The 72,089-nt window shown below is 38.3% G+C and overlaps 2 protein-coding genes and 1 long non-coding RNA gene across 3 annotated transcripts in view; all 3 read right to left on the reverse strand.

Moving 5' to 3' along the window:
• LOC139127868 (uncharacterized) overlaps window positions 1-2,584 on the reverse strand; it is a 4,242-nt gene extending 1,658 nt beyond the window's left edge. The window contains exon 1 of the mRNA XM_070693729.1: window positions 2,313-2,584. Within this exon, the coding sequence (XP_070549830.1) occupies window positions 2,313-2,584 (272 nt within the window). The remainder of the gene's footprint in view (window positions 1-2,312) is intronic.
• A 12,119-nt stretch (window positions 2,585-14,703) lies between these two features.
• Window positions 14,704-16,382, reverse strand: LOC139125143 (uncharacterized). Its single transcript, XR_011550152.1, has 3 exons — window positions 16,161-16,382; window positions 15,240-15,330; window positions 14,704-14,841 (listed from the first exon to the last, which is right to left on the reverse strand). It is a non-coding gene; the product is annotated as an uncharacterized lncRNA (long non-coding RNA).
• Window positions 16,383-16,566: 184 nt separating this feature from the next.
• LOC139127879 (uncharacterized) lies at window positions 16,567-28,885 on the reverse strand. Its single transcript, XM_070693738.1, has 8 exons — window positions 28,792-28,885; window positions 28,391-28,673; window positions 26,622-26,683; window positions 25,591-25,661; window positions 25,246-25,327; window positions 24,571-24,892; window positions 18,156-18,264; window positions 16,567-16,819 (listed from the first exon to the last, which is right to left on the reverse strand). Exons 1-6 carry the CDS (start codon window positions 28,883-28,885, stop codon window positions 24,681-24,683), a joined length of 804 nt encoding a protein of 267 aa, XP_070549839.1. The 3' UTR covers window positions 16,567-16,819; window positions 18,156-18,264; window positions 24,571-24,680.
• Window positions 28,886-72,089: the final 43,204 nt, after the last annotated feature.

Here is a 72,089-nt window from a genome sequence, read left to right on the forward strand (position 1 = left end):
TACTTAACCTTCTTAGATGACATTGATAGTACTAGTAATGTAACTAATGGTAAACAAAAACCTTGTTAGATGACATTGATACTACTAGTAATGTAACTAAAGGTAAACAAACCATGTTAATGTTCGGGAGATCTTCTGACACAAAAGTCTGTTCTGGGCAATATACAAGCCATAGGTACAGTGTGAGCGGTTGTTTATTTCAATAACAGTCAATGTAGATGAATGGTAGCATATTATTCCGTGCATTTACGATTATAGATGGTTCGTTTACAAAACAAAGCATCCAAATGGACTCGAAAATGTACAGCTCCAAAAATGGTAATATTATCAACACATTTGACTCTATTATGTTAACATTTTTGTTCTTGCTAAGTTTTATAACCTGCCATGGATTTTCAGTATGCAAAGCGCAATTTAATCCCCACAAACTTATTTCATTTTGAAAATTAAATCATAAATAAAAAATGCTTAAACATACAGCTGGTGAGGATTTAACATTAAAAAGATCCAAAAATACTGAGTATCTTTACAACTATCCGACGGAAATCCGAGAAGCAAGCAGAACATTTTTCATGTGATCAAACGTCTACTGCTTTGACATATGTGGAAGTCCAAAAGTGATTGGTACTGCATTGAAAGTATTCAGTGTTCGAGGATAGATAAATATTGAATAGTTTAGGCAGAATCTTAAATAATTCCCGTAGATAGTGACTTGCAATTAGCGATGAGGATTGTGTCGTTAGGGAGTGGAATGGTGGAGAATCAACATTGATATACGTAGAAAATAACAAATCCCCTGAATGAGTATAAAACTTTGCAATGCGGTTTTAAAAGATAATGATAAGTTTGGTATCCACTGGTAAGAGTACTTTAAGTAGTTGTATGTTTGTAGTATGTGTCACTTGAAATACGAATGGATGGTCATATGGACACAACGTACGCATACAAGCCTGATGAGTGTATATATACACAATATTACTTGGTACTATTATTTGACTTATAGAGTTTAAGTGAATTTTTATAGCTGCAGTGTGGTATCGCATGTTATATCGCATATTACATATTTTGTAACTAATATTTTGTACGTCAACGTTTAGGATAAATATAAAACAACGCAGTGTTTTGATTCCTTGTGCGAAATGGGTAAGAACGTTTGCTTCAGAAAATACCATCACAATTTAAAACGGTGTCGCATTTAGTGGTCCGTAAATCGCTGCAAGTCGACCACAATTCTTGAGGCATATAGCATCTCTCTCTCTATCTGGCTCTCTGTCTCTCTGTCTCTCTCTCTCTCTCTCTCTCTCTCTCTCTCTCTCTCTCACCCATTTGTCGAAAAATCGTATATTCTGTTGCGCCTCGAGATCACATTCTGACTTTAAAACCTGTCAATGCCTTTTCTACCGCTTGCGGGGCTCCTTTGAAGCTGTTGACTCGGAAGGGCAAACTTATTTTTGCAATAATGGGAAATTTTACTTTCAAGCCGGGATTGTTTTTAATTTTGAGGCACCTACTTCCTGAAGGACAAAGTCATTCTCTTTTACCCTTTTATGATTTTGTTTTATATGAAAAACAGTTTAATGTTGTTTGACTTCTCGAAACACGCTGAAATAATGGTCAACTGCACACAACCTCAACTTTGCTTGAAGCCGGACAAAATTTAACATTAAGATTTATTTTACGGTCTGTACTAAAAAATGAAGTTTCGTGCAAAACTGCCACCATGCACCGCAGAACATACACTGTTACAAACGTTTGGACTTTATGCAAGGTTTTGTAATGAATCGTAATTGGCAGTGCCTTTCATGTAGATAAGAATATCAGCTTATTTATATTGCGGCTATGTTCATTTGTCATGGGAAGGCAAGTAGGAAATAGAAAATCGGTTTTGTTTAGAGATTACAAACAAAATCATCTATCTGCTTTAACCAATTGTGTAATATTTGACCCTTTTGCAGTCATGCACTACCACAAAGAGGTCAAAAAAGGGACTTTGCCCCTACAAAGAAATTACGGCCGTAAACATAAACTGACCAGACTTGTCCGCAGGGCGAATTATTTATTCAGTGTCAATTTCCGAAAAAAAATTGTGATTCTGCCGGAAAGTATCATTCTTGTTTACGGCTACATAGCATAAGAAATACTCGAAAAAACAGCTACATAGCTTGAAGGTCTAGAAACACCCAACTATTTCGAATTTTGACATAATGATTTCTATCTGCATTGAAAACATTCCTTTGTAGTTATGATTAAACTTTGGATTTGATTTCTCACATGAACCAAGTGTTGGTGTCCTCATTTTTTAATTATCTTACTTTGGCTTTTGTTCCTCTTCTTTCTTCCTTCCGTTTCGTTTGGACGCACATGGACTTGAAGGAGGGCTGGTATCCTCACTTTGTTTTTCTGGCTTGGCTTCAGTGCCCTTGTCGTCCTGCAGGTGACCTGTGGCAAATGCAGACGGCCAACTGGCGTTAACACGCGCAATGGCGGCGTCGGTGGCAGCCGCAATTCGCCTACAATCACGTTCACTGTACTCACGGCCATCGTCATCGCCTCCTCTTTGACTGTGACGCTGTGTACTTAACATGATGATCGTGAATTCTGAAAAAAATTCTTTGGAAAACGCAACACGCGAGTGCTTGTCCGTGCGTCAGTGTTCTGGGCTGTACATACGTCGGCGAATGTCACTAACTCGTTTGAAGTTAATATTTATACAAAATTTATGACTCACTAAAATGCTACTTTTAAAAGGACCATGTAAAGCTTCAGAGCGTCGAACCATCTCATTTGGCTTGCTCCCGTCATTGATGTGAAATTAAATTATCATGCAGTATTAAAAGTATACTTCAGAAACGCAATAATGATGATCTCGTAGACTCACACACATTTCGCGGTACCACCTGGCCATGTTGACGATTGATGATGATGACGGTGATTGTGGTAGCGGTGACTGCTTTTGTTGTTGCTCTTGATTTTGTTTTGATTTTATGTAATCGTCGTTTGACCAAAATTTTAATTTGTCTTTGAAAATTTTCTATATACCTCTCAGAAATATCACAGACGGAAGTCTCCATAACTTTTGCCTTGGAAGCGTGATATGTTCACAGCACACACAGGCAAGCTAACCTGTATGCAGTAGCAGTCGTGCCATATGTGTAGACTCTGCATAATGAATAATTATATTTCAATACATTTAAGAAAGACAGTGAACAACGTATTTCAAAAAAGAAGCTTGTTAAGCTGCAATATTTTCAAATTAGAATTAATTGGCAACATATGCATTGCCTTGAACCACATGGAAAATTTTCGAATATCAATTCATAAACAGAGCAATAATGTGACAATATAATAATTACTGCATTTAAACCTTGTCACTGGTGAATTTGCGCCGGCCCATTAATTTGTTTATTTAGAACTCCATAAAGATATCACAGCAAATATATATCGAAGCAAATTCGATATACAAGCGCAGACTTTTATAAAAGTAATTGAGAAATTTGCATACACAGTCCTTTTTTTCTACTGTTACGTTTGGCGTAGCCCTGCTTACGATGCTGTGTCACGGTGCTCCCGGCGTTATACGGCCTCCCATAACACGCCGTGGACACACAGCATCGTACGCAGGGCTACATTAGGCGATGATTCTTGGCACCCTTTAAAGTTATTAACACTTTGTACAAATTAATGTTTTGGTGCTCCAAGCATATATTCCCTTTGCTGTGATGTGAGTCTTGCATGGTCGCGTTATCAGCTTCAACCAGCAGCAGTCTTATCTGTGTTGGTCAGGAGTGGGATTGGTGATCTGTCGTAATTCTTGTACAAATACCGGAGAATGATGCTCCAAACGATAAACTCAGACGAGAAGTGAATTAGAAAATAAAGGCAACACACTGCAAAGCTCGTAAAAAGTGTTTTTTGGATTATTGCCAGTGATGAAAAGGGTAGCAATTGCAGTGCCAGTGCTAGCAATTGTAGCCAATGGGCTGTGCGTCGGCCGGCTTTTTCTGACGTGTTGGCTGTGCAGCGCCGTCCCGTGTCTACAGGCCGGCGCTGCACTAAGCCAACACGTAAGAAAAAGCCGGCGGTCAGCCCGTGGACAGCCTACCATTATTGCAGCTATATATGTCAGTGCGAAATACGAGCACTGTGAATCATTGACTCAAGTATAGGTTTGGTGGACAGCAATTTTCGTGTACACTACGCTGTGCCGACATAGGTTAATGACGACAAAGTCGAGAAACCCATCGATTTGATGGTTAATATGGATTTGGCTCTAAATAAGATGCATTTTCGCTCATAAATATCTAAATTATTCAGAATTATGCCCGTCGACACAAGTTGGCATAACTCGCCGAAATGAGGAGACCCTGGTAGCAGCGATAGAAAACAAACATCAGCCGTGAATGGTTACATGCAAATTATAGGCCCTGGTATCATCATAACTCTGTTGTTTAGTGAGAGAGGAATTCTTGGCTACAGTTCAATGCCTGCGTTATCAGTACCGTGGACTGAGTGCTACAGGTCATGTGAGGTCATGAGATTGCGTCTGTTTGCCTTGTCGTCAATATCACAGTGATAAATTATTATATACTTCTGCTTTGCATTTGTATAGGTCAAATCAGGTCAGACAGCTGTGTCTGATACCTAGCTAGACGGGTACTTCAACAACTGACCTGAGATTTCACGAAGGGCATGAATCGATAATTAATCGAACCAGTGCATTTCGTACGTAGTGTTTCTCATGATTGGCTGGGTAGACTGAGATACCATGGCTCTATTAACTGGAAGACTTAATACCAATTACGTCATTGGTGTTCCAGCCTGTTTGTAAAACACAGCTTCTTGCTCTACTTCGGAACAATATCGAGATGCCTAGTGTTGGACAAAACCTGTATGCCTGTATAGTGATATGGTATTGGTCAAAATGGAATTTCAGTCCAGATTTGAATACATTTTTTAACTGCAACACGGCATGTTGTTGAAATTGCGTTGTACTTCAACGGCAACGAATTAGCATTTTCCATCAGTTTATTTTATTTTTGACAAAGTTAAGCGAGAAGGGGAAGACAATTTATTTATGAACAAAATGAATTAAAAGATGATGTTTTCTGCAATTAAATGTCTGTTTAAGGATAAATACATCAGGGGTATCTAGAGGATTGATTTCTCTTAAAGTGTCTATCAGGAGCAAACAGCAAATCTATTCCTGCAGAAGCTCTTTGTAAGAAATTATTTTCAGCGGATCCACATTTCCCATCAACTATCAGTAAATTGGCCAGGCAGGCAATTTTCTCTCATCATTAGCTGCCGAGAAAGATAATTTTCTTGGTCAACAGGCAATATGAATAAGGTCCAGGGCGTAATGGGCGAACTTTGGAAGGTTTCAGCTGTTTTCAAGAGTTTTGCTAATTGGCGGCAAACAATTTTCAGAAAAGCGATCGCAGTTTCAACTTTTGTTGTGACGACATTTCTTTCCGAAGTGGATCGCGGGAGGAGTTACAAATAACGATGATCTTAGTCGTCCCAAATTTTAAAAAGTACATAAGAGAAGCGTGAAGAGGCATGTAGATCACAACAATGTACATGATGTCACAACAATTCCACTTCATCGAGACCTGAAAAAAATAGTGGCGATTTAACTTCTACATCGCATTCACCAAAGTTGTTTCTTTTTTATTTACATGTTTATGTGACAATATCTTTTTTTTCAGATCAAAGAAGTAACATACAAATTTTAACGTACCATGTATGAAATAAAATATGCAACTAAGGTAGTATGCATCTCAAAAGTGAAAGACTTAAACTGTTGCTAAAATTTCCCTCAAGGAATCTTTCAAGCCTACTCTTTCAAAACCAAGAATAAAAATATGGTGGAAAGCGTGTAAATTTTGGTACTCGGGAAGCGAATTCAAATGTACTGATAAAATTTAAATTAAAAATTGTCGCCATCCCTATGTTTACTGTATGGAGAAAAATAAATTTTGTATTTTCAATAGACTAAGGGCTTCAAAATGAGTCCTCAAATGTGATAGATCAGAAAAGTATTGGAAAAGTTTGAGAGTCTGAATATCTGTCCTGAGGCGCATCCGTAACACATCACGTATTAAAAACCTTGACGTTTTACGCTCCAGCTCTCTGTAAAAAGTTCATTTTTGACACTATTGTGGATGGAAAAGAATACTTGTAGGTATTATACTTATACACTGCCCATTTTACAATTACAATTATTATATTTACTGATTTACATACTTTTTTATTTTCAACTCCTCCTACAATAATTATTGTAATATTAAGTGTTAGTTTGAAATTCAATATTTTTCCAACACATTTTTAAAACATCTTTCCAGATACTCTTAGCAGGTATTCAATCCCAATAAAGATATTTATAGAATTTTGCGTTCCGTATCACGTATGGTTTCAAGGCGCCCCATCCCCTGCGGCTGTATCTGCGCGTTTACTGTTGAACAGTTTCTAGGGACCCATTGGACGTGTGCCAGAACATGTCTCACGCGTGCTATTTACGTAGGTGTGTAGTGCACAAACACACTATCCAGAACTTGCAGAAGCGTGTCCGAGATAGCATTCCACACTTGCGCTATAAATCGGAAGAAACATGGTTGACATTGCATGAAAACGGTCATAACTCTGACAATTTAATGTACCGGTTACGAATGTAATAGTGTAATTATAAGGTTATAACAATAATACTGCAAGGGATGCACTTAGACATTGGCGCTGCGCCAATATCCTCGTGTATCCTTTTATTTTCGTAATAACCTCATAATCCATCGTACACCATACAAAGCCCATTCACAGGATGAAATACCCTTATGCATTACCCATTTCCACGTGAGGTAATCAGAAGTAAACCGTCTCGTTGATGGGCACACGATCATGTTAGAGTCTGGGAGTCAACGTCAGATATTACTATGAGTCAACATCAGCTAGTAAATCTAGTTATATGGACCTACCAAGGTTTCCCAAATAGGAGGTAGATAGACTCTGCCACCAAATCTTTGGTTCACCTATTTTTTCCAGTTTTTTGGAAGTTCTATTCAGGCAGCAGTGGCAACGAAAACTGATGAGAAACTTTTAAAACCACTTTAAATCACATTCCCATGGAAAACAAGATTGAAGTATTGTTCCAGCTTGGTTTGAAAGTCCTGTATAGTTATTATTGTAGGACAAATTTCTGCCATTGCCTTTTCGACAACACAATATCAGGGCGCCCTCTATGGCAAAATTATTGATTGCTTTTGAGTACGACAAATTTAAATTTTTCATGACATGGATAAATTCGTTGTTTGAACTTTGGTGGTGCTTCAACTCTTCACCTACTGACGTGGCAGTCACCTACTGACGTGGCAGTCTGACCTGAAAGGTGCAAATTCTGAGTTCGAAAGTTATTGAGTTGTGCGAAATTTACACGATCAATCTCCTTCCAAACAATCGGCTGTAACAGAATATTTCATGTTTTCTCAATGGTGATCAAATTGCATCGACATTGAAAGGAAGATTACAGAGGCAAAGAAGCATTCTTGCTCATAAAATGCGGAGAGAGACAGAGAGACAGACAGAGACAGACAAGACAGAGACAGAGAGAGTACGTATATTCACTTAAGTGACAGTAGATACTTACGGACGAAACAGATGCGCAGAAAAGTCATACACTGCATATGTTAGACTTGATGAAACTACATCTTTCAGACTTGATAAAATGATGTTCGCAAAGTAAAATGTGAAAGTAAGTTTGTGAAACATAAGTTACCAAATATGTTTGAGTCTAATATTTGTGGACATCTTCATTTACAAAGTAAGACATTAGCTGCTCAGTCATGAGTTAGAAAAATAAAATGTTGTCGATGAAAGGTACAGTATCAATAGCATTGTACAGCGTACCTCATATCGGGTGTCTAATCAGTAATCTCCATCAGCAAATATCAGGTTTTCTTTAGGTTTCTTTTTCCATAGATTGTCATTTCATGAAGAGATTACATTTTAGAATTATTGATATTGTAAATATTGCAATTTAACAACTTTTGTCACTGTAAGTGATATGGGGGGATATAGCACAAAATAAAAATTGCTGTTCAACACCACGTTATCGCTTGTGTGCTAAAATCTTTACTGAGGTTTCTGCTTGTAAATTCATGGAAACAAGTTATTCATTCATTTCATTTATCTGAATTGCTTACTCTTCAGAGACTTGTCAGGAAATTATCTTACCACAAAAGGACAGGCATGTTAGTTATGCAAAAAACTAAAGAGAAAAAAAGATCCTACTTTGACTAGCATTTACCACGTCGGGTACCATTTTTACAAAATGAGGCCAAACAGTTTACGACGATCTCAGCGAAACATTGGTAACTGGATACATTAACAAAAAGTAAGCATACACATTTTTATCACGTTCAGAGTATTAACGATCCGAATTATGAATATAAAGAAGTGAGCAAACTTATTCTTTGATAAAAATCGACAGAAGTGAATATTATGTCGAGTGGTTGCTATAGGCTAACTGTCAAATTGATTGGTGATAAACCAAACGCCTAGCAACAGCCTGGATCAAAGACACAATAGAAATCATAGCCACATTTGATGACAAACTAGTACCAAACCAATTTATTACATGCCTCAATGTGAGTGCAAATCAGTGCTTGATTTGAATAGGAACATCCGGGGAGTTAGCAGGCAGGTAAACGATGTACTGATCGGTTTCCATGGTTACCCTGTCCAGTGAAGCGACGCGACATTTAAGTGAAAATCGTGCTAGTGAAGTGCCGTTTTCGACGTTAAAGTAGACGCTTAACGCTAGATGTAAAATATCCATGCGCGCACTGCTATTTTGATTTTCGTTGCAATCTGTTCGATGCTGGTCGATAATGGTAAAATTGTTTGAAAATGCCATGCATATAACTAAATATCATATGGCATTAACCGTGAAGAGGCATGTAATAAAAATATAATTGCCTGAATACATAGGTTATTTGCCCTCGCAGCAGAAGACAATTTGTGCTCCTGGCGCTGGGCAAATTGGAACCTGCTCTAGGGCACATAAACCCATGTATTCAGGCAATAATAACAAATTTCTAGATTAAATATATTCAGTAACTTTCCAAATTGCCTGTTTCCGTTACAGCTTTCCAGTTCAACGACGTAGCTACGTCGTTGAACTGGAAAGGTCCATCGTAAATTTATCAAAGGTCTCTGGAGGATCAAATGCAAGCGTTGAGCAAAGTGGCCGCTTGACCTATCATCCTGATCGTGTCAACCATTATTATCAAAAACTTGTGGTGCTATCGACGACATGCATTTCCTTTCATTAGTATCACAGTTCCCCATGAGGTGTCGCATGCCTTCATTTCAATAATCCGGTCCAATGATCGCGGATGGTATTGTAGAGATCAGTAGAACGGCTTAGTTAAGATCAATTTTACATCACCAAAATGATCGGCTGTGAATTTCCACAAGGTTCCATGAACGGAGTTAATGTTTACTAGGCCGACATGCCCAATAGACCACTTACACGTACTATCGAAATATTATCAAAACATATGTCAGCTATCAGCCGCCCCCGCGTACAGTGAAGATGATAGAGTTGTTAAAGCTATAAAAATGCGTGAGAAGAGAATTAAGTTAAATGCAATTAAAACGGTTTGCTCGGCTGACCACCTCCAGTTCATTTAGCCAAGGACAACTGTTAAAACTATTGGAAAATAATTGCAATCATACCAATCCATAATCCAATGACAGTAGGTCAGAATTCGTAAGACAATAGTTGTAAACATAGCCACAAAAACAGCATAGAACAGACATTAAATAGACAGTACACAAATAAAGTCATATTCATGAAAGAAAGATATATGGACCTCTGGCCAGAAGACCAAGAAGTGATGTCAGGTGTTTCGAAAATAGTAAGCGCATCCTGCCCCACATGTGGCACCCGCCATATATCAATCTATAAGTCAGATAGGTAATGGTCACTAACTAAGGCCCAATGTCACCGATGCCATCAGTGATCATTTGTCGAAGAGAGATATTGTATTTATCTACCAGCTTGCGATACCTGCCAAAAAGCGTTTGAATGTAGAGACAAGTCTTGCTCTGGTGTAACCTTGATTTAACAGTTTGTAAGAGAGATGGCCATGTCTCTCTACAAAATCACCATATGAACTGCATGCTCTAGCATATCGAATAAGCTGGGAAATGTATACCCCACAAGCTGGTGAGAGTGGAATATTACTTATGAGGTGTGGAAAATTGATGATACTAAAGTTGAAATAATCTCTCTTGTCATATAGCCTAGTAGAAAGGTGACCATTAGAGTCAACTTTAAGTAAAATGTCCAGATATGAAGCAGAAGAGGCCGCTTCAGTAGTTTCTTTAATCTCCAATTCTGGAGGATAAATCATAGCAAGATATTTACTGAATTCAGAGTTATTCAATGAAATAACATCGTCTATGTATCTAAATGTAAGGTTGAAAGTTCGAGCTACAGAGACCTTTTTCTGCTTGATAAGGTTCTGGATAAATTCTGCCTCGTATGAGAACAGAAATAAGTCGGCAAGTAAGGGAGCACAGTTAGTGCCCATAGGAATTCCTATACACTGTTGGAAAATGTGTCCTCCAAATTCAACAAATATGTTGTCAATGAGGAAATCAAGCATACTGATAATGTCTTTCTCGGTATAAAACACTTTAGCATTAGTATTATTTTTAACAAAATATGTAGAATTATACCCTAATACCACATATTTGTAACGGCGTGAACCGTTTTTGTAGAAAAACGCTTGGTTGATGATGTTTTTCAAGCGTTCTTTCAATTTATTATGTGGTATTGTGGTATACAATGTGGAAAAATCGAAAGTTTTAATAGATGTTATTTTTGAAACAGATCTTGATTTCAAATTTTCCAAGAGTTCCTTCGAATTTTTTAATATCCACATTTGATTTATACCACTCCGAGAAAAGACAACATCACAGTATGCCTGAAGTCCCCGTTTAACAGTACAAAGAACAGAAGTCAGTATCTTCGATAACTCTGTTGTTGAACATTTTGAAGATCCTGCGATAAACCTAGCTTTGTAAGGTGTTTTGTGGAGCTTTGGTATCCAGTATAAGCTAGGCAACTTATTATGGTCATCCTTTGTTGTAATATTAAAATTATCCATGAATGACTTATGGTTTGCCAAAATTTCAGAACCAATTCTATTCTATTCGGGATAATTGGATCTTCATTGTTTTTAAATTTCAGGTGTTACGTGCCCTATAGCTGAATGTTGCAATATTACAAATTCCTCATAAAAACAAGTGTTTAACTTAAAAAGAAAAGTAGATAAGGTTACATTAACACTAAATCGACATTTCTTCACCATCAAATAATCCAAAATTACGTTCCAATCGTGTTTTTTGTTTTCCTTGCTTTGTAATGAGAACTTTTCGTAGAATTCGATTAACGAGTCTCTTCACTGATATGGTATTACTGTCAAGAAACAGACTCGCAAAGATGAGCAGAACAGCTTGTTTAATTGCACAGCGCCGATTGACTGGCTGGAAGTTCCCAAATGAGAACAGAACATATTTAACTTCTGGGAGTTTTAGTGGGGTGACATGTGCACACAAACGACCTAGGGTGAGCATTAAATTCACACAAACTCGTCAGTCAAGCGTTATCAACGACTCGACCGGCCATGTCCAGCCGATACATTTTTTGTGTGTCAACAATTAATGATGTTAAATATCCGTCCGTCAAACCAACTATTACATCAAGAAAAGGAACACACAAAGTTGTGCAACTGCCGCAACACAGACTATTGTCCATTTTCAGGAAACTGCATCACCTCCTCAGAAATGTACAAAGCCACTGTCACCACAAACGACGATCAGAAATTTTATCTTACAATATATATAAAGAAACGGATAGATACAGATATTCAGCACACAGAGAAATAGCTTTATAGACTTAGCAGTTGTGACAAGCTGCATTTTTGTTCTTCAGAGCAGTTTGGCGGGGTCTCTTCGGACCTTTTGCAATGAAATATTTAATACCAATACATCCCGCATCCTCTATTCACATGGTTCTAGCCACACCATGTAGCATGACACAAATGATGAAATATCCGTGCCACTCGTTGGCTATGAAAATATCATCATGAGATTGTTATGGGACTTAAATATTCCGCTTTTCATAATGAATTGAGCAGTACACATATGCGAGTTTTCCAACCATGCATGAAATGTCGCTTCTGAAACACATATCGACTATTCTGACTGATAATAAAATGTATTGAAACACTGTGCTTAAAGGACACAAAATCGTGGCTGTAATATCATAGGTGTTTATTTACTGGGTAAAATGTACACAGTGCATAATCTCAAAATGTTCATAATCATTAAAGTTTTATGGAATAAATCGGAATATACAAAATGAAATGAAAATCGTGTCTTTCTAACATTTGCTGTCTTTGAATCAATGATATGTTAGCTTAAGGTTCCAAGACAAGAAATTGACCATTTTAAACCAACAATTCTCTAGTGTTTAATTAGCTCAGAACCCCCGTAAATTGTATATTTTCGGAAAGCCTACATATAGGGGAACAGTTTGGTTACCATAGTGTCACCATTGTTTACATAACTATCACGTGACAGGTAATTTGCATAACCTTTCAAAAATCGGTTTTCCCTGTGTTTGTTTCAATGCTTTGAGATATGTGGCTAAAATTTGTGTGAGTGTAAGCTTTCTGAAGGGTCTTCAAAAGTGTGTCTCAGAATTTTTTTAAACCTTCTACAACAGTTTTTATGCCAGAAAAACTTCCAGAGCAGTGAATTTAAGCATAGTTGATTTCTTTAAAATTGTGCTCCAAAAAAACTAAGCAAGATATAAAAAATCTGAGACACACTTTGGAAGAGCGTTGTGACAGCTTGCATTCCAGCAAGTTTGAGTCAGATATTTTGAAGTATTGAGACAAAACATAGGGAAAACCGATTTTTGAAAGGTTATGCAAATTACCGTGTCACGTGATAGTTATGTAAACAATGGAGACACTGTGGTTACCAAAATGTTCCCGTATATCTAGGCCTCAGAAAATGTATACTTTACAGGGTTCTGAGCTTATTAACCGTTAGAGAATTGTTAGATTAAAAGGTCAAATTTCTTGTCTTAGAACCTTAATCACTGCTTGGTAATAAGTCATTGTCAATAGATGGTCTTCTTCTGAAAGACATGAACGTTTTCTCAGCAATAATCTGTCTCATCGCACTACAGTATTCAGAAGTTTCTCCTGAAAAACATTTCGTTTTTATCAGCGATAATCTACCTTACGGTTACTAAAATATTTTGATTGCGAAATTTTTATCAACGATACATATTTAAGTAATTACATTAATTACTTCAAGAACAAAAAAAAAAAAATAATATAAGCAACGTACACTGTAATTTCCCATGATGACATCTGCATACTTTGACACTTTGAGATATGTAAAAATGATGGTGAAAATCAATATTCTTGAAATATTTTAAATCTCGTAAAATCACTAATATCAGTAAAAAACAATTCTTGTTGGTGAAAGCAAGACTAACTTTGACGTTTGAAAACTTTCTTATAATATTGACCTTCAGTATTGACACTTATGTGATAAATGAATTTAAAATAATTGTCACATTCTTATCAACCTTTAAGCACAAATATAACTCAAAGTGGAACATACATCGCATCTGTAACTATTTATCGTATTCAGACACATTTAAGTTCTTACATAAATTCAGTGAATATAGAAATGATATAATAATCACAAGACATACTCATCAAACTTGAAGTTGAACTAAATCTCAGTAAATACAATGGAACTCAGAAGGTCGATCAAATTCAGTGCATTTAATCTGAGACGACTAACAAATTGAATTATTTTTCTAGCTTTGATACATAGCCTAATATTAGAATGGTTTTGCAAATGAGTAAATTCCCAAGCAACTATGAACATTAAACAAAAGCTTTTCTATAAATATTAATCCTTTTATGTGTATATATAACGTTTTTGCTCAAGGTTCGAGATCAGTTTCAATAACCGACAATATTCAGAAATTAAACACTTGAACACTATCTGGAGTTTCTGGAGTTCAGGATGTTGTCAATTACAATAGCAGAAACCGGGAATGCTGCAGCGTTTGTACGGCGAAGATTAAAAATATGCGAATTTCCAGAAACAATTAAAATGAACGGTTACGCGATCATTATATTAACAATAATGACAAATACCAATTACCGTATCAGCTTATTTCTATGCTGTCAGAAACTATTTAATTCAACAGGAGGCATCATGGGCCAGTGGCTAGAGCAGTGGACTCATGATCACAGGATGGTGAGTTCGAGCCCCGGCATGGCCATGGTGTTGTGTCCTTGAGCAAGGCACTTTATTCCTCATTGCTTCTTCCCACCCAGGAGTGATGGGTACCTGGTAGGACAGTGGTTGTAATATGTGTGTTTAGCTCTGCTGCGCTTATTGGCTGCACATGTGAGCTGTAGTTTGCTCCCCAGGGAGTTGAGTGGTATCATATTAGGTCCAGTGACCAGGGGTAATAATAATTGTAAAGCGCCTTGAGCACATGTACTTGTGGATATGTGCGCTATATAAGAACCCATTATTATTATTATTATTATTATTATTATTATTATTATTATTAACGTGGTTTTCGAATTTTGATGGGAATTCGTTGTTTCGAAGGGTCTTATACTTGTCCCTGACCCCAACAATAGAATATACACGAACTCCATATTACGCGGCGGTAAACGTGGTTAGGTGATTGCACAAACACAACGTGGAATTAACGTTGGACTTCGGAGATACCTGAAAGACAAGTTGAACACATGCGTCTGATTTTCTTATAAAAGTAAGACATAGAGAATTTCACACTAACAGTAACAGTTGTAAAGACAATTATTTTTGAAACAACACTGATGATGTTTTGCAATATAATTTGCAAGAATACAAGTTGTTAGGATGGTGAAATGACACATGCAGACAACATGTACGTGTCGTTCTTTGAGCAATTAAACAGGCAAAACCTTTTCAACATGTTGTCTGGGGGTTCTAAATAGCGATTTTAATGGCGCCTTTGAAATACACAGAGAGTTCCTTGTTGCCTGGCCTTGTCCATCACGTATGGCTTGTGTAGGCTCGTTTTACAAGAGATGTTGGATAAGCAAGAAAATGGGTAGAGTTCACCGAAAATATGAAAATCGTACCTTGCATCCATCATTTTGCCAGTTGTATTGTTGTCACCAGAATAACTGCATCTGTGCTGAGTGGTTGATACTCTGAACTCAACTCCATGACCTCAAGATAAAACGTGAAACACAGATATGATATCTTTCCAAAATTCGTGATGTTTGCGATGGAGTTGAACAGTTAATTGATAATAATCCATAGGAGAAACACGACATGCTTTATAAATAGACACATGTCATTTTATGATGGAATTCAAATGGTGTGACCTGCGCTTGCCGTTTTAATGTTCTTCATACAGTGACCTTTACGTATCTTCTCATTTGGAAATAAAGAATCTTTTCAATGTTAAGTTTCTTTGCGTTTTTTCGTAAATCCATCTCTCAAAGGGAGGCAGCCGTCAGAACTCTACTCAAAAGCTAACAGGGACCGATGTAAACACTCTATCTAGGGTACGTTGGCGATTAATGAAGGTTAAAACATCGTAAAATTCAAATGTTGCCACTACGTTGACTTGATGCATCTAGATATCGTGCATAAAATGTATTGCTCGTAAACAAGAAAGTTGCAGAGGCGCAGTTCCGACGACTGCCTCCATTTAAGAAAAAAATGAGGCTCATTACGATCATTTATACTGAATTTTAAACACCCTGAAGTTCATTTATACAAATGGAAAACTCATTACCGTGTTCTTTCACACCTTGAGAAAAATAAATCCAAGTACCAGGGCAATTTCATTTGAAGCTAATATGTATAGGTTAACTCCTAACTTGCTTTTTAAAACGTCAATGCATCAACAATTGTGTGTGTGTGTGTGTGTGTGTGTGTGTGTGTGTGTGTGTGTGAGCGAGAGAGAGAGAGAGAGAGAGAGAGAGAGAGAGAGAGAGAGAGAGAGAGAGAGAGAGATCTAAGAAGGAGCTAACTAGTGCATTAAAACGTACTGTACACTAGGTCAAAGGTTACATAGAAACTCCCGGCCTTGGTGACCTTTTCTTCTGGCAGGAAGATACTAGCAAAGCTTCCGTTAAAGATAATTACGTCACTCGATGATTGGAAATCACTACGAACACTGAGATTCTTGGAAATTCTGTTGACATATATGCCGTGGTGTTCTCAAAGACAGGCGAAGACGTGGCCAGCATTATTTGAATGGCTTGAAAGGGTTTTAAACGCCTGCAATGTTCAACATACAATGCACTTTCAAAATACCTGTTCCTGAGACAGATTTCTTAAAAAAAACGTTTATACATACAATGGGAGGTATATTGACAAGAGAGTAATTTCTGACTTTCCAAAATGTTGTTCAAATCCGTGAACATAATGAAGACAAATATAAAAATTGTGTCGGCAAAAAATAAATAAGTCTTTTGAAATCTTGTCCACTGATATACTCTTGAAGCATGGTAGGCTGACATATATAGGGTAGAAACGAATGTATAATAATAGTAAAATATGTAAGAATCTGAGGGACTTACCCTAATCTGAAACACGTAATGGGTGACAGCGTCAGCTTTAACGTATTGCCCCATAACAAACGTTTCATTTAATGGAGTTTGAAGATTGCCGAGCCACACCTCTATGTCTTGTGTTGAATTTTGTACTGAAATCGGTGCAAATTAAGAAGCAAAAGTGAAGTAGGATGTAGGAAAATAAAAGGATGAAATCTAGCTAATAAACATCACCCTGATGATGTACGTTGTAGGTACATATCTAGGACCTACACAAGATACTTGGCATTTCGTGACCAAGAAAGGTTTCAGAAATTAATCTTTCTATTGTGTGGTGGTCTAAAGGGCACGTTTAGCTGCAAAGATCCTTTGTTAAAGCTATTATCATGAAGATTCCCATACAATTTGCCAGTGACAGCAATTATCACATAATGCGGAAATATATTATAGTTTCCTATGATGAAGAGACGATTTAATTGACCACTTTCATGGTGACGCTAGTTGCACATTGTTGCGACCTGCTCACGACCTCGCATCCTATTATTTTTGTTGTTATGGATCAATCACTATGTAATATCTACCTATACTTAGTAGACAGTGGGTTGATTGCCACTCTAAGTGAATTCGCGTGACATGCGTTTCTTCGTCGCTATGTGTTAATTTTTGAGCAAACAATGCAAGGAATGTCGTGATCTAAAGTCTTGCATTGAACATAAAGATGCTTTTATTTTCATATAGTAAATATTCACAAGCTAATTTTTCGGAACAAAAGAGAGTAGTGTCAGCATGCAAGAGGAGATTCAGATTTTAAATATGAATCAAGCCCGCGTATTTCTCCCACTTTGAAGTCATTCTCAACGAATTGTAGTAGCTAAGGAAATGTTATCTTCAGCAGCATATATGGTTAAATTCAACTTAATTTATATTGCTCTTGGTGTCTGCACATCGCCTAGATTGATGCTTCTCAACATTTGGCCATATGTAGTCTTTGGTCATATTTCTTAGTGTAATTTAACAGAAAACGATCTATGTGGCAAGAACTTTCAACCTTACATTTAGATACATAGACGATTTTGTTTCAATGAATAACTCAAAATTCAGTGACTATCTCGCTATGATACATGTTCCAGAATTGGAGGTTAAAGAAACTACAGAAACGGCCTCTTCTGCTTTATATGTCGATAGTTCCTTGAATTTGACTCAAATAGTCACATTTCTACAAGGCTATATGACAAGAAGAGATGATTTCAACTTCAGTATCATCAATTTCCCGCACCTCATTAGTAATATATTCCACTCTCACCATCTTATGGGTGTACATTTACCAGCTTATTCGATATTCAAGAGCACACAGTTCACATGCTGATTTTGTAGAGAGATATAAATATATCTACAACATGGTCCGACAAACAATGACGTACATAGATCTTCAAATGTTAGATTGTTGTATGTAGTTTCAGTTTGATCAAGTTTTGATACCAAACCTACCTTTGATCTCTTGGCCGTCTTCGCTGCTAAACGACAAACTCAATATGTCGGTTGTAAATTGGTCTGATGTATTGAAAATTTGATGCCACTCAGGTCCCAAGCGGAATATCTGAATTGAAAAAACAACGTCTCAGTAGATCAAAGTATCACAGAAACTGTAGTGCTATTGCTTTAATAACTAGAATTGTTGTACTTAGTGATGTGCTTCTTTTCATCAGCGCCGGTGGATATTCCTGAGGTCGTTACAATTAAGATTAATTATTTACAAAAATAGCAAAATAAAATGCTTTTATATGCACAGGCCAATTACAAAGCTCTACTTAGTTTTTAGTCCAGCATTGAAATCATGTGCCGTCAATAACTGTCCATTGCTATGCCGTTTAAATATCGTAGAAAGAATTCACATACGATAAAAAATTGTGTCTTCATTCATCCTTCAGAAGTTGTGCTCTGCCGTGGTACTTGTGCTGGAAGCCTTTGTAGGACAGGTGGGCATGCCGATGGTGGCTCTTCTGATCTCTCTAGCTCACAAACTCACTCAAAAGGAGAACCTAAAGGCATGCATGAGTATGCTTGAGTAGGCATGCATGAGTATTTGACGTCTACTGGGATGAGCTTGAGCTTAATCGTGCTTAATATCCACCCTGTTGTGCTCTGCTGTGGCACTTGCGCTGGAAGCCTTTGTAGGAGAGGTGGCATGCCGATGGTGGCTCTTCTGATCTCTCCAACCCACAAACTCACTCAAAAGGAGAAACTAAAGGCGTGCATGAGATACTATGGACCCATACTCCCAAAGCCAAATGGGAAAAAATGGTGATGTCCTATCCCTGCTTGACGAGCTGCACTCTTTTGCAGAGAACCCCATGTTCATTCGACCCTACAGAGTTTATAATAAGTTAAGCATAAGCACAAGCTGTAGAGATGGACCCTCTCTATGCAGTGGCCCTTCTGGTGCACTGCTCCTTCTCAGCTGCTTTGGGTAGAAACACTACTGCAACCACACAATAATATTGAATATAATCATGTTGAAGGACGTAGGCTACCAAGTGGCCTCCACCTCTGGAAGGGAAGAGGAGGACCCATAGAAAAGAAAAGACAGCGCCTGCTGTGTGGTGGCAGCCAGCCAGAGCAATGATTCACTTCACAAGCCTTTCACCTCAGAGGCTGTCGAGAAAATGGAGCCTGAGCTCATCAGCAAACACTACGTCATCTACGACACAGCGTTCAACGCCCGTGTAAGCGGGAACATCGTCAAGAACCTCGTTTCTTTGGCTAGTAAGGGCCTTGGCTGCTTGCTGCCAATTGACAGCATGAAGGATCTGAATGCCGATTTCCTTGTCAGGAGTGAGATGAATAAGCTTGGGACCCTTAGCTTACACTTGGGGGCCCGTTCTCGATGTTGTCAGCGCAGGGCTGATCACGGCCAAACACGTCGACATAAACACAGGGGCCAAAGAATCCGGGGACTACACATAGACGGGGATGGCCTCGCCGGAAAGTGTAGTGGAGGCCGCCAATCCCCCAAAGTGCAGACAGTGGAAACACTGGCAGTGGAGCGATCGGACACAGTGAAGATGAAGAAGATGACACTACTTTAGAAAGAGAAGAGCCCTGGTCGAGTGGAATCGGGGAAGAAGTAGGCCAGGATCAGCTGGCAGAAAAAGCAAGAGAAAGTGGAGAAAGCTATCCACAGGGTTGGTGTGGCATCTCTGTGGCTCTATGCTCTCAAACTTGGTAAAATGATTCTTATATTCTCCTAGGGCGGGTGGCCAGATAACTTTGAGAGTCCTAGGCTTGTACTACTCAAAACGTAAGCATGCTTGTCCTCCAGCCTGCCCACTGGCAGTGGCAGAGGCAGCAGGCCACTAGGGACCTCTTGCTCCTTCTCTTCCTCTTGTTCCTGCTCCATGGCAATCTCTTAACAAAATGCTAAATGTAATAATTTATGGACGCCACCTTTCAATTTTATATTTACATATGTATGGTGCAATAGGCACTAAGACTCTTGTAATCACTTTGTACGAAGGGGCTTTGCTGGCAAGGTTGACCATTTTCTACTTGGTTAGTGTGGAAAAATGCTGAAGACAGAGATTGCCGACCATGGTAAAACCACCTTGAACAGAGTCCTCAAGCTTTTAGCAGCTTTGGTTGTGGCTATTGCAACGAAAAGACGTGCTCGATCTGAGAAACCTTATTCTGAAAGACAACACTCTTTTACGTAAAGTATGGCTAAAGTGGTTTGGATGACAGTTGTCAGGGCGATTCTCAACGTGACCACCTTCACCTAGTGGCAATAGGTTGACCCAGAAACTGCCCAGCTAGGAGGAAGCCTTTGAAGTAGAGAGAAAGACGCGATAGGGCAAAGGAGAAATCCAATTGAGACAGACAAGCTGCATGTTGACCTTCTTGCAGAGGTTCTCCATGGTATTCCTGAAGACAGAGTTGTTCATCAGCTTGTAGAGGTCCTTTTCAAAGGTGGTGGCTGCCCGCTTCCTGGGTCCTGTGTTAAGCCTGATGTAAGGCTCCATCCAGGGGCTCTGCACAAACTTCAGGGCACAGTGGATCTTCTTCATCCGCAGCCCCTGGGAGAGGTACAGCTGCAGGCTGTGGTAGTGGAGAATGTAGTGCTCCTTGCTGCAGAGGTTGGGGACCAGCTTTTCAACGTCACATGGTGCTTGCCTTCCTCCGACGAGCCCTCGCTGAATCACTCTTGCTGAACACTCTTGCTGAACCACCACACGTTCTGCGGCCAGAGGGTAATGATTATAAGCTTGATGCAGCTCGACAGGGTACTCCAGACCTACGCTCAAGGATGTAGCCTTTAGGAGCCGCCCTCTGGCTGGGTGGTGATGAAAGCCTCAAGCACTCGTCAGTCATCCACCTATTCGAAGCCCCCATTGGCAGCATCTGGCTCATCGTTATGCCATAGAAGTTGTTGCCATCCAGTAAGAGGATATGGCTGTTGGGCTTGGCTGGGTCGTAGCCATCCACCGCGGGGTTGTTGGCCCATGCGTATCTTTTTGTCACAATTGAGATCCCTCCTCGCAGCCCTTTCTCGACGAAGAGGTGCTGGTCGTAGTGGTTAGCAGATCCAGCACAACCCCTGTCTTTTTCAGAAATCTGCCAGTATTACCTGAACCCGGTCCACTACTGCACCAGGAGAGACAAGGGCTGGTGTAGAAGTGGGCCGGGCCCAGGCCATACTGGCGCAGGCTTGTGTTTCAGAAGCTTTCTATCACATCTGCCAGAAGAATGTCTATGTGGTTGAACAGTTCATGGTAGTTTCACAAGGTGTGGCAGCCGAAGGTCTCCCTGACTTCTTTAGCATGGGCGTAGTCGCTCTCTTGGATGCCTGAGCCAGAGAGCTTGCTGTGGCAGGCCCCTTTTTGGCTCAGTGAAGCACTCCCAGTCATCCATGTACTCATAGGGGTAGATGCCTTTGCAGAACAAGAGGGCGCATCTCTCTTTGCAGGGCTCGTATTTCACTGTTATGCAGAAGGCCTCAGGTGGGTTGGCCACCACAAGCTTGTCTAAGGAGGTCAACAGAAACTGGGCACTGTCAATGAACCTGAGCTGCCCAATTGAGAAGGAGATATATTTTCTGTGTTATTGGGGATGCAGGTGATCCTGCCCTGTACTTTCGAGATGGCGTGCATCAGGAGATGGGAGCCATAGCCCTGCAGGTGTGGATGATGACCGGTATTGTTGTGGCGTTTGGGCTACGCTGTAGCTTGAGGTTGTAAGCCTTGAGGGTCTCCCCACGATACTGCCCCATGATGTGGTAGTGGTTGTAGACAGAGTCTCCGTCTAGAGGCTTCCAGCATAAGTGGCAGAGCGATAGGCCTTTCAGTCCTCTAGGGTTATCAGCAAGTCTTCGGGAGTGGCCAGGATTTCCTTGATCCAGCACTCTTCTTCTTGGACAGCTCTGAGGAAATGCTCTGCTGGGTATGGGTCTCCTTAGCGGGGGTTGTCACACCATCACAGTGCATGACCATGTAGCAGTAGCCGCAGGGCTCATGATGCTGGGTCACCTGGGTGTTACTGACCGTGGGGTTGAGCTCAAGGCCATTCACCTTAGTAATCAGGGCCTCGAAGTCAGCGTAGATCACAAAGGGGCGGGAGCTGCTTGTGGTGGTTCTGGAAGGTGAGATTTAGTTTGCCCTCTTTTGGCATCTCGACCCTCATGGCTATCTACCAAATCCTGTGGCACTTAGGCTCATGGCCTCTAGCAGACCCTGCCTGGTGTACCCATGGAGGCAGCATATGCAGTAGTGTCTGTAGTGTGTGTCCCCTGACTGGTTATTCAGGTGCGAGTTGAGGTCTTTAACCCTGGTGTAGTGGAATTTCCCAGCCACTTCAATCAACAGTGCGTTGATCTGGGGAATTACCATGGGTTGCCCACTTATGTGAAGGACAATAACACCTTGTATCAGCCAAGACAGTTATGTTAAGGCCTCCCTCTCTGTCCAACCTACCTATATGGGAGAGGTGGAAGGGGCATTGACCCCTCTGATGGCTGGGTCCAGGGCATCTTTGTCGGGTATTTGGTCAGCCTTTGATGATCCTTCTCTACAGGAAACAAAGCTGAGTGGCGCGTCCAGCAGAGGCAGTTGTCATCTTTGTTTTCAACATAATTATTGCCTTCTTTTTTCTGAGAGCTGTTGGTAGTGGGATGTTAAAGCTGCCTCTCGGGGACTGGTATAGAGTGATGTTAAGTCAGAGGAATCTATCACCAACCCAGCTTGAGCCCCTATGTATCCACCTTAACAACTTCTCCAGGAAATGGGGAAGACCTTGTCTAGCACATGATCAATCTCTCTGGTCTTCAGGAGTACCTCTTGCCTGTTGCGGAACACAGGCTCTGAGCTATCTAGGTTACAATCTGGTTTATCTTTCTAAGGTTGATTCTGCAGCGACAACTGGAACTCTAGGCACCCAGGTCTATTGCTGATCTGTGGTTGTACACCGTTCAAGAAGGCTTGTGGGTCAGATCTAAAACAATGCCTTTCGGCAACATTCATCCACCAGCTCCACAGGTATCTCATTATAGTATATAACGTGTGGGGTGGAAGGTAAGGTCATCCACCAGACCAGGTCCTATGTTATCAGCCATAGCTAATGTGTATACTTATAAGTAATATATAATTTGTAGGAATTGTTTCTCTAATATGAAATTCAAATGTAGTCGAAGGCTAGGAAGCACCATAACTCAACCTAAACTTTCAAACTATCATATCCTGTTTTCTCTGCCTCATCATCTCGCTTTGTTTCCTCTGCCAAGCTTTCACTTTTTCACTGCAATACTTGCACCCCCTACACAGAGGAAGCTGCTCCCAGCATTTCGGGCAGGCTTTTGTGCCATCCCCCACCCCCTTCTGGAGTCTAGTACAGTGGCTCCTACAAAACTTGTTCATGCAACTTAGGCCGCCCAGCTGCCAAGAGCACATAAGCTGACACATGCACACGTCTTCATCCTTCATCGCATGTTATACCCTTCGTCAATTGTATATCAAATGTAATAACATATTCTTTTTCAATTTAAAAGAAATCTGCTGCTCTGCAAGAGCTTTAAGAGTAACTCCCCTCCATATTACCAAAATGGTGTTAATGGGCTTAATACTAAAAATTAAAACTTAGAGCATCAAAACAGCAGGGTATGGCGTCAGAAACTGTGGTTTGCCACTACTAATTGGACATCAGCTGATGTCAGTTTTTGTCCAAAAGAAACACTACATTGATCTGACCAGCAGTATAATGGAGGATTTGAATCTGCAGCCGTGGTATGTTTTCTAATCTGTGGATCGAGACAGTTTGACATTTAAAACGGACAGGTGAGAGGAAAACTGTCAGATTCTGCCCTCGGTATGACATTGAAATAATTTAAATGACAAGGGAGATCAAGGACATAATGACATAGTCAACTACACTGAAGCCATTAGGAGTCGCACATGTTACATTGCCATCGATATTGTCACACATTCTACCTTTTAAAATATGCATATCAAAACCGTTGCATAGTTGTAGCAGTGACCTTCCCACCTCATTTACAACTTTGTTTTTAGAATAGCGTGGCATGTGAAAGTTGTCATCTTCATAGTCGACAAAGTCGAGAGGTAGATTCACAGAATGCTGGTGCGCAGGTTAAGTATAATAAGAATAAGAATCACATCCCGGTAAATAAAACAGAGTTTTCTTGACTATTTTTAATTCTTTACATCTGATATCAAGTACAGCTACTGGTCGCAGCTGATATGGAACTTTGTTTGACTGCTTGTCTTTTTCTCTTGGCCGTAAGCATTTTCCGTCTTCTGCTTAATTTATGGGCTCCACAATTGAAAAACTCCATTAGGAGCATTATATGCAAGTGGAAATATAGCTATGCATACATTGTTAAGCAACTTAAAAATATACATACCACTCTGTTCAGTGTTACGTTATGGCTAAGATGTGGAAAGATATGTTCGGCTGAAGGAATTCTAAATCCGGTATGAGGGCCAACCAGATAAGTGCAATTCGTCAGAGTCTCTATTGTGTTCTTTTCCAAGTGCAGTTCGAGGGAAGGGTTTTGAGTGCAACAGCGGCTCCACCCGTTGTCATCTTGCTCAAAGTGAAGTTAGTTACATTATCAACCACTGTCGTGAGGATTTTCGTGACATGTCTCTGTATTTCGATATTTACGTTTTCACTGACATCTAACAAAATGTCATCCAAAACATTTTGTATCTTGGTAAATAATCCTGAAGGAAACATGAAATTATTACGTTTGAATCTAACTGTTCCTTTAATAAAAGTAGCTGGTTATGAGAATATGTCTTGTTTCCCATATCTGTTGAACTCATAACCTTATCAATGACAAAAAACATTCTTTAAGAATTCTTTACGAATGTCAATATTAGGTATATCGTTTGACGATTTGTTCGTGGCTTATAAGCAAATTCGAGCAGTAACAATTTTCTTACGGGTGTAATTGAAACGTAAAACAGAATGCATTTGCTGGCGTAAAGTCAGGTGCGCAATTATCATCTTTCTCACTGTTTTTTTCAAAAGTGAGAAAATAGCTGACAATGTTATTAAAAACAAACAAGCAAACCTGCAACCCATTGGACAGTCATATCAAGTGTGAAATTGACTTCGAAGGGTTTCAAAATGTCAATGCCAATATCGTTAAGTCTCTGCAAATAAAAAGTAACTATGGTGAGTACATACGTGAAATAGAGGTGCATATAATAACATCGATACGTTAGACAACATATAAAGCAACTAATATAAGAAAAGTAAGCAAATAGAGGTTTAAGAGACGTGTGCGATAAATATTTAATAGGCTTTATCACAATGACTCCCTCATTTGGCCATAATATAGTATTTATGTCCGTAATTCACCCTCTAAAATTCACAACTTAAGAATATTGACGATTTCTTGATTAAATCTCATTACCTGTGAGATCTTCGTTGATTCAGTTGAGTTCAAAACTGTCACATTGATGGTTACATTATTTTTTCCATCGTCTTTATTACATATTATCCATCAAAACAAACAGAAACAATGAAATAAATTTGATGATATAGTAGCAAACGAACATGATCTTTGAATAGTTTGCGAGAGTAACATAGTATGAACTGGTCGAAGAATTAATATTAATGTGTAGGCATCAAGTTGGAACAAAGCCCAACCCCGTCGCTCTCTCTCTCTCTCTCTCTCTCTCTCTCTCTCTCTCTCTCTCTCTCTCTCTCTCTCTCTTCTCAGCAGAACGTAATTTGTACTGAAATACGAGAAAGTAATATATGCATGAATAGATTTCTACGAAGCCTCATTTTAGTAAGAATTTGCAAAATGTAATGATAAATGTATCTTCAAAAATTTCTTAGAGCTGCGACTTTGCTCACTCAATCAGTGGCCCTGGAGATAATAAATCTCTTCATAGTTGTGTAATTTTAAGTATCGTAGGATGGATTTGATAATAATGCACTTTTCTCAACTCTGTTGTTCCTCTATCACCCTGAATTATATTATAGCTTTGTCAATACCAGTGATCTTTGTTACGTCATACCCTCAGATTATCACTGATAATATATCCGATTATCCATCATTGTGGCCCAAATATTCACTGACATCGCCAAAACTTAAAATAATAGCAATAATGTTCTCTCTTGGCCCACAATGGACTCAAACAAACTTTGCACTCCACCATGTACTCGACTCCGCCTCGTACATAATGTTGTGCAAAGTTTGCTTTCGTCCATTATAGGCCGGGTACGGGGGAACATTATCGCTTAAATATTTGCGCTGTTGTCATCGTGATTTTCGTCCTCTACTCGTTCCTGAATTCAAAATACTCCAAAATATTTCCGATAGCGGAAGCATGCAAACCAAAGAAAGGATGGCAAGCACTGTTAAAAACAGGAATATTTCCGGTTCAAACAAAGGTTAGAATTATGTGTATGTTCGCAAAATGGAAATGACATTACCGATTTCTTCACACAACACGTGTTGTTTTGATGCGCATGTCGTACTTTCGAATACTCCATCCCTAAAATATATAAATATATAACAATGTTAATATAAATATATAGCAATGCATACTCAGTTTCGTTACCTAAGAGACAGATGTCAAAGATAAGAACTGGTCCTTCTATTGCTAAAAGTTTGAAATTCAGTTACGAAAACTTTGCCGTTCCCTTGAGTTGCTGGTTGCCCTCTTTAGGGAAACAGTTGATAAAATAGAAAAAAACGGCCAAAAGGAAAGGTGAAAGAGGGATGTGGCTGAAAAGGTTGCAAATGGAAGGTTGTCCTGCAAGGACTAAAAACTGGAAATTATATTTTGTATGCGTCGTTAGACTGTTTTCTTCCGAATTTGAATCAGCTTCCAAGATCATATTGAACTGAGAACGAGAGTTATCGTTAATTTTAGAAAAGCACTTTTAGTCTTAAGTATGATGTATGAGTTTTAATCCCATGGTATCGTATACGAATGCTTTTCGCGGAGCAGTACAACTTCAAGTGAAAACGCGAGACGTTTTGCGGCTCCGCGAAAAAAACAAACAATATACGATGACGTCAAACATAAAACATCTCTGGGACCATATATTTATCACATGAACAGTCTTCTTATTTTCTTTTGATGTGGATGGATCAAAATTAGTGTCACAAATTGCATGATTTTTGTCACCATTGTTTTATTTACCCGGACCACTTTAATTTAATAAGTAAAGCGGCCCGGGAGATATGTAAATGTTTTACAAATACTTCATCATAATTTCGATCATGTTGAAATTTTGATACGCCGAATGGTATCTACACCAATCAGACATACGGATTCGTTTACGTGAACTTTGTCTCGCCCTGTCCAGACGCCAAGGCAAGTCGGCTATAGGCGGACATAGTTTTCATCGCGCCAGCGACGGATAGCCATAGAATTCTGAGTTATTTAGAATATTTACAAATATATTTATGAAGTAGTTTTCATTCTTAGAGGTGCAATGGCTTTTAAAAATATCACAAGTTTACGACCTAGGCGAGACCGAAAGATTCAGTCCCGATCGCGGTCGTCAATGTTTACGTCTGAAGGACTTTGGTGTTTGCAGTGATACATATAGATACCTCCAAATTTTGTTGCTTGACGAAAACTCTCTTCTGTTGTCCGACTTAACTTTCGATAATATATCCATAGCGCTGCACTGCACAGTTCAAGCTACAGCTTGAAAGCGTTTGCCTTAGCTACAGCCCTACGCTGCTTGTGCCTTCTATGTCGCTTTCCCGTACTTTCAGTACTTACTTATTCAGTTGAACTTACGTTAAGGTGTATTTTTCGGGTTTACCATGATCGCCAGGTACGACGTCCACATTTAGCCTTACGAGTCGACCGGAGCCGCGTTACGGAGCCATTAAAACGATCGACAGCATCCTCCATTGGAACAAGATAAAGCTTTAGCGACTCTAAATTTTGTTGGACATGCCTTCTATGTTTCTACATCCGCATTTATTGCAACACCTTTTCGTAATAATGTCACGAGAGCACGGCATCGATCACGACAGATCGGTGTGAGCACGCAAGCGGCGCGCGGTGGGCATGAATGAATGGTACAGTGGAGCAAAAAAAACTGCCGCGGTTGATGGTGTACAACAGGGGTACAATGGATTTCTTATCTGCGCAAGTTCTAGTCACACAGGTGGCGATCCGGGCAAGTTCATATGATAAACGTAGTTAACACTAAAATACGATTTGATATCAACTTACCAACATAACAATATGCATGATCCGCCATCGCTGTAGTAAACATCAAATCTTGCTGTACTTTGCGTCAGAACTGATTCGTAGTTCGTTTTTAACTCCCCAGACGTGATATTAATGGAAACATCTATAAGACCACATAAATCTATTCCTGCAGCATTTAGAACATCCAATGTGTCGTAATATCCCGCTTCATCCCTAATTCTCAGTAAGCGCAAGTCAAACTGCTCACAGAGTTCAACTGCCTTTGTTTTGTTCCAACCATGCATTAAGACAAGCTCCGCCGAGCCTATTACAGACAATACAATTTGAGGGTTATTTAAGTCTAAGTGACCAGGAAATCAAGAACAAAATTAAATGCAGTCAATGTGGCACAGTCGAATAACAGTGAGATATTAATAACTTACCAGCATTTTCACATATCGGATAGCTGTACCTGTTACAAGGTCTGCTTTCCCAGTTCTCTTTCCTGTAAAAAACATCACCGATACCATTCTTCATTTACAACGCTTAGACATTTTAATTATAAGACTAAAATAGCTCTTCATGGCATTGATACTAACACTGTTCGATTTTATGCTGTCCTTGCTTATGTGAGTATTACAACGAAAAAAATACAGTCATGTGGGAAAGCAGTGACTGCGAATATAATTAGAGAATCAGAGTAACCCTGTATACTGAAATCAAGTGACTAAAGTTTAAGTTTAAGTTTAAGGTTTAGTTGTAGACACTCACCAGATAGCAATGCAGGAGTTCGCACTTGGAATATGATTTTCTGCGAATGGTTTATAGGTAAGTTCCACATCATCACTTGTTTTTACTATGTCTATATCAGATGATACTGTAGCATCAATCCAGTAAGCTTGGCGATGATCAATGGTCACCTCTACTATATGCCCGTGTTTTTCTTCACTGTCGTCTTTCACTAGTTGTAAGCCAAACCGTTCGCACATCAGTCTTGCTTGCGACTGGCTTCCGAAACCAAAATATGTAACTCTTGCCAAAGCTGGGACAAAGGCGACAACATGTGAGATATTTGTTGCTCACTTGTGAAGGTTAATAATATAATAATCACCTGAGTGACGGTTCATAAACTGTCGGTATATGGCCTATTTCATAACATGTATTAAATATGCAAAGGAACTAACGCTAAAAGAAATAGGGATTTATTTTGGTCAATACTTATCACGTTTTCAAATGTTATGAGTTCCAAATAAGTAAGATAGATGTACAGCGTTTTAACTTTTTGGCAAAAAATGTCAAGTTTCTACTAAAAAGCTATGGTTTTGGAGAAGTATGGGAAAACTAAGGTGTTGGCGATGAAGAAAGATATTTTTTAAATATTAAAACAAAGATGTATAGATATTGAGACATAGCAATGGTCAGGGCATTTAGGAGAAACCAGTAGATTTTATCTACACTCCACAACTAAGAAGGAACTTTGTCTAGGACCATTACACCTTAAAAAACTGTATTAAGATTAGCTCTCTGCAAATTCAGAACCACGGCGCATTCTCTTAAAATAGAAACAAGATGACGGAACAAAACCCCACGTATAGACAGAACATGTGACTTGTGTTCAATGAACCAAGCGGAAAGTGAATTCAATTTTTTACTTGTATGTCCAAAGTATCAAGATCCTAGGGCAAAGTTTATATCACGCAATTATTACAACCCACCTATTTTATATACGTTTACTTTGTTGATGTCAGCAGATAATTTCATGCCCTAAGACAACTTATTATTTAGTAGATATATATTTTTATAATGAGGCGTGGAGACGACTATATGAGTAATGTAAATTTCACTTAATCTTGTCGTCTGTTTTAAAATTGGCTTTCATGACCTGATGTCATTGTAAGTTACTTTTTCCCAGTGACCCATGTACGATAATGTTTTTTTACATTTTGGCCGGTGGGTACAAGTACTGAAATAAACTTGACTCTCTATGGCTCTCTATAATTGCATCATCTATCACAATTATCAAGGTAAAACAATTACTCTATTTTTCAATACTGGGTTGCATCAATTAAAAATACAATTATTGAGCATTATTCTCTTTTAAACAAAGAAAAAAAATTAGTGCCAAGCTAATGGCAGCACGGATGTTTCCCTTCGGTAATATCCCATAAATTTCCATTGAATGTTCATGATCATCACCTTTTCGAAAGATAATGAAAATACTACTAACCAATTTAAAACACCATTTGTCGTACGTTAGTGAATTGTCACTCTTATATAATTGGTTATTGAGGTGCAAGAAAGAGTTTTTAATATAGTCTTTTCAGATTTAAGGAGTTTCAAGATATCTTTTCAAAATAGGAAGAGTCATTATGTACCGCATCCTAAATAAATGACTGAGGTGACACCTTCCTATTATCGTCTCTCATAGCAAGTGGGTTTAGATAGACAAAGCAACTACCGTGTCATAGTGCTACTAGGACAGTTACCACCCAGACAAATACCCTACTGGACAATCATCAACAGACATTTACCCCCCGGCTAATGACCGCCAACCATTTATCATCGAGAACATTTATCCCAAAGATATTTACCACCCAGATAATTACCCCCTAATACTATTAATAACGAAAATATTGCTTTGTCGAAAATGATGTCAAATGAGAAGTGCTGAAAAAAGAAGGTTCTCGAACAATCGGAAGCCCACCTTTGCATCTTTTCTAGTACTGTCTCCTGCTTGGTGGCACATGACCTACCTTTTGCTATGCCTGGCATGTGTTACCATACATTCTAATTTTTATCGTATGCCTATCAGGGAAACGAACCCGAACGCACGATACTAAAGACCCTCTCTCTACCACTACGCCACGAGGAGTTGTCTGCGGCTGTCAGTTGAAATGTTAATCTTAAACTTGACACTGTATGTGTAACCATGCATTATATAATAAATTAATTATAAATGAATAATAATAATATGACAGAACCCCATGGCGAGAGATTGCAAGCGCGCCGTACCAGCGGTATTTGCACGAGTGTTTGCGGGGGATCCGGCGGTCGTGCTTTCACGAGCGCAGCGAGTGAAAGGACAGCCGGATTCAACGCAAACACGAGTGCAAATACCCCAGGTACGGCAAGCTTGCTCGCTCGCCATGGGGTTCTGTTATTATTACATATGTTTCCCCTGTTTATTTTATCGAGAAAACAAAGGAACTAAAAACACAAGCGAACACATTTTAAATAGTTTACGCGACACACATTGAAAGACAAGGATCACGCGCTGTTCTATTCATTTGCATGCAGGTATGGAATAATGTTTTTGGTATTTGCACTGCAGTGCAAATACCGGTAGTACGCGCGCGCTTCGATGCAAGTAAACTGTGGTACATATGTAATAATTGTCCGGGTGGTAAATTTCTCATGTGGTAAGTGTCCGAGTGGTAAGTATCCGGTGGTAAATAGCCGGGGGTAAATGGTAGGTGGCTAATGTCCAGGGACTAAATGTCCGGGGATAACTGTCCTGTTACCATCCTCAATTGATTGGTAAATAGCTCTCCGTGAAATGTTGATTACAATCTTTCAAACGATATCTTGTCTAAAAATTAGGGCAAATACTTTCACTGATGTCAGAAAAGCAAACATAATCGAATGATCGTTTGAGAGTTTCCTCGAATTAAGCATATGAGTCTAACAATACAATGTGAGCCTCTATAGTCACCGTTGCCATCTAAAACAGGCGGAGCAAAAAAATACAATTATTCTTCCTCGTTAATGCTACAAACGAACAGTTCAAATAATTCAGCCAATATATCCACTTAAGTCAACATAATCAATTAAGTCAATACAAAACCAACAATGCGAGAGTGCTTGTTGGCCAGAAATAAATCACTTTGTGTAGCATAAATTATGAGCACAATACGAGATTGACATTCAATCTACACGCATGCACGATTACCTTTCGCCTGATATTGTTTCTAATTCTAATTGACCTCTCTCTTCTGCGGTATCAAATAATAATAATATTCCGGAAATGACCTTCAGCTGAACAAAACTAAAATGTTGTTAGCTTTAGGTTAGCTGCACATTTGAGCATTCTGCACACTATATCGTTTGTTATTTGCTGGAATTTGACTTATTTTGTAGAACAAATATCAATATGTATTTTAAAATACTGAACCATCACGCTATACTCCATGGCATGTGTGGTTGACTGTGTGTGTGTTAAAACTTTGTGATGAAACGAGACACGCTATATTTTACTCAAAAACAAAACAAATTTTCATCCATTGTTGAAAAAGTCTTACATGGCACAGGGTGGTATACTAATTCGAGTAATGAAGATGTAGAGAAAATTTTGCGAATTTCTATTGACAAGGACATATACACCGACGTAGATAAAAAACTGTACACTTTTGAAGCGAACAATTTAAATATTAAGATGTCGACACAGGTTTTCATACTTTGGAGAAGATTTATTTTTAGCTTGAAATGGCGATGGAAGTAAAAAATAGGCTGGAGTGTGTAAAATGAGTGTGTTTTCGTGTTTTGAAACATACACTCATCTCTTCGTGAAAGTTATGAGGCCGGCCAAAATCGGGTCAAAATACTCGCGCCGCGCCAACGTTCGATTTCAAACTCGATCGAGCAGCTGATCAGCATAAAGCAAGCAGCTCTGCGACATCTATGAATGCACAGTGGAAATAATAGCCGTACCAGTCAGTTTATCTCCAAGAATTATACATGTCCTCAGTCGTCAAATATGCCGAATTTACCACCTTAGAAAGGAATTTGTGAGCGGATTAGGGAAAACGTGAAGTGAGTACACTGTAAGCTGTAGCGTCGTAACTCGTTCGTGATTATGTTGCTGTACGAATAAAACATTTCAAAGGTATTTTCATCGTCTGCTCGTATATTTTCCTTACTGGCTTGCCTAAATAGAACTAATTTTCTTTCACGACAACGTAAACGAAAGTTTTACTTTCCCTAGTATCTTACATTGTCTCCGAAACCCACACCGGTGCCACCGGGCACAATCATGACCTGTGAATCTCACTGACAGACCTGTAAAAATCGGGAATATAATATGTGCACATCGTCTGTCGCGAGTATTTTCAGTGCGGTTGGATTTTTGTGGCTCATTTATGGCAGTAAACGATGTAATTCACCACTCAGATACTTAAACTCGTCAACAGGAAACTTTTCATATAGCGGTTCTGTCAACCGAGATCGTAATCTTCGGCAGCGCAGAGTAGACGACATGAAAACACCACCGTATGGACTGGCCGTGAACGATGACAGGTGTCGGGTCGGCAAAACGTTAACATTCACATTTTCAATGCGTTCGTTTGTATGTTTTGGTACAACCATGGAGGTAGTAGAGACTACCTCCATGGTACAACTGTACTTGTACCTAAGTGCAATGCCCATGAACTGACTGCAAACAACAAAATTTTGACCATAATCACATTCACAATGACGTTTCGGAGTGTCACAGTTTAATTCGCTCAGCAGTTTTACATGTATGTGAACATCCCAGCGAAGGTCACGCGTACGCGTAGCTGTAAGTAGTTCGGTTACAGTGAAAATATAATTCGTATTTTCACTAGTTAAAATACGGGTTCATACTAGTACCGTCTAAACAATAGGAGAATGGCAATACAGGCATAGCATGTATTATAATGAGTAAAATCTTTCAAACAATCTTGTCTAATAATTGAGGCAAATACTTTCACCGATGAGCAGAAAAGCAAATACAATCAAACGATTGGTTGAAAGTTTCCATGAAAAATGCACATAAGTCTAACAATACAATATCAGTCTCTGTGTAGTAGTGTCGTTTGCCAAAACAACGGAGAAACAAAATACAATTATTCTTCCTCGTTGATGCTATTAACCGACCGTATACTAAATTAAGTCAATATATCCATTTGTCAATATAACCAGTTAAATCAATTAGACCAGACGATGTGAAAGTGCTTGACGGCTAAAAAAGAAATTACCTTGTGTAGCATTAAATTTTGAGCACAATTAATACGAGATTGGCATTCAATCTACACGCACGATTACTTTTCACGCCTGGTATTGGCTCTTATTCTTATTGACCTCTCTCTTCTGCAGTATCAAATAATAATAATATTCCGGAAATGACCTCTAGCTGAACAAAACTAAAATGTTGTTAGCTTTAGGTTGGCTGCTCAGATCAACAGGCTAAACAAAGTGTCTATGCTAATTTTGCTGGAATTTGACTTATTGTGTAGAACAAATATCAATATGTATTTTAAAATACTGAACCATCACGGTATACTCTATGGCATGTGCGGTTGACTGCTTGTAAAAACTTTGTGATGAAACGAGACACGCTATATATTAACCCATTGTTCAAGAATTCGTAAATGGCACACTGTTGATATACAAGTTCAAGTAATGAAGATGTGCATGAAATTTGTGAATGTTCAATTTTAAGACCATATTCATCGACGTAAAAAAATTCACAATAAATGTCGAATTCAGAGGATTCTTGCTTCAGCATTAAGTCATACTCGAAACCGCAGTGAAAGTCTGATCCTTTGGTAATCCGAAACTTGCGTTTGTGCATGGGCGAGTTGAGACTAAAAATGTATTTTAAATTAACCCCAAGGGCCCATGGGGCGGTAAAGGAGTGGTACACAGCTGTTTTAGTTCCAAAGCCGTCTCTATCCCTTCTTTTTCCCTTGTAGACTTTTCACAAGGATTGTACACGTGTTTCAACTTTGATTCCTATCTTAGAGATTCTTAAATTCAACTTTGGATGGCACTGATTAAGTAAATTGTTAACTGTCTTTCCTTTTTACGAAAATGAGAAAGTTAATGCGTAGTTAACGATAGCGAGGGACTTTTCGCTTTGTCAAAGTTATCCATAAACCATCATATTTTCATTTTCTTTTTGAGAGATGATAAAAAGAATCTTAGCACCTGATCTGCAAACACTATTTTAACGTAGCTTTGTGAACCTGCATCCCTTATATACTTAGAAATAACACGATAGAAGATGGTCATTACGAATCATGATGTCTTTTAAAAGTAACGAGGAATCATTATTATACACCTACGTCTGTAACCTTTCGTCGCACAGTATGTTTCGGTATCAGGGGACGTGGAGTCCAATAATTGTGAAGCGGTGCAATATCTTCAGGTGTTATTGGACGCTATTTGACCTCTGACCTAAAACACCTTTACGTCAACAAGAGAATATTTTACATTTTTTATAGAATATATACTTCTTAACATTCAGTACTTCACAAAGTAAATCATGGTCAGTCCAAAACCGGTGAATTTGGGGAAATTATGCTGCTGACGTAAAATTTCTGCCACGTGCAATGCGCAGAGGGGGTTGAAATTTTGTTCTGTGTGCTGAGCGGTCGCGCTGAACGCGTTCCGAGTCTGCTCGCGATCGCTCAGTGCAGTGCGAGAAAAGCATCCAAAAACGCCTAAATTTCGATTGTTTTTCTGGTAAAGTTGGACTAAAAGGTGTCTAATAATACGGTTATTCGCAAAATACCTTGATTTATGCCTCGTACATCGTACGCTTCGGTATTGTCCGAGACAATACCTCCACTGCACCATGTACTCGGACATAAATCCCGGTATTTTGTGAATAACCTTATATTATGAATCAAATCTACAGTGAGAGAAACAGTAATGTATTTAAACTTCAAATTGATCCACTGAAAATAAGATTTTAGTGCATGACGACTTTCCCTCTACTCCAAGGACATTCTCTCAGACGACACAAATCTTCAAATACCTTCGCTCGATGAAACATGCATTATAAACGACCAATATAGGTAACTAAACAACAATGGTGACATCTTTCTAGTGTCGGCTCTTTTAAGCAAGTAAATTCTTTGAACAAAACATTTCCGATGACAAAGTACACGCATGTTATATGACTACATGAAGCCAAAACAATATGTAAATACCTGCATGCCAATAATGGTGTAGGTGTATGTACATCTATTAACTTTAAAATAAATATTAGAAATGAACAGCTGGATCAAATGGTCGCCAGTCGGCCATACTTGATCATGTGGTAAAAATGTTAATGTAAATATAGGCTGTTCAATATAATATTTGGCTTTACAGAATACAAAAAGGGTGAGAAATCGGCTGAGGCATCTCCCGAATTACCTGCTATTACCCTTCATTGAGTGGTTAGGGGCGTCTTTATAAAATATCGAGTACAATCTTTTCGACCATCTTGTCTTGTACATGTGAGCATAAATACTCACATTAATCGATGAACACAATAATCTATTTGTTGAAAGTTTCCACGAGCAATATACATGATACAATATGTGTCTCTGTAAAAGTCAGTCATGTTGACCTCAACAAATGAGGGAAGAAAGTTTCACAGTTCAAACAAACTTGTTATTGCAATGCTCTCACCGTCTGTTCTTTCAATTAGGCTAATGTGTTTATGCTGCTATTAACAATAATATTGCTGACTGGCGAGGAACAAATTACATTGTGTAATTTGAAGCCCACAATTAGATTGACATTCAGTCCATAAAAATGTTACCTTTGCTACCTGGTCATGTTTCTTACTCTGATTCGCCATATCTTCTATGCGGTTTAAAATGATAAATTATATTTTGCCAACTGCTTACAGGTTAACGATTGTAATATTTAGATCTTTAGGCTGGCTTCTCAGTAGAAAATCACATTCCGTGATACATCTATGCAATTGTCCTGACTGTCTGCTGTTTAAAAATTACTCATTTACAAACTTTCAATCATCCTTTTTAACCGCTGTAGCAATGACATCAAAACGGGTCCGATAATCAGCTTAGTTAAATGATAATTTGTTACTTTTTTCCGGTTCAAGGACCTTAAAGGGAATGAAAGTAAAAATTCTATTATCGTGAACCCCTGTTGGGTGATGGTATCAGGTGCCCAGAATGGTAAACAGTTCGTGTACACTCTAAAATAGGAGACGTTCAAAATATATCCCATAAACGCCCATGTGACTAAAATAAACCAATCACCGTGTCGATAACGTCATGCGGAACACCGCCGCCAACGTTGAGACGTACGTCTGTGGTCTGACACATGCGCATATCGCGACTGCTCGACTCCCCCTATCGAGGAAACAACAGAGTCGCAGCAACAGAATCATGGAACTTAAACATCGTAAAGTTCATGCCATGGACGGAAGACACTTTCACATAGTCTTCTAGACGTTTTCAGCTGAGGACTGACAATTGATGTAACCATCGGATGGCCAGTCATTTCATGTCTTCGTCCACGGTTCGATATAACGCCGGGAAAACAGACCTGTACGCAGGGCTATACGGCTGCAATACTAGTCACGACCTGCGATCAACAATGCTTCCCGTTTTCAAAACCGCGCACCGTTGCGCACCTATCCGTGGGACCCAAGTGTTAGGCATCATTAGAAAGCTGGTTTTCTGCCCCTTTTAATGATATAAGAAATAATTAAGTTAGCTAGAACTACGATCGTAAAACGCCCGCAAAAATGAGTCGACTGTCAACGTTAAAATCGAGGAAAGTGTGATGGCGATTTGCGTATTTCAATGACTAACTTCAAAATGACGTAACGAGAAAAATCTCGCACGTACCACCCTCCAAAGCTGCCATTTCAAAGTGTAGACCATTTTGGAGATATTTTCATTCGAAAGACACCGAATATCTGTCAACTGGGGTTAAAAACCCCGCGAAAGTTGCCAATGGGTTCGTTCCCGCAAAATTGTACGTTCACTTCCGCATTTACAAATTTAAATATTCATGAGAAATTCCTTCTGCCATTGGCCAATACAAAAGGTCATGACTTCAGCAAATGTCTCCTAGTTCAGAGTGTACACGAACTGGTAAACGTAGCCTGCTGGCGTGTTTCATCCGTGAAAATTGACTAAGGGTGACAAATTTTGAATAAGACCAAATAAAAAGAATACGTTTCTGGCTAAATGCCTCCGGAAATTATGGTAGGCAAATCTGAGAAAATATTTTTCATCTTTATTTTTGTTAGCTGAGATCCTTAAAACGCAGCTGTTTGTAGATGTATGGTCGCTTTAGTTACAAGAAACACATAATATTCTTTGTATGGCCGATTCTAAAGCAACACAAATTACTTATGTGTGTCAAACTCTGGAAAAATTTACACATCATGTTATTAACAGCCGTATAATATTTCTATACCAAATGGCCATTCTACCATAAAATGTCTTAATGGTTCCACGTATTAACTTTCCGAGATTCCTTGCCTTACCATTTTTTCTACTAAAAGGCTGTGTCCCGTCTGATAGTTTCATATGAGTCACGGTGACAAGATCTTCCAACATATATCGGTTTTTAACTTTTTCTTGAATACATACAGGCCCCATTTCAAGTTGCATCAGTCCTCAGATACATATCTATTAAATCATTTATGACCATTTGAGAAAAAACAGTACTCTGCAAAGATTGACGTACCTGATCCATGTAGGAAAGCAGCGAGTACAATCCCGATAATAACGTTCACATGAATCCGTAAGAATGTTTTCGATTCTGATGTTTCATGATGATCAATGTACTACCACTAAAAATTGGACTTATAACGCTAGGAGCTAAATGCTCACACTCGGAGATGCATTGTCTTACAGTAAAGACAAATCGAAAGTGGCAGATGAATATAAGTTGACATTTATATGCGAACGGAGTAAAAGCCGACTTCAAGACAGGCACGACTTGACAATTTGACGTCATCTGTAAAATTAATCATTTATAAATGCCAATCATTGATAGATGTAAATATTCGTGGGCGTGCTCGCCCATTTAGTTACCAAAATACTTCTTTCTAGGCCTGACACAAGAGCTACTACAATTAATTATGGTTATTGTGCATTTTCAATTACCTTTTTCTATTGTTGATGAATGAGCTTCAGATCTGTTCATGCTTAGTGGCTCGGTTGGTGTTGTGAGTCTTTTAAATGTTGTCTTAAAAATAAATTTCCATGTTATAATAAATATTCTTCACTGACATATAACAGTTAGTTTAGTTACTAGTTACATTCGTGATTGCTAAATATGGAGCATCGTATTTACACGACATGCCCATAAAAACATTTGGAAGAGGTATTTCGTAAGATCGACCATGAAACACAAGAAGCTACTGTTAGTAATCGGTATAGAAGTGATTTCATTCGTTTTACTGAAGGCATCATGTCGTCCACAGATGAAATGAATATGTCTGACAATTGTTGACTATCTATTTTGAAAAGACATTTGATAGTTTAGAGAGGAGTTTTCTATTTAACTCAATCAAGTATTTTAACTTGGGTGACATTTTTAGCCGGGGAAAGGATTTTTAAAAAAAAAAAACCATACAGCTGTGTTATGAGCAAATACTGAACTACAGGTTGAGTAGGAGTGTCAGACAAGGGGCATGTGTTTCCCGAGCTCTTTCTTAAGCTTCGAAACATTTTAATAACACTAAGTAATCAGAAGGAATTAAAGTATTAAAGTTAGTGACTGTAACATTAAGTTGCCAACTTTGCAGACGAACTGCTTTCTTCACAATGTAAAGTCAACAAAATAACTTTTCTCTGTACTAAGCTTTGATAAACTTTGAAATTCAGGTCTTACAATTAATTATGGTAAGACAGAAGTTATGTGGTTCGGACGATAAAGCTTTGTACGATAAAACCTTTAACAATTAAATGGCCAAGGGAATTAATCAAAGTCGTTGGCATATATTTGTCATGTGACATGATCATATAAATACTCCTCTGCAAGTTGAAAAGTTGAAGTCTTTTCTTCATTTTATGACGGCTATAGATGTTACATTTATGAAAGGATAAAAATAATTAAATGAATTGACTTTCCAGTGTTCAGTATAATTTTTCAATGACAGATATTCCTCTAGGGGGACATTCAGAAATTATAAGTAGGCTGTATCATTTTTCGGTGGAGATGAGATTGCAAGACAAACAGCTATCGAGAAAAAGGGGGACCGGATATGTCTGCTACCTTTGCTAAATTTAAAGATCTTGATATATCAAAGGAAGCCATATTGCATATGGGAAATTATGCTGTCGCTTGAGTGCATGTACAATGAAAAATGAATGTCTTGCTAACTAACTTTTAATTCTTAGTAAGAGATTTATCTGTATTTTCTAATGTAAAAAAAGAGGAAGTAGGCTTTTTACATAAAAAAAAATTGCTCATTTATAAAGAGATTTGCGCATGATATCGGAAACAGAACGGACAAACTTAATTCTCATATAAAGAAATGGGCAAGTTTATTTGAATTGGTGACATAGACCCTATCTTATGACTAATATGTAACCAGCTATGAACTAGTACTGAATATGTTCACGTGTGTAGTAAGTAATGAGTCGATGCTGTCATTAGTTCAACTACCTTTATCATAGAGTGGTATTGGACATAAGTATATTGAAATTAAATACATGGTATGGTATTAGTGGCTGATGAGTTTCATTCTTAAATTCGCATAGTGAAGAAAGGTATATGTAAGATTAATATGCTAATATCTTTCTTTTTAGAATAAAAATAGTCTGATCTGCATTGATGATAAAGGTTGATGTTTGGAGACATTGCTCCTATGGTTTGATACACTGTAGATGCTATTAGGTTTGAAAAAGAGAACTTGATGCAAAGTACTATAAAAACATACAAAACAGTGGTCAACTCTGAGAACATATGGTTTTCAGTGAAAATGACAACTCACAAACATTTTGTTATTCATGACAACAGAAAAGAAAGTATAGCCAAGCCAGCTGGTGTAGATGACATTAGGTACATGAAATATTGGGCTACATTGATTGAAACTCGATGTTTATTATGAAAATCAAACAGGCAGCACGCTCCTTCTCACAACGGCTCTTGAAAGTTGTTACTTGTAGCAACCAACCCGGACAGGCAAACTCAGAGAAAGAGAATCACTGTCCCATCCATGGGTATCAAACTCAGAACCTGTCGCTCATTCCTTATTAACTATTACACCGTAAGTATTCACTTGTACACGCCGGACGTTCCTCAGAGCAAATTTCGCCGATACAGCGTACGCTTACGTTACATGACCTGATTTCAAGCAGGTGCAGCCAACGGAGCTATTCATCGAAAAAGCTATTCCGGAAGCAATTCTTGAGGGCAGGGGAAATTGTAATTTTGCTGGGGCAGGGGACATATTTTTAGGTCGCAGGGGAGCAAATTTTAGTTTTTCTGTCGGGCAGGGCAGATATTGGTTGTCCTGGGGACAGGGCTTGGCGAAAAACTAGGAGAGGGGAAGCTACTTTTAAAACGAGGACAGGGGGACAGGGGAATTTCAGCCATGGTGTTTCCGGGGATGGGGACACAGGGCAAGTACTTATACCTTTTAAAGGTTACCCAGACTGCTTAGCCTATCGACTGACCCCAAATCTCACTCTATGTACTGCGAGATGGAAACCAAATACGAGGCCACTGCAGTATGTGTCTGCATAGGAATGTTAATTTTCAGGGGAACTCAGGCAGGGAAAAATCCACAGTTTTTTTCATCACAGGGTAGGGTAGCTTCATGTCTGCAGGGAAATGGAATGACAAATTTTGAGGGGATTTTTTTCCACGGCAGGGGAAATCGGCAAGTTTTTTTCCCACAGGGCAGGGGAGCTTCAAACATTCACAGTGGGGAGGGGTACAGGCAAAAATATGTGGGGAGCGAGTAAAAATGAAGTTTGAGTGCGGCAGGGTAAGTCGAAAAATTTCGGTGGGAGGGCAAATTATGAACAGCTAATTAATTACCCTCATGACTTAAAATTAATCAGTTCATATTACTTGTCATGTACTTGTCATATATCTTATCATAGTAAGGACTCCTTTAAAAGTGCATTGTTCGTTGGCTACACCTGTTCAAGTCTGCTAGATTGTAATGCAAATAGTCACGACGACAATGACCTTCAAATTGCAAGTCACGAAAATTGAGAATGTGCGTGATTGACTGACGCTCTGTGCAGCTTGCCAATAGTAATAATGAATTAAAATCGACAGGATACTTAGCGATTATTACCCAATATCGCGTGTTCCTGTGTCGTATCAGCATGAAAGTCATTTGTGCTGCGTCAGACACGACACGAAGTCGAGTGTCTGACGCAGCACAAATGACCCTAGCTGTGGGTCCATACCTGTGGTGTTTTCAGACAGGATTCCTGCCTTTTACGGGCTGGTTTTGACTTTCACGATTTTAACCTCGACAACCACAGGTATGGGAAACTGCGTAGACTAGCGTCAACGTTGCGTCCGACAGCGCCATGCCGCAACTTTGTTCGATATATTTCGAAAAGTTTCCATCCAAATTACAAATTGCCAACACTCGTCGACAACTTGGTTATTAGGGACTCACCACGACCAGAAATCCGCTTAAAATTCACTGAAATATCACCTTTTTTCTAGCTTTAACCGACATGACTACCCGGAGACCGCTATTTTGCTAGCGTAAAACTGTTGGTCGAGGCTCTCTGCAGAACGTCACTATAGTGACGTAGGGCGTTGACCTCTCAACTTATAAAACAAATGAGTAATTCATCGTGTGATATCGATGACCATCTTTCGTCCTATGGACATTGCCAGTCTCACATAACTGAAATCAAACTTTAACTCGGGAAAAAAGTTCAGTTCTGGGATCTGTGATTGTTCATGGGGCGCGGATGCCGGCCATGCCGTAATCTCTCAGTTTGTGTCTATAAGTTGAGAGGTCACCCTACGTCACTGTAGTGACGTTTTGCAGACAGCTATTCTAAGGTAATTTTAGCATCATCGAGTGGGTCAACGTCATCTATGTTCTTTGTTGATTCCAGCGCGTCTTCAATTTATTTTCCTTTTAGTATTGAGTATATTATTTGCTGATATTTCGCTTTTTCCTCTTTCTTGTCGTGACAAATTTCTGTTATTGCCATTGCATATCAAGGCGCCCTCTATGGTAGCTTTATTGATTGCTTTTGGAGACAACAAATCTTAAGTTTTCATGGCAAGGAAAAATTTGTCCATGGTTTTTTAACCTTGGATTGTACCTCAGTTCGTCTCCAACTGTTGTGACTGAGAGGTGCAAATATTATGTTCAAAAGTTAGTGATTCGTGATGATTAATTAATAACCTGCTTCCAAACAAATCCGTATTTTTGTATCACTTGGGACACGGGTCTGTTAAGGAACATTTCGTGTTATGTCAGTGGGGATCGATTTGCATCAACATTGATAAAACGAAGATTACGGAGTAAACTAAGCTTCTTTCTTGCTGTAGAGTGCAGAGGGAGGGAAGAGAGGGGGAGGGAATGTGCAACACCCCGTTATCGCTGTATGAATTTGCGAATTTTATGCAAAATTTTTATGATTTTTTTTCCAACCAAAGTTGGTTCGTGTAAACATGCTAACTGAGGACGAGTATAGAGTAATCACTGCTCGCTGATTCGGGCCATGCCTACACGTTTGAAGAGGTTAAATAATAAACGGGTGTCGCACCAGTACAATATCGTCCCCATGCAAAAGTATCAAAAATGCAGTATTTTGTGCACATGTACATCGTGTTCATCCAAAACAAGCATGATGCAATTTACTTGAAAGCACAATACAGGATGACCGACATTTAGTTGTTTTAATCTTTATTTTCTATGTCACGTGTTTAGTTTTTGAAAATGGCAGGAAATCTAACATGATGTTAAAACTTTTTTTATCAATTTACATGCCACTTTAGAGACTCGGTAAGTGAAGATGATAGGGTTATTGAAGGTGTAAAAAGGCGCGGCAAGAGGACTGAGTTCAAATGCCGCAAAAAGTCTCGCCTGGCTGACCAGCATCCTGTTCATTATGAGCCGTCAACATCAGAGCGATGTTGCCAAGGACAACAATTATTGCTCTGTGTTAGTATTTTCATGATATTCAATCGAATAGTCTCTTCATTGATTTTTGCCTTACTTTCTGTTTCTCTTCAAAGAAGAGACTCGCGAAGATGAACAGGATAGCTCTCAGTGTGATTGGTTTGAAGTTACAAAGAACGGGACGCACTACCTTCGCATAGTCGACATGCGCAGACAGACGGCTTTGGACGAGGATTAAAGTCTAACAAACTCGCAGGCCAAGCCGCATATCAACAATTGTCATTGAAGCCCGTCAATCTAATACTTTTTGGCCGTCAAAACGTAATATTGATAAATTGCTTGTGGCATCAACGAACTATTCTATTTACCGTTAAATTGGGGCAAACAAAGGCAGTAAGTTAACTTGCACGTCATTGCCTAATCGATCGATCTATCTATCTATCTATCTATCTATCTATCTATCTATCTATCTATCTATCTATCTGTCTGTATCTATCTATCTATCTATCTATCTATCTATCTATCTATCTATCTATCTATGGGCTTTGTTTATACTCCTGTGTTTCTTGAGCAACTGTAGCTAGCCTTCACGTTGTTTCTATTAAGCGCTTATGTAGTGGATGGCCTCTGGAAAAGTTTATCTTTATCAAATTCAGAAATTTCTGCCATTGTTAGTTGTCACTAGTGTGTTGAACGGGGGCGGTACTTAATGATCCGTTGTTTTTTGTTTTCGTTGCTTTCAGTGCCCTTTTTGAAGTCGAAGGCAGCCTTCTTGAAAGTAGCTTCACCATCTGAGATATTTGATATTTTTGTTGACTGAGGTGGGTATTTCTTTCATGTTTGGCGGGTGATGGTTTAATCGGTAATAGCTACCAGTTCCACGATTTCCAGTATTATCGGCCTGCAGAAATGCATTGAGCACTCGACTTTCTTAACTTTGTATGTATGTATGTATGTATGTATGTATGTATGTATGTATGTATGTATGTATGTATGTATGTATGTTGTATGTATGTATGTATATATATATGGGTATGTATGTATGTATGTATGTATGTATGTATGTATGTATGTATGTATGTATGTATGTATGTATGTATGGAGGATAGAGAGAGAGGGGGAGGGAAGGAGGAGGGAGGGAGACAGACATACATACAGAGACAGGCTGACACAGAAAGACAATCAAACAGACAGACAGACAGACAGACAGACAGAGACAGAGAGGGTCAGAGGACAGAGACAGACAGAGACATAAATTCTGCATATGGACAAATAGCGTTTACGACGTATCAATCAGTACAATCTGCCATTGTTTTTGCTTCAGAGAAGATTTATCGGTCCCTGTTGACTGTTTAAAAGATAATATTCAATACCAATACTTCCCGCATCTTCTATTCACATGGTTCTAACCACACCATGTGGCATGAACAAATGATGAAATATACGTGGACTATGGACATGTCATTACGAGTTTGTAATGCGACTTAATTATTCTGCTTTTCGTGATGGATTCTCCAGTTCACGTATGCGAACTTTTCAACTCATGACCAACCTTGTATGCAATATCGCCTCAGAAAAACATGTTAACTGTTTTGTCTGACATCAAAATGTATTAAAACACTACAAATATGGGAAGCAAATTGTATCTATAATATCATAGGTGTTTATTTATTGAATAAAAGACTCATGGTACATAATCTTAAAATGTTGATAATAATAATAGTTTTATGGAAAACAAATTAGAATATATTAAATAAGATGTAAACCATATCTTTCTAACATTTGTTGTCTTTGAATCAATGATGATGTTAGCTTAATCTCTGCTTGGTAATAAGTTAATGCTAATAGATGGTCTTCATGTGAAAGACATACGTTTTCTCTGCAATAATCTGTGTCATCGCTACTACAGTATTTCAGAAGTTTCTCCTGAAAAACATTCAGTTTTCTTCTGCGATAATCTACCTTAGGGTAATTACAATATTTTGATCGTGAAATGTTGATGATATTAAATACTAGTAATAACACTACTTCAAGAACAAAGTAATAAAGTAATAAATATAAGCATCGAACTGTTATTTCCCACGTTGACCTTTGTATATTATAATACTTTGAGATATATATGGTGAAAATCACTATTCTTGAAATATGCAATCTCGTAAATTCACCAATATCAGTAAAGAACAATTCTTGTTGGTCAAATCAAAGCAAGACTAAATTGGACGTTTGAAAACTTTCTTATAATATTGACCTTCAGTATTGACACTTAGGCGACTACAAAAATCATCAATAATCCGATGAATGAATTAAAAATAATTGTCACATTCTTAACAATCTTTAAGCACAAATATAAACATTAAACAAAAACTGTTGTATAAAATTAATCCTTTTATGAATGTATTGACTTTTTGCTAAAGGATCTAGATTAGTTTCAATAAAGCGACAATTTTCATCCGGTGACTCATCCTTACTCTAACACCCTTGAGATTTTGTCACAAAACACTTGAACACAATCTGGAGCTTCTGAGTTCAGTATATTGTCAATTACAATAGCAAAAACCGGGAATGCTGCAGCGTTTGTACGGCGAAGACGGACGGTTACGCGATCATTATATAAAGCATAATGACAAATAACAATTACCGTATAAGCTAATTTCTATACAGAAAATATTTACTTCAATGTGCTTATCGAATTTTGCAGGGAATTCGTTGTTTCGAAGGGCCTTATACTTGTCCTGTAACCTCAAGGAGAGTCTCCATATTACACGGCGGTAAACGTGGTTAGGTGATTGCACAAACACAACGTGGAATTGACGTTGGACCTCGGAGATACCTGAAAGACGAATTAAACACATGCGTCTGATTTTCATAAAAGTAATACAGTAGAGAATTTCACACTAACTACAGTAACAGTCGTACAGACAATTATTTTTGAAACACTACTGATGATGAATTCCAACATAATTTGCAAGAATACAATTTGTCAGGATGGTAAAATGACACATGCAGACAATATGTACGTGTCGTTCGTGGTCAATTAGAAAAGAAAAAACCTTTTCAACATGTTGTCTGCGCGTTCTAAATAGCGATTTTAATGTCGCCTTTGAAATACACTGAGAGTTGCTTGTTGCCCTGCCTTGTCCATCATGTATAGCTTTTGTGAGACCGTTTTAAAAGATATGTTGGATAAGCAAGAAAAATGGGTAGGCTGTACAAGAAAATCTGAAAAGGTACTTGCATCTACCATTTTGCCAGTTGTAGGTGTTGTCATCAGAATAACTGCATCTGTGCTGGGTGGTTGATACTCTGAACTCAACTCCATGACCTTAACATAAAACATGAAACACAATATATATGATATCTTCACAAAATTCGTGATGTTTGCGATGAAGAATCTAATAATTAATTATAATCCATAGAGAAACACGAAAAAGAGATATAGATCATTTTTACGACAGAGCGTGAATGGCGTGACGTGCACTGGCCGTTTTTAATGTTCTGCAATAGGTAATGACGTTTAAATACATGTATCTTCTCACTACAGAAAAAAGGAATCTTGAAAATATTAAAGAACATTAAATAATTAAGAATTATTAAAATTGTGAAGATTTTCCAAGGGAAATGTGAAAATTAGTTTCATAGCGTTTCTCTTCATCGTTTAAGAAAAAAATCAAGGCACATACGATCATTTAAGCTAAATTTAAACGCCCGAAGATCCATGTATACATATAGGAAAAACACATTACTATGACCATCCATATCTTTAGATAAATAAAGCTAAGTACCAGAATAATTCGAGTTGAAGCTAAATGTCCATAGGTTTATTTCTCACTTGTTTTGAAAAAATCCATGCATCTACAATTTGCAGCGAGAGATCTGAGGAGGGCCTAACTAATGCAATCAAACGTACTGTAGATTAGGTCAAAAGTCACATAGAAACTTCCGGCCTTGATGACCTCTTCTTCAGGCAGAAATACACTAGCATAGCTTCCGTTAAAGATGACGTCACTCGATGATTGGAAACCACTACGAGCACTGACGTTTCCTTGTAATTCTGTTAACACATATGCTGTGGTGTTCTCATAGACAGGTGAAGACGCGGCCAGCATTATTTGAATGGCGTGAAAGGGCTTGAAAGCCTGAAATATTGACCATAGAATAAACTTTAAACTGTTGCTGTTCTTGAGACAGACTTTGGAAAACAATTGGTGATTCATACAGATTCATACAATGGGAGGTACAAGTTATTGTAATTAAGTCAAATTATTGTAATGTCTGTGGAGATAATAGGGACAAACATAACAAAGGTGTCAGCGAAAAATAAGGAGTCATCTTTAATCTTGTCCACTGGTCTAGTCTGGAAGATTTGAAGGCTAACATATATACGGTAGAAACTAGTATACAACGACTTACCATAATCTCAAACATGTAATGCGTAACAGCGTCAGTTTCAACGTATTGTCCTACAACAAATGTTTCATTTGTTGGTGTTTGACGATTGCCGAGCCACACCTCAATGTCCTGTGTTGCATTTTGTACTGAAATCGGTTACAGTTAAAATATAAAAGGGATGAATGATGTATAAAGTTTAGCTGGTAAACGATTACATCGACGACATACGCTGTTGGCACATAGCTAGAACCTATACAAAATACATGGCATTTCGAGAAAAAAGTCAAGTTTCAAAGAATACGTTGAGCTCCAACGATTCTATAGTATGTTAATGTTACTAGCATCGATTAGCACATTTCCATACGATTGGTCGGTGATAGCAATTTCCTCTTCATGGGGAAATATAGAAATACGTATTACATAGTTTCCTCTGATTAAGGGACGATTTAATTGACCACTTTCGTGGTGTAACAAGTTGCAAACTGTTGTGACTTGTTCATGATCTGTCACACTGCCACGTTTGTTGTTAAGGATCAATCACTGTGTACTATTCATATATCTCTAGTGAACATTGGGTTGACTGCCACTTTGGATGAATTGTATTGACATGCGTTTCCATCGTAACATATTGATTTGTCAGCAAAATTTCAAGAAATGTCATGAATCTAAAGTCATGCATCGATCATAATGATGCTATTATTTTCATACTATAAAAATTACGGAGGTAATTTATCGGATAAAAAGAGAGTAGTGACTGCAAACATACTTAGATTCAGATTCTAAGTATGGATTGAAACCACCCGCTTTTGCTCTTGGAAATCCTTATCAACGAAATGTAGTACAAAAGGAACTATTATCTACAGCAACACTTGCTTAAATACAACTTACATTATATAATGCTAGCTATGTCTCCACATTGAACGTATTGATGCTTCTGAACATTATGGCAAGATGTAGACTTTGAATTGCATTAGTTAATGTTACAGTTATTTACTGACACTTCAACCACATTTTTTCACAGTTTTAGATCATGTTGAATGATGTATTACGATGCTATTTTGTTTGTAGTCTTTATGCGCGGATTGTATTTTTAATATGACTGATACATTTGTTTAAAAATCAATGATTCAGACCGTACTAAAATATGAGTCACTGGGAAATATATCCGGTGCGACAAACAATGATGTACATTGATGTTCAAAAGTTAGAGTGTTGTAGGTAGTGTTAGTATGGACAAGTTTTGATATCTAACCTACCTTTGACCTCTTGGCCATCCTCGCTGATAAACGACAAACTCAATATATCGGTCGTTAATCGGTCCGACGCATTCAAAATCTGGTGCCATTCAGCTCCCAAGCGGAATATCTGAATTTAGAAACACAAATCTCTGAGCAGACCAACGCATCACGAGAAAAACCTGATATAGTATCCTACTTCGTTAGCCATGGCTTTTATTAGTATAACTCTCGGGCCAAGTGATATACTTCTGTTAATCAACCCCATAGACATTCTCTATGTCTTTACAAATAAGGTAAACTGACTGCAAAAATCGAAACAAAATTTAATGTGTTTTATACAAAGGCCAATAACGTTTCTCTACTCAATTTTAACTTATTGTATAGAGATCATTTGTCGTCAGTAGCTGTCCATCATCACACCTCTCAAACATCGCAGAACATATTCGAATTCAAGTACACAAAATAATTGTTTCTACATTCTCTGGACAACTTACTGTCTGTGCCCTTTGCGCTTGGGCTGCCATACCATTGTTTCTACTAAAAAACTGAAACTACTTCGGAGAAACGAAGAGTATAGGCGACCTATTTTGGATGTCAACATACCCGAATAATAAGTTTACACTGCATATTGCAAGTATTATCACACGAAGTAGCCCAAAATCGCTCAAAGTTTGATATAAACATGTCTGATGCATTATCTGGTCGCTAACTTCTTATTTGAAATGTAAAAAAAATCCACACTGTTTTAAAAATAATTCAAGTTTTGCAGTTTCGGCAGACAATTATGCCCATATACTACCATATGTAAGACAGGGCAAGCGACAATTCACTGTAAGATATAGGATGGAATCTCCGGTCTTCAAGACGCCAAAATAGAGTTAGCAAGTATGAAATGGAAAACACAGGAGAGATTACGAAATGGAGACCGCTGTAGCCATAGTCACGGCCAGCATTGACCTCGAGTGTGTGCTATAGTTTTCGGGCTCATTAATTGAGAGCTTAAGATTGAGAAATTAAGATCTTCCATTAAATCACGGCAATAGTTGTTATCCGAGTCACGGTTCACTGCGGAGTAGGATACCTGGTCATTAATATATTAATTGATTTGGCGTCAGAATGGCGAAGTGCAAGGACAACAAGTGACAATTTCATGTGACGGAATCCGTAAGTCTGATTAATAAAGATTACATATATTGTCTCAAACTTTCAATTTGAATTGATCAGCTCTATGAATAAAAGAAGTCTGTGATCCCTGTAACATAAGGCAACAATGAACCTGTTAATTTCAAATTTACCAAACAAACCTTATCGTAGTGAAACCGTATCCGATTGCTCTAGTACTAGCAATAAACAGAAACCTCGAATTACCGTTTGACAATAAGGCAGACGAGAAAATCAAAACGAGGTGTTGACACCACTACTCTCAAGAATTTAGAGAATGACGACAGATGTCTTTAAATCATAACGGGAAAATTATATTGCATGTTACATATCAGAAATTATTACATACGAAGCAAGACGCTTTATAATTAGCTTCAAGTAATACAAGAAAACTGAAAAGTCCGTCCTTCCAATGCGTGGACCCGCTCGAAGAACAGACACGTTTTCTTCGAAAAAGACTGCGAAAAGCATTCGGGAGTATTGTAGAAATATTTTCCCCAAAGCAGAATAAGACAAAAGACACGCTCTGAACTATGAGATGATTCAATAACCAACAGTAAAAGTGGGGCGATCCGCTTAACGGCAATAGACGGCTTTATTCTGAGGTTTGGAAAAATAAAACAAACAAAGATACTCATCACACTCTGAACATACAAACTGCACGGCAAAATGAATTCACCAAATATTTTCCACGCTTTTTAGGTATAGTTGCGCACAACTAGCAAAATCTTCGAATTAATGCAAGCGGGCAGGTTGAGAATAAGAATTAGAAGCACATCCCTTACTTATTGAAAAGATAGTAATGCAGGTCAATAATGACACTGTTCTAAAAAAGCCATAGTATGATCACGATGCCAGGTGATTGCTTGGATAATTTTGCAATCTGCCAAACAATGTTTATTCTTCCCCATCCGATTACAAGTACAACCATTCTTCACATAGATATATAATCATGTGCATCTTTGTTTGACCCCTTTCCTCTTCTCGGGGCAATAGAACTTTGTAGAGTCTTTTTTTCTCTTCTTTATTCTCTAGCTTGATATCGGGCAGACAAAGGCCAAATAACAGGATGAGGTTACTGCCTCAACACCGTGCTTGAGTCTCTAACCCACCATCTTCAAACAGTGAGTCCGATACTCTGGACTTTAACTGGTCTCGATTTCACCATTTTCTGATAGTGAGACCGGTACCCTTAGCACTGCCCCACGACGGTGCCTGGCGATCTGTTATGTATACATTGTTCAATAACTTAAAAAATATACTTACCACTTTGTTTAGTGTTGCGTTTCGGCTAAGAAGCGGAAAAATATGTTCGGCTGAAGGAATTTTAAATCCGGTATGAGGTCCAACCATGGATGTGCAATTCGTCAGAGTCTGTATTGTGTTCTTTTCCAAGTGCAATTCGAGGAAAGGAGTTTTGAAAACAACAGCGGCTCCACCCGTTGTCATCTTGCTGAGAGTGAAGTTAGCTACGTTGTCAGTCACTGTCATGATGATTTTCATGAGACGTCTCTGTATTTCTGTACTTAAATTTTCACTGACATCTAACAAAATGTCACTCAAAACATCTTGTATTTTCGTAAATAATCCTGTGGGAAACATGAAATGATTAATTTTCAACATCTCCTTTAAAGAAATGTATCCATTAGGGAAATAACCTTTTTCATGCCAGTTGAGCTCATAACTTTATCAATGACAAAGCAATAATCACTACGAATACAAATGACAAACGACCTTAATAGATGGATAAACTTGCAGGCAGTGAAAATGGATAAAATAAAGTATTAACCGACCAGCGGGAGATAAAATACTTGTAAAAAGGCAAACGATAAAAACTGCAACAAGTGAATATTGATACAGTAATTGATATATTGAATTGTGCATTCATGCCAGCTGATGCTACAGTGCCAAGTTTAAGAATTATGGCCTGTTCGGGTTTATGATGGGTAGAGTCGTTATTGAAAGTAATTGCTGTAGACTACCATGTCGGACCGACCGCGGTGGGGTGGTTTATAGAAATGTCTTGCCACCCGGTAGGCAAGCTTATTGTCGGTCATAGTTCGAAGATGTTCTACAAAGCGCCCAGGCGACACTTTGTTTCGCCATGTAGCGTTTGCATTTAATAAAAAGTGTCGCAAATTATACATGTTGTTACGATTATTTGCCCCTGTCTGATCCTGAACGCCTCTTCTTTCTAAAGGGTTAAAATTCATTCTTCTCCGTAACTCAACCGACGAATTCACTTCACGTCACGATGTGCATTCTTTCTTTCGTCGTTTACGCTTGAAGGATTTTTTATAAACTTCACACTTATGATGAATCATTCAATGGTTCGGACACTGGACCAAACCTATGCTCTAGCAATATCAAACGCGATTCCTTTCGGACTCGCCCTTCCGGACACAACCCCACACTTGATCTCTATACTTACATTTGTCAACACAGAATTAATCGCTTGATCCACAACACTAAGGCAAACATACATAATATCTCTAAAGCTGATTACAAGGCTCTGTGCGATTTATCTCGCAACGATAACATCGATATTAAACCTGCAGACAAAGGGGATGCTGTACTGCTGTGGTAGTATGGCGTGAAGATTTGTACATTGCCAAAGGACAAGTGAAGCTTTCTGATTCATCCTTTTCCAAATATCTCGACGCTGACATCACTAGTAAAACAATAATATCGTTAAACGTACTATCAGTGACCTAGTTCATGATAACCTTTTTGCCCGATATTGCAAAAACCTTGGTCATCTCTTATCCATGCACGTCGCGCGTTTACTTATTACTCAAAATTCATTAAACCGGTAATCCTGACAGTCCCGTTGTCTCTAAATGTTCCTACCCTACCGAACTAATCTCAACATTTCTAGATAACATTTTTGCTGGTGTCGTGAATACACTCCCCACTACTGTCAAAGACACATCTCATGCCATCAACATTTTCCACGACTTTAAATTAACAGGTCGACTACTCATAAGTATATAGTTAGTCTTGATGTTGAGGCTCTCTACCATTCCTCATCAGGAAGTCGCCTCCAGGCAGTCGCATATTTTTTGCGCGGCGGTATGGATCCACTCACAAATGTTTTAATTCGCTCTGCTGAACTAGTTCTGACAGCACTTTAAATTGATTCACCTTTAATAGTGAATATTACACACAAGTTAGCGATGTTGCCATGGGAACACTATGGGACCTTCTCACGATTGTTTATTTGTTGGTTATATCGAACGGCAGATAACACATTTACATAACGGTCACATACCAGACCTCTTCAACGTATATATATATATATATATATATATATATATATATATATATATATATATATATATATATATATATATATATATATATATTATATATCACTGCCCAGGGGTGGCGTCTTGTTACGCCTGAATTAGACAATCTAGTTGAATTTGTTTCACATTTTCACCTTGCACTGGAATTTACTTCCACTTTTTCAGGCACATTGCTTGCATTTCTCGACATATAAGTATCAATCAATGGGGATTCTTTGTCCACCTCCATTCATTATAACCCTGCAGACTCTCATGTGGACGTTCTATTCAGTTCATCTCAACCCGACGTTGAAAGGAATCATTTCATTTTCACAATGTTTACTCGCTCGGCGCATTTGATCTAAATAACCAAAAGGACTTTGAGCAGAAGTTAGACATCGTAAGTATTTGGTTCTCGGCTAGGAGTTATCCCTGGTCTGTAGTGGACAAAGCTAAAACAGTGCGTCGAACCACTAACACAAGAGGAGGCATTAATGTGAACAACCCCCTCCAAATGCGATCGCATTCCTCTAGTATTAACGTAACACACTTTAAACTATAGAATTAGCAAAATCATCTTTGGGGAGTTTCCCATTTTAACTAACTCCCCAACACCCTGAATATTTTCTTCACACCCAAATCATGGCATATCGACGTAACTCAAACACCAAAGCCCGGCTCTTACGTTCAAGTTCACCTACTATAATCACGACCGCGTAATTGCAACATCATCATTTGGCCGTCGGGTGTGTATCACCTGCCCGTATATCTTTACAACCAATTTTATTCAGGACCCTCGTGGTAGAGTCAATGTTTCCTGTGTGTTTACATGCACGGCGCGGCCAATATTATATACTGTATCAAATGCAAACGCTGCAGCATGTTATACATAGGCGAAACAAGGTGTCACCTAGGCGATCACAATTGTAGAACATCTTCGCACTATGACCGACAATAAGCTTGCATACCCAGTGGCAAAACATTTCTGTACACCACCCCACTGCGGTCGATCCGACAAACAGTCACAGCAATCATTTCGACCAACGACTCTACCCGTTATAAACTCGAACAGGCCACAGTTTTTAAACTTGGCACTATAGCACCAACTGGAATGAATGCACAATTCAATGCCTTTGATCTTTCTCTCGTTTGATTGGTTCTTTTGAGTTCTTGTATTTCCCCTTTTCTTCAAAGAGTTTTAGTACTGGCGAAGAGTTAAACTCGAAAAGTCCATGTTTTTATTCTATGCGATTTTGCATGTATTTCCCGCTGGTTATTCAGTATTTTACTGTATCAATATTTACTTCATGCAGCTTTTATCCTACTTTTTTACAAGTGTTTTATCTCCCACTGGCCGGTCAATACGAATACTTATGTCAATATCGTGGAAATCATCTCTTCAATTGTTCTTAGCAAGCTGATAAGAATATATTAAGTATTGTCAATTTTCTTATGGAGCGTTATGGAATGTTAAAACAGTATGCATTCGCTGACAAAAGAACAAATTAACCTAAATTTTCTTAAATATAATCTCTCTCACTGTTTTTCGAAAATGAGGACAAAATAGCTGATCATATGAGCACAAACAAAATAGCAAACCTTCTACTCTTTGGAATGTCAAATTAAGTGTGAAGTTTCCTTCGAAGAGTTGCAAAACGTCAAGGTCGATATCGTTAAGTCTCTGCAACGAAAAAGTAGCTAATGTTAGTAGTGTAAACTAGCGATACCCATAATCGCATCGGTACTTTAGACGGAATATGAAGGAGGTGATACAAGAAAATAAGCCAAGTGAGGGGTGTAAATAAATGCCTGTCACGGATAAGATGGAAAGATGTATAACGCCATGTTTCTAATAGTCACCAGTACTAATATTCTGAAAGATAATGACATATTTGGAGACCATATTGCCTTAGTAATTAAAATGGCTTATACAATTCTGCGTTACTTAAACAATAATGTATCTCTTTCCGACCTATAATGGACGAAAGCAAACTTTGCACAACATATTGTACAAGGTAAAGCCTAGTATATTATGGAGTGCAAAGTTTGCTTGAGTCCATCGTGGGTTGGGAGGAGGTACATCATTTCTATTATTTTATAGTTTTGGCAAAGCAAGTGAATTTATAGATGTAGACAACGAATATAAAGTAAAATGTAAACTGAGTTTAGACGCAGAGAACATCGTCCGGCATGGTCGGCCCTGAATCTGTCTACTGTATACTGTAACATTTTTACTCGCTAGGCGCATTTGCTCTGTACACGCATGTCTAACACGCAAAAAGGACATTCATGGATTTTAATTGGTAATAAAACAGAATGTATTGTCGTTGGAAAGGAGTGTAATTATATGTCCTACCGTCTATATCGAACTTGAAACATCAAATTTCAATATCATGTCATTCAAAAACCTGAAACCCCTGAAAAACCAGGCACAAAACATGGAATATTCATGCGCCGACATCAGCATATGTTGCATCGAACTGCATGGTATCAGCTGATCGATATGACCGGTGTATGTCGCTAGTAATACAACATTCAATTAAAAACAATATCAACAGAGTTCAACGCTGTCATTAAAATGTTTAAATTTCATGAATAATTGTTTTATAAATTTAATTTCCGATTGCTTCTTGAGAATAGCTATTGAGGCGAAAACTCGACGTAAAGAGGTGATTGAAAGGTACGGTTGACAAACATACTGTAGAGGCTTTGCCGGGAACTAGTCGAAACCGATGATAAAAGTTGTCGTCTTTATATAACCGATGCACCAGAAATAGGTAGCCTAGATGTGAGATCAACGGAGAACCCACAGTCGTTATGATTGTTGGTCGTAGCTGACCTTGGAACGAGACTTTGAATGGCTCCGGGGTAATCACGCGCGCTTGCCTCGTTTACATGTCCATTGACATAGATGATATGATGTGCGTCAAACACAGTTATGTAGGAGTTTGCTGAGTTCTGTTTCACAAACATCAAAGAAGCAAGTCATGTAAAACAGTTGTAAACAACGTAGTACTGCATACTGAAGCATTTCGAACGGGACCGCTGGGCACGAGCCAGACAGAGAAGATGACAAGTGCTTCTGGGGGGGGGGGACAAAAATCAATAATGGGCATCTTTATAAAGATTTATCGTTTTATGTATTACATGGTTTACCTCATAATTTCCATCTGTTTTAAATGCCAACTGCTTTATTTGTATAGTTAATCGCACGAGTAGGTGTTCTCTAACTGTTCGAAACACCACACTTATGGAACGGAACTTGTAAACATCACAACGTTTACAAGTTCCTGTCCATAAGCGCTGTGTTCAAAACTGTAACAGCACATGTACGATGGTGCGATTAACGACTTATACCACGAAAAACAGGTCAATCTTGTCTAAAATTTGAAAATTATTATCAATAAATTGCCTATTTTTTATTTGAACACCCAGCCCATAATGAAATAGAAGACCCATCGTTGGTCCAATGATGCACCTGGCATGCAAGTTTCAGAGATCAACCTATCGTAGGAAAATATGATTAAGAGCTACAGAAAGATATATAGCAGCTGTGAAGAAGGAAACTGTTTTAGTCTGATTCGTCTTGCTATGTTGTATTGCCTATTGGCCAGCGAGAAGGTACCCTGTATAAAGATGCACGTGATTGGTCGAATGCGATGGTTTGCACACATTTTGATGAGGTCTTGTCTCGTGGATGGCTTTCCATGCCGTTTCATGTTTTCCAATGGACAAAATGGACTTTGTCAACTTCTCTGATCTGATTATCACGGTGAATGCCCACAATGCCACGGATGGGCATGTAAATACAACAAATGTGGATTTTACACGCGCAAAAATGCCCTGTAAGACCATCCACCACTACGGAAGTGAATCAAATCCACGATGTGTAGTTGAACTTATAACAAAGTACTTGTCGAAGGTACCACAAACATGACTATTCTATTGACGACTCTTGCTAAATGCAAAAAGAGGGATATTTTAGTTGTCCTACCACAAAGTAGGCGTGGATAAACTTCGTGTGTGAGATGGCTGTGATAGAAGGCTTTGGCACTGGACATTCTGGTAAGGCAATTGATGCTTGTATCTAGATTTGTATACATAAACCTAGTTTGGTCAAGTTCTAATATTAAATTCATTGATCATATATTTCGTTGTGAGTGCGGCAAAATCACATAATTTGTTTCGATTATTCAATGGATGTAATAAAAAGGCTATCCTTATTTTCATGCCATTTATGACATAGTTTTTGTGTTTGATAACTTCAGGTGACTGCGGCAACATCTCTGTACCATCAGGGATTCGATTAGACGCTTACGAAAGAACAAAAGGTCACTAATCTGATGACGGAGTACACGAGTACCGCACTACAAAAACAGGTGTCAGATACATTACAACCACCCCGCCTAGTATTATATCAGAGGAATATGTAAGAAAACCTGTTTTCCCGATTGCTACAAAAAATATGACAAAACAGAGAGAGTTGGTTCCAGCCGAGAAGACACCGAATCGTAAGACGGACAGTTTTGATTACCGAGTTGCGTTGGTATTCATATTCAGTATGGTTCAACGAGAAAATTGAAAATAAATTATATGACAGAACTCCTTGAACTTGTCTCGACGTTTGTATGGTACGGAAGTTATTTTCACGAGTGATGCGGTGTATCCTGTGGCCGTATTTTCACTAGCGAAGCGAGTGAAAATACAGCAAGGATACAGCGCATCATAGTCATGGAGTTCTGTTATTATTACACATGTTCCCAAATTTCACACGTTGGTAACTTCTTCGAACAAGTAAATTCTTTGGATCAGCGGATGGATATTACTTAACCAATTGAGTTATTCGCTCCTTAGCTGGTAAATCAGCCTCTCACACAAATGATACTACAAAATGTTTTCAACTGAAACCGTTCGTATTTTGTATCATTATAGTCGAAATTCATGTACATTGGAACAAGAACAATGAGTAAAACTTCAAAACGGGAAAGTCTAATTATGTTATCGGTTGCATCACTTAATCTGAGTCGGAATCATTGCAAGTCGGCGACTTTTGGCTGGAGGCGATGCAACGTGGTATACGCGTCTTATATGACAGAACTCCTTGAACTCCTTGAACTTGTCTCGACGTTTGTATGTGCATGAAAATAAGGGTAGCCTTTTTATTACATCCGTGGAATAATCGAAACAAATTATGTGATTTTGCCGCACTCACAACGAAATATATGATCATGTGTAATAATAACAGAACTCCATATATATGCATTTGCTCCTGAAAGTGTTTGCACCGAGAGCTGATGATGAGACCACAGCACTTGAATGTGTACAAAACTGTGTTTGTGATATTCAAAATTGGATGTTCGAACATAGGTTAAAACTTAATGATAACAAAACAGAAGTTGTGATTTTTGGTACCAAACAACAGCTCGCCAAACGAACTTGTGACTATGTTCAAATTGGTAATGACAGAATCAAAATTCTTAACAAGGTTCGTAATTAGGAGGATATCTTGATTCGACCTTGTCGATGGAGCACCATGTCAACCAGATTTGTAAAAAAGCCAGTCACAGCTTATATAACCTCCGACGTATTCGTCATTGTTTTAATCAAGACACTACTGAAATTCTTGTTCATACTCTTATTAGCTCCCACCTCGACTACGCCAATTCGGCCTGCCAAATCAGTATTTTAATACATTACAACGTGTTAAAAATGATACAACACTAGTGGCAATGCATCTGAGAAAGAATGATGGTGTGACTGACTCACTGATACAACTACACTGGCTTTCAGTAAAGACCAGGGTTAATTTCAAAATTGTTTTGTAGGTTTCAAGGCTTTGAATGGTATGGCACCACAGTATATTTGTGACTTGGTAGAAAAAGTCAGCGTTAATAGGTATAATCTGCGGATAAATTCCGGTATGAATCTTGTAGTACCAAGATCTTTCAACAAGTATAATGATCGTGCATTTGCAGTTTGTGGTCCAAGGTTATGGAACTCACTCCCACTTGAATTAAAGTGCATAACAGAAATTCAACCTTTTAAATCAAAATTAAAAACTTTTCTTTTTAAACAATTTTATCAACTGCACTGATTAATTGTAATATTATTGGACATTTTTTGAGATTTTTGTTTAAATCTTGTTCTGTGTTTTTATTGAATGCAATACTTTTTATTGTTTTACTTGATGTAAAGCGCTTTTGAATATTTTATTGTAGAAAAAGCGCTATAGAAATATTTAAACATCAAACATCAGGTGAAGACTGTTGAGATAGGGAGCTATTTCCGGTGATGTTAAAGGTAAAATTGAACGATCCACCACTGATTTGTGCATTTGAGAACATCCCCGGTAGTGCAGCAACTGATGGAGGGCATTTTAATTCATTGACGACATGGCACCTCGAATAGCATACGAAGGATCGGCCAACGGTCGCGGTGTATGTTCTGCTGGCATTAGGCTTGTACTTCCGGTCATGGTCGGTAGTGGATCAAATTCGGGTTGTGTCCCGGCGAGTATGTTGCTCATCTGACACTGCTGGTCTGCACTGGCCACCGAATAATGGTTTAGTGATGCTGGATTTTTGTGCCTGCTTAGTTTTGAAGCGACAGTTGGTGGAACGCCGCCATCGAGCAGTCGTTGTGCACAGGCTTTACGAGCGCGGTGATTACTCAATTTTGTCAGTGAGTCCCGTCGCCTTTGCCATTGATTTCATGATGTTACTTAATTTGTTGACAACCATCGGTTGGTTCCTGAACCACACGCTTTTATCTAGCTTGGTTTTGATGTATTCAATTCTAAGGTAGAACGGAGAATCTTCAACCGTCATGGACTCGGGACGTTTTGAAGCATATGCTTTATACGCGTCGACAGGACAGGTATCAGGTGTTGACGGAGTAGCGTAAGCCTTCAGAGTAAACTGACGTGTGTTGCCAGGCTCGCCTTTTCTGGTCTTCGTCAGGCGTTCGTTGTACAATAAATACTCTCCCCTTTCATCTCTGGATATTTGGATGTCTCCCAATTTCATCTGACGATGTTTATTACACCCCCCCCCTGAGACCGAAAAACTTGGTATCATTCGGCCATTCGGTGTTCAGGATCGCGGTCGGACTGTGTGTACCAAGCTGATCTGCTTCCCTCATTGCACTTTCATTGGCCTCTGTCACAGCCCGGGCCTATTTCAGCAAGTTGCCTTTTCCAGCAGCTTTCAGTTGTTTTCTCTTAGAAGCGAGGGCTTCCCTACTCTTTCTGAACTGCTCACCTCTAATTATACTGACTCCGTAGTCGTTGTCGCGCACGTAACGTTCGATCGATTTTTGATAGCTTGAGATCGAGTCCGGTTCGTATTCCTGTCCATCTTTCTGGCGTACGCTCAGAAAACCAGATATGAACTGAATGTGCTCGCGTGTTTTACAACAGATTCATTATATAGTCAGTAAACAGACCAGAAAATTTTAGCATTTACTCAACTTGACCTAATAATGTGACCCCTTAATGGATGACTTTGAGTTTGACAAAATTACAAACTTAGTTATCAGGCATTGAAATTGACTGCTGATGACTCGACATGTATTGACATTTATCAGACACTACTGGACGCATGAAATAATACAGTACGATATGAATTAATGCATACTTTTTTTACTGTTATGACGTTGTGTAAAGCAATTGTACCTTTGACCTGTCTCAAATTAAAGGGTACAAATCAACGAGCAAGGACATGTTACGCAACATTTGCAGACCTCAGGATAATCACCAACCAAAACACAAGAACAAAGACAGAGATTGTATATTCTGACAGAGCAAACGACGCGGAGTGGAAGACAGACTTCTGATAAGACTAGACGTGTTTACGGTCTACTGCCAGAGTAACTATCTCTGACGAGGATTTATTGTATTATGTTTTTCAATAAACCGAATTCATACCAATAAAATCGACACCCGTGTGAGGCGTGTATTAAGAACAATCACACATCTGTTATTATATGTAGCAGGTTTCATCAACTTTCGCGCAGTACTCTACGAGTTAAATCACGAAATACAAAACTTTATTTAATAATAAGTAAATGAACTAATTATTAACTTGACAAGCCCGATGCTTCTCAGTACAATTAAATATTTATCAGATCAATATCTGTAGCAAGTTTCATCAAATGTAATGCTAACATTTTGGAGTAATATCACTAATTACCAAGTTCATTAAATATGCAAATGAACCCTTACTTAACTCCACAAATCTAAATGATTTACACCACAATTAGCTATCTGTCGGATCAGTATCTGCAGCAGATTTCATCACATTTGGTCCAGTTAGTTTGGAGTTATATGACTAATTACAAAACTTCATACAACATGCAAATGAGCTATTTGTTAACTTGACACTGCCAAAAGCTTGTCAGTACAATTAGATATTTATCAGATCAATATTTGTACCAGATTTCATATCTGTACCAGATTTCACAGACTTGGGTGCCGTAATTTCAGAGTTATATACCAAATTACAAAGTTCATTAAATATGCAAATGAACCCTTAATTAACTTGACACTACTAAATGCTTTACACCACAATTAGATATCAGTCAGATCAGTATCTGCAGCACAATTCATCGAATTTGGTGCAGTTATATCCGAGTTATATGACTAATTATAAAACTTCGTAAAATATGCAAATGAGCTATTTATTAACTTGACACTGCCCAATGCTCCTTAGTATTATTAGATATATATCAGATCAATATTTGTTGCATGTACCATCAAGTTTGGTGGAGGAATTTCAGAGTTATCTCACTAATAACAAAAGTTCATTAAATATGCAAATGAGCAGATAATTGACATGACAGTCATAGCATCATCATAATGTTCTGAGATCGTCATCTGTGGAAAGTTCATGAAATTTTGTGCAGTATTTTCTGATATATGTCTACACTGTCATTACCGTCTCCATAGGGAAACCATTGTACGGAAAAAATGATATTGCATAACTTCATTGATATGCAAGCAACACTAACCAAAATCTAATCAGTTCTTGCAAGTAGCATATGGTACCTGTGTACCAAATCTGATTTATATCTGTTCAGACGTTTTTGAGTTATCGTGTAAACAGACAGACACAGACACACACACACGGACAGACAGACAGACATCGCTATAACATTACCCACGTGTAAACACGTGAGCTAAAAACGGGCTAGCAATTGATCTAACTCAGGTGGTGGAATGTTCAGAACTTCGCGAGTTTCTTCTATGAAGCCATTCCTTAAAAACTGCCACTTCGCCTATTGTTTTCATTTTCGTGTTTGGTTTTTCTGCGCTCTAACCAGGACGTGGACATCAACTGTGTTGACAGGGGCGTATCTTCCTGGGCTTGCAGTCCCAGAAGGCACTGTCAACGACGCTTTCGTCGCGGAATCCTTGGCAAATACTTGTATCTCCGTGTCACAAGGTGTTTCCATTTTGTCTCCGTAATAAAATTCACTTTCCAAATGATCAAAATATTCGCAATTTTGCCAGTCGTAATGCCGGTCCTCCATCGAGCGGGTTTCAATATACAGCAGACGATAATTTTCATCAAAGCATAAAGTAGTCCGCCGAATTTGATACTCATTTGCATAATTTAGCGTGAAAAAAAACAAAAATTATTAAATGGAAATGTGACTAATTTACATATTTATTTGATTGCTTATGAGATTTTCCTTCAATCTGTAAGTAGGGGTTTAGCTGTTTGACAAGGAGTTTATTGTTAACATTTTGTATTATTATAATAACATTAATAAGTGTAGGAAGCAACTGTGTGGTCAATATGATATGCAATTAATCCTGCCAAATATGAATTTTGAAAAGGAACTATTTTTCTCATATGCACATAACTGAGATTCAATACTAACTTTATGTGGTGGGGCACAATAGAATAATCTGCACTACATAATGTTATCATAAAATGTGATGTAATAACACATTGATTGAAGAAATTGTGTTTATTGTGTTATTGAATGTGTTTGAGTTCTTTAGGTATTTCAAAAGGCCCTGTTGTAATCATGCAAATGAGTAATCGGTCATTTTTTTTCATATTTTAATGAGTGATCACTACATGATAATGATCTCCTTTTATTAAAGTTTGATGATTACTAATTTACATATAAATCAAGTATGATGATAAGAGATTTTCATAGGGACATATTTTGCCGTCATATTTTCAAAAGATAAATGGATGGCCAAAACAAAAAGTCACATGACCTGGCGTGGTATAATTTTACAAACAAAAACCTTGTATTGTTATGTCCGGTGAGGGCCACAATACTGGGTAATAGGATAAATGATCAGTAATAATCAGGGGTATAATGTAACACTCACAAAATTCACTCGTATTGACAAAGGTATAATATAATATGTCATATATTTCTATAAGTGACTCCCTGAAAGTGACTACTTTTTAAAATGTTATATTTCGATATGAAATGTAATTACCTGTATGATGTAGGATGAATCGGTAGAGTTGAAGACGTCGGATGCGTTTCTTGTCGCGTTTTTGCTGCCATAATCTTTATGTCGATCATTACAAACAGAAACAATGAAACAATTCGGTGATATCCGAACGTAATGGAAGTGATCAGTATCAAATACAGTAGGAAAAAGCCGAAATGTTAACGCTAAGGAAACAACTTTATCTCTCTCCTTGCCCCCTCTCTCTCTCTCTCTCTCTCTCTCTCTCTCTCTCTCTCTCTCTCTCTCTCTCTCTCTCAGCTATCTATCTATCTATCTATCTATCTATCTATCTATCTATCTATCAGAACGTATTTGCAAAACATAATTACATCTATATCGTCAAAACTTGTTTAGCATTGAAACTTTGCTTACTCAAGCAAAGTCCTGGACACGTCGTCTCTTCATAGCTTTGTTTTTTAAGGTATCATAGGATAGCTCTGTTGTTTATTATCATCGCGAAATGTTTGCATTGTATATTGATAATATATGATGTACACCCTCTATATGTCCATGATTGAAACCTTACAAAACTCCCTCAAAAGATCGACAGAACAGCTGAAGCGTACAAGCCATGGAAAAAAACAGAAATCACGGTCAAGAAACATGCATTATTCACCTTCAGGCATAGATTTGAATTATATGTATGCGAACAATGTCAAAAATACATTACCTGTTTCTTCACATAGCGCATTTAACTTTAATGCGCATGACCCAGCGTAAAACTTCCCATGCCTGAAATTTGTAGAACCAATGTATATTCCGTTTTGTGAATGTTAAGAGCTATTATCTGAGTAGGGCAGAATGCGCTCTTGGGACAAATATCCCAGAAAAAAACATCATATTTTGCCAAACAAAGGCGCTGTTCCCTTAAATTACTGGTTGTCTTCTTCAGGACAACAGTGGGTCAAACAATAAACAAAATAGACAGCACAAAAAGATAAAAATAAAGATGGCTGAAGGCTTCTCTAAAATAAATTTTCTCCTTAAACGATCTAAAGACTAGACCTTTAATTTAGTGTGGGTCAATAGATTGTGTCTCCATCATTAGAAAAAATTCGAAGATCATAATACAGTGGGACGAGAGTTATCGTTAATTTTAAAAATCACTTTTAGTCCTCAATATGATGTATGAGATTTCATACTTTAAAAGTAGTTTGCAACTAAATACGTCGTTACACCTACTTACCAACATACTTGTAAACATGGTCCACGCCATGGGCGGATAACTTCAAATCTGGCGGGACTGTGTGTCAAAACTGATTCGTAGTTTGTCTTAAACTCTCCAGACGTGATATCAAAGAAGGCATCAATAGGACCACATTTTGCCGATGTATTTAATGTCTTTAGAAAGTTCGTGACGTTGACAAAATCCGTCTCATCTCTAATTCTCATTGGGTGCAAACCAAACTGCTCACAGATTTCCACAGCCTCTGTTTTGTTCCATCTTTCCATTAAAATAATTTCCGCTGAGCCTATTAGTGTTACACGATACATTACAAGTTGAGAGGAAATCAAAAAGAAATGCATTCAATTTGACACAATCGAATAACAATGAGATATTTAATAACTTACTAGCATTTTCACACATCGGGTAAACATCATTGTTACAAGGCCTGCTGTGCCATTTCCCTTTCCTGTAAAGAAATGTCATCACAGACACCATCATCCATTTAGAAACTCTTGCATTTTAACGATAACATTAACAAAAAGTTAAGAAAAGTGGTTCTTTGGTGATACCTGGGCCTTACAGTTTCCTCAAGATTATCTTCAGCCTTGTTACCGGCAAGGAGAAATCTTGCATCAAAAGTTTTAAAGGGCCTCCTCTTTTAAAAACAGGCAATTATAAGAAAACTTAGGGAATTTAGTACTAAAAACGCAATTTGTAAAGTGAAGTGTGGGGTACAAATACTACAATAGCAATGAACGTGTACATTTACGATTTTGTAGATTCTTTCTCATGATAGCAGTGTAAACACAAAAGCTGTTCTGGGTGAATGTGGCAGGTTGCTGTTATGTTGTTTTTATTTCAAGCAATGATATTTCTTCTTGGTCAAAATTATTGCAAAAGAGGGAAACAGACAAGCAAAATAGGCTATTAAATATTAAAACGACTAGACGACACGGGTAAAACTACCTCGGCTACTCATATTAAAAATCTACTTTCCAGATATTATTTTGGAGTAATCTGGAGCGAACAACAAGTTAGAAATATCCAATTATTTTTGACCTTATTATCACAAATGACATAGGATTGTCATTGACAACAGTGGCATTTTGACATTACAAATTCAGCAAAAGTAAGCCTGTATTGTAAATTTAGTCAAACACGATTGGAACTAATTTGGAATAATTTGATAGTGGAGTAATGCCGACTAAATCTACAAATGTTTTATCATCTGCTTTTCTTTTTACATGACACTCTTGTTTTTTGAGTAATTTGCAACATTGCAACATTCCACTGTGCGGCACCTAGCAATCCTGAGAAATTTAAAACTTGAAAATTCAATTATCCCAAATTAGTTCCGATCGTGTTGTCATAGCTTGAATAAGAAAAATATTTAAACCATCTCAGTGGCATAGATAAAACTGGTTTTTTTTCCAAATTTTCGATGTTCAAGCCACAAACTAAATATTTTTATTGTAAAAAGTACAAATGGAGTCGACGTTATTGAAAATGAAATCCATTTTGTATTTATATTTCTACTGTATAATGATATAAGGTCTTAATATGTTTTTCAGTCTTCTGTAAATCATCCATATGAAGAAAAGCTTATTCATATATCATCCTCAGAAAATGTTTATAAAATCAGAACTTTTGCCGTTTATTTACGTATTACCTTTCACAGACGAGAGAAATGTGTCCCCATACTGTCTTAACTTTATAGCTTTTGTAACTTTTTTCTTAGTGAAAAACACGTATATAATTGTACAATTACTTTATTTGCTGGCTTTGTTATATTTTTGTCACTGACCATCTCTTGTAGTGTATTTTGTTCAACTGAAATGTACCATGGGCCGAGGTCTTGTACTAAAATAAAATTAACTGATAACTGATAATTGATAACTGATAACATTAACATCGATTTGCATAGCAATGTTACCATATGCTTTATGTTCAAATTTATGCTGTCCCAGCTTAGTATTTCCATTCAAAATGCAGTCATTTGGAAAAGCAGTGACCGTGAAGGTCATAAAGAAGTCAAGAGTTCAAGAAACTTATGACCATAGAAATGCTAGTTGTAGACTCTTACCAGATAGAAACGCAAGACTTCGGTCTCGGAATTTGATTATTTACAAATGGTTTATAGGTAAGTTCCACACCATCGCTTGTCTTAACATTTGTTGTTACTGTAACATCAATCCAGTAACCTCTTTCCGCATTTTTTGTCTTCTGCACTATACGCTCGTGTTTTTCTTCACTGTCGTCTTTCACTAGTTGTAAACCAAACCTTTCGCACATCAGTCTTCCTTGGAAATGGCTTCCATAACCAAAATATGTAAATCTTGCCAAAACTAGGGATAAAAGGAACACTATGTGTTACCAGTGTAACATTTACTTTGCTCATGTGTGAAGGTTCATATTATAATAACACCTGAATGACAGTACATGAACTTTCGGTATATGACCCTATCTAAAAATGTATAAAATATGCAAAAGAACGTAGGCAAAAACAAATAAATTCATATCTTGTTCATACGCATCACCAAGGAAACCACACATCAACTCTATTTTGCGTCATGAAAGGGTAAAAAAATTCACTATAAAGGTCCCTTTTTACGCTTTGCAAATTGAGGATGTTTCGTACAGTCCGTTGCACAGATATTAGCAAAGAGCCTTGACGTCTTACTGCAATTTAGGTACAGTAACGTGTAGAGAATTTTGTTGCATAAATTTGGATAATTTATGCCAAATATCCCACTCTCACTGTTTATCAAATGCGTCAACTGTGACTGATCTTTTACCAGCTCAAAATAATGTGTATCCTCCCTTTTGAAAGGATGGCACACCAAGTATGGAGAATTACAAACATCAGGTACATGCAGGGAGATAGACGCAGCATTATGAAGCCACTAAATGGGTACCTTCTCCGCTGGGTTCGAACTCACTATCTGGCAACATATGGTAATAAGTCACCAAAGCGAAGACTTCACAGTGTAAAGCGCTCGGCTTGATCCTAACCCTTAAAAGTGTGATTGAATAACCAAGCTAAGTAGCTACAATTTTCTGACAAAGACCCCTGCACACGCTGCGGAGGTCATGAAGCATTCGTTGGTACTCATTCGCTATTAAATAATTGTCAAAAACCCAGTCAAAGCAATTATCACATCACTAAACCTTACTGAAAATAGCCTTGGACAATTCCTAAGTATAGAGGCACATGTATGCATCTTCCTTTTGCTATTAACTGGATTCCCCTTGTTTTTCAGCCAACCCAAGACAAAACGTAGTGTTGCAAAATGATATCCAAAATCTGTCATCCATTATGTTAAAGTAGTTTTTCTGTGAAAGTAGGAGACTCTGTGTAATTTTGACCGTCGTACTGCGTCTTGTTTCCTTCATTCCATGGTATAATTTGGTTGCAAACACAATTTTAAAGCGAAATAACTTGTCTGGGGATAAATGACACTGCAAACTGCTGATACTATTTCTGTAAAGACTACAGAAATTTAATGCATGCATCTTTAAAAGGTGATATCGAACATCTAAGCGCAGAACTGATCAATACATGTTTACTTCTTCTTGGCGTTTATCAATAAACATTTGGCCGATGCCAACTTCAGCTCAATGATGGTCACACCTAGGCCTTAAAATTCCCATATGGCTTAGACGGGGATAATAAATAGCTATGCATGCATTGCCTGTCATCTTTCGTCGAGAGATCGATGCGAGTCCAATGACATCTAAAATAAGGTCAGTTATAGGCAGCTCATTGACAACGTCAAGTCAGCAATTACTCTACATAGCGTGTGACAACGGAACACTCGATTTCTGAGGAGGCTGATTATATCTCTCAACTAACTGAGACAAGGATTGCGACCGCCCGCGACTCTTGCATGCAATAAACTCCTCTCCACCTTTTAAATGCAGCTCCGACAATGCAGCAGCAATTCGGCCTACTGCTTTTTCAATCATCAGCTGGTCTGGTGAGGATAGCCAGGCACACACATAAGTACAGTCATCTCGACCAACTGGCCTTTAGTACTACAGCACCTAGCCGTTTCTATAAATTGGCATACGCAAATTGTCATAGAATCTGTTGCCACAGATGGTGCACATCACATCCCGTAAAACCATACAAATTGACTCACCTCATTACAACAATACAACATGGCTGCGCCCATTTCTCAACAGAGTAAACCAACTGGTCCATATTAAACATTGTGATGTCTACTCTAATATGCCGGACAAATGTGCTACACAGCGGAATGTTGCACATCCACTGCGGTCCAAATGCTCCCCATTTTGGGCAATAATTGCGTCCCAAGTTTTCGAGAACGTGTACAGTGAGTCAAATCCATCTTCCGCATAATGTTGACAATTTTGCTGAATTTCCTCTCTGCACAGCTAATTACTCATGAAAAAGATGCACGTTTCATTTCCCTTTTATCTTTCTCTTTCATTATGATATTTTGACAAGAATTTGACGAAGGAATTCCAAAAATTCCTGAGCGATATTATTCATATGCAACACAGCTAGCAGCAAAAACGGTCGTTAACTCGTCATTTTATAAACATAAAAGGGAAATAAAAAAATAAAAAGTTAGAGTTTTAGTTAATCTGCATGAGATGTGTTATTTCTCATATTGTATAAGAAAATAACGGCGAAACTATATTTTCAGCTTTCTTCTTCATTTTACGATGTGGCAAATAAGCTCGAATTCAAAAAGAAAACAATAGTGTCTAATGTACCGAACAGGTTCACATTCTTCAATTCTGAACGGTGGTCGTTTTTTGACTTACAAAATTCCTATTGTTTTACATTTTTGAATTTCTTCATGAAACTTATTTTATTTGCTTTGTATTTATTCCGATCACTGAAATATATTCCTGCCCTCAATAAAATTGCGATCTGACGGCGCGGTTGCGGGGCGCGGTTGAACAGACCAAAAACATGTTAGATTTTTGTAATTGTACACGACATTTGGGTGAATATGAACGACGAAAATCACAGTAAATTGAAAAAAAACCACAGAATTGAGACAAACGAGCGCAGAGTCTCCACTGTAATCGTGTGGTGAACATTATCGATCGATATTCTTTTATTGGACATTGATACATTGTTGTCTTGCTCACTGGCATGTCGTTCCCAGGTCACAATGGCGCCTAACTTTGGCAAAGTGCGCCAAAACATGCTTAAGTATAAGAGTATTGCCAAAACTGTAAATAGTGTCGTCGATTTAATTTCAGAACAAGAAACCAAAGGATACATTGATGTTATGGTAGGTGTTCCTGTGGAAATATACATTACATGACCTGAACACACGAGCAGCGCGCGTGCAGATTTCGACCGATATTCTGTTGAAAATCAATTGATACAATATTCGCTGTCGTCAATAGCGACTGGGTGAAAGCACTCTCAAGTACGAAATATGCTTCGCGGAATATTTCCCACTCAGGCGTCTTTTCGGACCGCAGTGATCAGACCTATCTACTTACACAATCTGTCGAACAAGGCTAAAATAATGCCCTTGCTAGTAACTTCAGTAAATTCATCGGTCTTGGTTATATCCACCAAGAATCAATCTAAACCATTTCAGGCTTCCTGTGCTTCTGAAATTGGTCAACCAAGAAGTACTCAAACTTTATAGACAACAACGTAAACCAACTGGAAACCGCTGTCAAGTCAGGGTTCATGGCCTTCTTGGCCATGACCATTTACCAACTGAAGTGGTCCTCCATGGTCGCAACCAACAAAGATATCCAAAAGCAAAACAGTTACCGATGCCTTGACCACTGTGCAATTCATAATTTCACATACTATTGCACTATGAATGGACTTAGCGACTTTACAAGACATAGCGCACAATAATTTAAAGGCTTGTAGCATTGACCCATAAATCTTAAGCCTACTCATCTCTTGCAACAACCCTACAGCTTTGCCTTCTATGGATTCTGCAGTGATTGATATCTTTCTGATGAGAAAACATTAATGCTAGACAGAGCAATAGAAAACTCTCTTGCTGTTTTGTTTTTGAGCTAAGTGTTTTGAATCTAGCTCACAGCTCAACCCTTGGTGACAGAACTGTTTCTGGGACCTTTAGATGACAGGTCATATCAGCATATTAATTTCGGGGGAGTGTTGCTTAGACTAAGAGATTTTCTCACACTACAATGCAGTTTCCGCCC

Source organism: Ptychodera flava, chromosome 3 (genome assembly GCF_041260155.1).
Source record: "Ptychodera flava strain L36383 chromosome 3, AS_Pfla_20210202, whole genome shotgun sequence".
NCBI lineage: Eukaryota > Metazoa > Hemichordata > Enteropneusta > Ptychoderidae > Ptychodera > Ptychodera flava.

Excerpts from the sequence above, each read along its gene's own strand:
- LOC139127879 (XM_070693738.1), bottom strand. The coding sequence starts at position 28,885 with ATGAAGAATGGTATCGGTGATGTTTTTTACAGGAAAGAGAACTGGGAA. Across the intron at positions 25,662-26,621 it reads CGTGTTGTGTGAAGAAATCG|ACGATGGAAAAAATAATGTA; the intron begins GTAATGTCATTT and ends TATGTAATAAAG. Across the intron at positions 24,893-25,245 it reads GACTGTCCAATGGGTTGCAG|GATTATTTACCAAGATACAA; the intron begins GTTTGCTTGTTT and ends TGTTTCCTTCAG.